The sequence below is a fragment of the Gossypium arboreum genome, chromosome 4 (genome assembly GCF_025698485.1).
Source record: "Gossypium arboreum isolate Shixiya-1 chromosome 4, ASM2569848v2, whole genome shotgun sequence".
Lineage (NCBI taxonomy): Eukaryota > Viridiplantae > Streptophyta > Magnoliopsida > Malvales > Malvaceae > Gossypium > Gossypium arboreum.
This window is the reverse complement of record NC_069073.1, coordinates 82,860,621-82,932,709: the sequence shown is the minus strand read 5'-3', so window position 1 is coordinate 82,932,709 and position 72,089 is coordinate 82,860,621. Positions and strand designations below refer to the sequence as shown.

The window sequence follows — 72,089 nt, the reverse complement described above, 5'->3', positions numbered from 1 at the left end:
TGAGTGGAGGATCATAGTACTGAATGACAAATGAGTATTCATCATCACTGTATGATTTCTCAACGAAAAGGATATTTCTTTGATGCCCAATCATTGCTTGTATTTCAAGTCTCAATTCCAAAAATTCTAAGCTACCGATACCAAACCCCAAAAGCATAACAACCGACGAAGCAAACCGAAAACCTGATTGTCCACATCTAGCAAGCCAAAACGCCCAACACCAAATACCAGTGAAGTGGTTTTTCTTCTACTATATCCCTAATTTTTTTCCTCTTTTTAAAAAATTCCAAAAAAAATAATGTGCCCGTTTATTCAAAATTCAGTTTATTTCAATTAATGAAAGAGAATATGTACTTTGTCCCTTAAACTTGTTCAATCTATTTTCTTTTGTCTTAGTTGCTAATTGAATTTGAATTCTATCACTAACTTAAGTACTTTTGCACTTTCATTGCACTATCATTGTTAGTTTGTATTGATGTGGTTTTGATAGCCAATTTGGGTGTGGCATGTGGTAACCTCTCAATATGTCACATGCTAAGCATAAATTTAAACATTAAAAATATTTAAAATTATATAAATTCATAAAAAAAAAGTAACTCTTTTACATCAAGAATGAACTTAGGACAAATGATTGTTCAAATTCATTCTAGATGTATATTTTAGTAAGTTTATATTTTTTTCTTTTTATTATAAAATATAAGTTTTTAGGTAATTATTATTTTAAATATATATAAACTATAAATTTAGACAAATATAAAAATATATAAAAAGCCTATAATATTTTTAAATATATATAATATATAATAGAAATTAATAGAAATTTATAAATTTTAAAAATAAAAATATAAAAAATAATTAATTTATAAATTTATAAAAATATATATAAAAGAACTAAAAGTCACATTTACATTGAATTTGAATAAATTGTTGTTTAGATGTATTTGAATCTAGATAATCATCTATCTAGGATCATTCTTGATATAAAATTATTTTACATTTTTATTATTTTATATATTTTAAAATTTTATATATTTTAAAATTTTAAAATAATAATATAAATAAATTGGCATTTTATAAAAAATCATATAAATGAATAAAATGCAATGACCCGATTTCCAATGGTGTCGAAATTGCGCTTTGGACCTCTTTTCTGTAAACTAAGTCGTAAATATTTAATAGAGATATTTACGGAGTTATTATATCAATGAATTGAAATTTAGTTAAGTGATTTAACCAAAATTGTAAGTAATTATGACTTAACGACTCAATTGTAAAAGTTTAATCACAATAGATTTTTAATTAGATTAAGACTTGGGGACTTAAATACCAATTAACCAAAGGACAAAAAAGCAAAAACACCTCTTTTATATATTTTTTAGTAGACGGCCTGATGTATGTAATTAGTTTATGTAATTAAAGTTTAAATTAACTAAAACTTAATTAATTAAACTAATTAACTATTAATCAAGTGTGAATATATATATATATATATATATATATGAAATAGTGGAACGAAAGATGAATTCCATCTTCTCCAACCATCCAACAACTCGAAAAACAAAGAGGGGAGATCTTCATAATAGGGTTTCAAACTTTTTGACCTAATTTCAAGTCCCTAGTCATTTTAATTTCAAGTCCCTAGTCATTTTTCTTTGATTTTTATGGAAATTGAATCATGAAAGCTTGATTTAGCTGTTCCATGTAGCAATTTGTAAAACTTTTAAAGTTTGATAAAGTTGTCATGGTTGAGAATTAGATGATTTAGGTGTTAAATCGTTAGAAATTTAGCTTAGTTTATGAAAAGGACTGTAACAGCCCGATTTTGGGGCTAGTCAGAATAGTGATTTTCGAACCACTAAATCGAGGTCGTGGAAATTATTTTAAATATCATTTTATGTATTGTAGCATGATTAGATAAGTACATGAAAATTTTGGTGAATTAATTTTAGCGATTGCTTGCCTAATTGTGAAAAATGACTAAATCGCATGAAGTGCAAAAGTCCTATTTTGCTAGATAAGAGTGTCAATTAGCTAAAGAACTTAATTTGAGGGCCTTAAAGATCAATTAGACCCCCTAATTCTTAGGTTGGCTGGCCATAGGGGACAAATTGATGGGAAAGTCAAAATTAGGTGGTGTTTGGTCACCAATTTTGATTAGCTTGAATAAAATAAGCAACAAAAGGTTTCATTTTTTTTCACTCTTTCTTCTTCCACCAAAAAATTTGCCATTAGAGGGGTTTTTGAGGCTTTAAATTTTCAGTAAATTTAAGCCTTCACAAGTAAGTGGTTTTCATGACTTTTCTTGTTGATTTTTACATTTTTGGACCCCTTGAAGCAAGAGCTTTTAAATGAGGGGACTGTTTTGCAAAATGGTTGAAGGTCTAGGGTTTTTCCATGAGAGCATTTAGGTTATTTTCTAAATTTTTTATGGAAGAATATGATCCTTTGGTGAGTAATAAACAGCTTTTGTGAAGGGATTTCTCATGAAAACCCTAATAGGGACTATTTTGCATGAGTTGTAAAATAGATAATAAATGTGTGAAATAATAGAAATTTTAGATTGCGTCTAGTATATAAAGTAATCAGCTAGGTTTATAATATGAAGAAATTCGATAAAAATCAATTTTCGAGCATAGGGGTAAAATGGTCATTTTGTAAAAGTCTAGGGGCAAAATAGTTATTTTTCCTAATTATGAACTTTCGGGTGTCTAAGTTGATATGCTGATGAAATAAATGAATTTTATTAATTTAGATCAAGAGAAATGTGATTCGAGTCTTGATCAGGGTAAGAACAAAGTTTACGAGGATTAAGCTCGTCTTCATCATTTTGTATCGAGGTAAGTACATATGTAAATAATGTGTTATTGAAGCTTAATTTGGTATATTTCAATAATATACAGGTGTAATTAGCTTATTGGTGTTATGCATCTAAATTCTAATCGTTGCCATGAATGTTAAATGACATGTTATGCTAGTAAATATGAAGCCCCGTTGAACCTTAGACATAGCATAGGATACAAAGGGGCATGTTATGAAAATTATGTGGTCTGAACTCATGAGTTGAGTCTGAGTTCATGAGATAAATGCTACAAGTAACGTGGGTCCGGGTACTGACTTTGTGTACAGACCCGTGAGTGGCTCAATGAGCATACGTTACATGATGGCTATGGGGTCCTGGTCCTGACTTGATAAAAAGGCCCATAAATATCTCAAATGTGAGTGTTTCATAGCACGAGGTAGCCCTGATTTCTTATAAAGCATTTAGACACGAAGTCCTCACGTATCCATATGTATTTTGAGAGTTCAACAGGTAACCCGAAGATTTAGTTGGTGAATACTTTGATGAGCTATGTATACCGAACTCATGGTTAGGACCTGAGTAAAGGACTAGGTGTATTAAGTATACATGAATGAAAAGAAGAGTAAGATAGAGACGTTAAGTGATTTATATCTTTTGAGCATGACAAGCTATTGTTGGATGAATATCATTTTCTTATAATTACACTTTATTTGCATATATGTACTTACTAAGCTCCCACACTTACCCTCATTTCTTTTCTTTTCTTATAGTGCCGCCAAGCTAGCATCAGGGATCCAGTTACATCAAAATCTTTGATCACACTATCACTAAATACCTTAGTATAGCTAGTTTCATTGTTTTGTTTTCTGGCATGTATAGGGACTCGAGTCTTTGTTTAGTGTTTTGTTAGTTAGCCATAATGTGTTGGCTCATATGATGAATATGATACTCATTTTGTATAAGGCTATGGATGATGGTCAATACTCATTTTGATTTATAAATAGAAGATGATATTTTCATGGATGAGTAAATTGCATAAATGAGATGTTGTCCATTGTGGTTATTTTGGCTATGTGATGTGTCCTTATGTTAGTATAGAGTGATTTTTGTGCAGGTTATAAGGGTGACAAAAAGGCTTGGTAAATAGCCTTATTTAGTCCATACGGGTAGATACACGGGCGTGTGTCTAGGTCGTGTGTGACACACGGTTCACCACATAGGCGTGTGATATGGCCGTGTGTCCTCTGCACGTAAGAATTGTAAGTCAGTATGTATGGTAGTAAACACACGGGTAGAGACACGGCCATGTGTCTCAGCCGTGTGAAGGGCACGGCCTAGCATACGGGCGTGTACTTTAGCTGTGTGGGCCTTAAGGATTGTTGACGTCAGAAACAGAATGTCCATGCTTTTGCACACGGGTTAGGACACGAGTATGTCATGACCGTGTAAAGGACACGGGCCAGAGACACTGGCGTGTTCCAGGCCGTGTGAAAAACCCTATAGATGCATTTAGAATTAATTCCACACGGGTTTAGGACACAGGCGTGTCCCTATATTGCTTAGGTCGTGTGAGCCACACAGGCTAATAGCACGACCATGTTTAAATGTCACACAAGCATGTTGCCCCTCCCACACGGGTGTGTGCCCCTGTGTTAAGAGTTATTTTCAGAGTTCTTTAAGGACTCGGATTGTTTCTGAATGGGTTCTAATGGATGTTTTGGGCTTAGTAGGCTCTTATTAAGGAGTTTATTAATAAAATTGAAAAACTTTTAGTTTGACCATGTTTTGGTGTTATGAAAATGTCTATATACATAAGTTTAAGTTAAGTAATGCCTCATATTCCGACCCGGCGTAAGGCACGGGTGTGGGGTGTTACAAGGACTATTTTGAAAGGCTTAATTGTTAGTTTTGTATATTAGGGAACAAATTGAATAAAATGAAAATTGTTACGAAATTAAGGTAGAAATAGAAAGTAGAGGGTCCCTAATGAGTATATGTGTTATTGGATTTTAATCCGTAGCTTTAGTTTGAAAATTTTGCTTGTCCCGATTTTAAGGACTAAATGGAAGAAATTGAAAAATATGATGGGTTTATTATTTGAATGTGATTTGGATAGAATTTGATATTATGTTAATATTAAATTATTATTCGTAGCTAACGTCGACGCTGGGCCATCGAGGGGGAAAGTGAAAACAATGATTGTCGACGAGTGACAAGAGACCTTGATTTGTACCCTTGCAATTCTTACCAATTGATTTGTTTACATATAATTGCTAGTTGCATATAGAATGTCAAGGTGAGTATACTATAATAAAGTGTATTGAAATGTTGAATGTGTTAGAAGGTATCGAACTAAGGGACTAAAATGAATATGATGAGAAATGATAAACATTATTTAAAATGTGATATGTGTTGTGGAAATTATATAGAAAATGTGTATGATAGGAATGTATGTGTTTGAATAATGAATCAATGATGAGATTGAAATGTGCTAGATGGCTACAATATGTATCAATGGGTATAACGCTAATAACGGTCTCAAGTACTATCAATTTAGTTGGCATGCTTTAGGTTGAAATCCATCGTTGTTGGGTCATCAGGGATGGTAGAATGTATAGATCATGTAAACCATCATTGTTGGGTCATTCGGGATGTTATTAGATTGTGAACTATCGAAGTTGGGCAATCTGGGATGGTGATATATTAGAGAATATAAACCATAGTAGTTAGGCCATCCAAGATGGTAATATGTTGAATAGATTGAACCATCGTTGTTAGGCCATCCGAGATGGTAATATACTGAATTGTGTGAATCATCATTTTCGAGTTACCCGAGATGACTAGAGTAGAGTAAGAATTATGCATGATGATGAAATTGGCATATTGTGTATTGTGAATTATAATAGAGAAAGTTTGTAATCTACTATATGATTTTGTTAAAATCGAGCCCTAGGGGTCGATACGAATATGAATGAGTTGATAGACTCTAGGATTAAACCCGTATGATAAGTTAAATGGTTATTGTTGTTGAATGAACTTGGATTTATATGATATAATGTGAAACGTATAAATGCAAAATTTCATGTATGGTTTAAAGTTGGTGTTTAGCAAGCAACTTGATTCAGTTAACTCTCTTGCTCATTGATTTTACCAATTGAAGATGTATACTCATATGTGTATGTGTTAATAGAATTACTTGGCATTATAGGAAATAATTTGGATAGTTTTGTGCATATATGTAATATGACAAGTTAGTCATGTTATGTTATATTACTTTGATTTATAAAGGTACCATTGAGTTTTATCACTCAGTGTACAATTTGTTTTCTCTATACGCATGTTTAGGCAATCTTCAGGAATTCAAGCAGTAGTTCCAACATCCAAGAAACGATTCTCCGACTTAGAAAAATTGTAAAGTTCTATTTTGATTAGTATATGGCATGTACCTAGGGTTTAAGTTAATTTTTTATCGGAAATGGTCGAATTAGAATTTTTTTGTTCAATGTTATCTTGAAGTACCATTTTAGCATATTTTGGCTTGAATACAATTGGTATATTGTTGAATTGGTTGTAATTGGGATGTTTAAATGTTGTTTCAATTCTTTCCAAATTGTTTTAAATTGGTCCTTTTGGAAACAGTGAGTCACGTCGTGACGACATATTCCCAACGTCGTGAAGAGGAGCAGCCCTAGATTCATGTTGCGACTACATGTATTTGAGTTCACAATGAGACCTACTCAGTATGTTGTGTTGCAATGAGAAACCCTCAACGTTGACCTTGTATTTTAAAAACTTTACAATTTGGTCCTAATTTGATATTGGATTAGCTTTAGAACTTTTGAAAGCTCGTATAAGACTTGGAAACGACTTTATATCGTATTGTATGAATGTATTAGTTAAAATTTATCATTAATAGTATAAATCGAACATAGTTTGATCGTAGTTAGTCTGACAACGAATGTGACACCTTACAACTCAAACCTAATGATCAGGTCGGGTATAGGGTGTTATAAAAAAATACATCTAGAATGAATCTAGACAAATGAGTGTCTATATTCAAATTTATCTAGACAATCACTTGTTCGTGTTCATTCTTGATGTGAAAAAAATTATATATATTTTATTAATTTATATATATTATTTTTTATTTTTTAAAATTTATATCCACCACATGGCATGCTAGATGTTTCCATGCGTAATCGTCATATTGGCTATGAGTGCCATGTAAACATTAATGGACGATGTTAGTGCAAAGGTACCAACTTGAGTGATGGAATACAAATTGAGATACCAACTAGATAAAAAAAAATAGGCATCAATTAGATACTTTTGGACAAGTTCGAGGGAGAGACAAATTACATATTAACTCTTAAAAAAATAAAATTTTAAATTAGTATGTCTGAAGGGTAATAGAATTAGAGTATCAAGTTGCTAATTATTTTTATTTAGATATCAAAACAAAAGATTACAAGAACCCTTTTAAATAAACTTGCTCAAAAATCAAGTTGATTGACATTAACACTAAAAAAAAATCAGAAATTTGGTTGTCCTTAGTTTAAGAATTGAATGTTTGAAGATTTAATGGGTAAAATTGATGCGGTTGTTGAGAGCACCAAAAATATCCTATTCCCTGTAAAATAATAAAAATAACAGTAAAGGGGAAGTAGGGTCGAATCCTCAGGGACCGGATTGTACGAATGCTCGTTTCTTGAAATCTTGGACAATTTCTTGGCCAAGAAACTTGCGTTCCTGAAAAAATAAAAAAATAAAAATAGAATTAAGAATTTTGATTTAGAAAAATAAAAATAGTATTTAAATTAAATTGAAATTGCGAAATTAAATAGAAATTGCGAAATTAAATAAATGACGGAAATTGAGATGGAGAATATATAAAAATAATAAAGAGAGTTAAAGGAAAAGATATTCTTATTGGTAGATTCCAGCCTCCAGTTGTCTCATTCAGTCTTGGGTTCAATCCTTGGCTTTTAAATAACCCTTCTCAACTCAAGTAAGATAGTTATAGTGGAAGAGGACACCTACGACCACCAGCTCTAAAGATTAGACTTACGATTTTTAGGGAACCTGACTCTAGCCAGTAATCTATGCTAGATCAACGCTTTTCAATGGCGAATCCCATGCCATTTTGTCTCTTTGGCTTGCCAACCTTTGACGTAGTAAGTTAACGAACCGACTGTGTAATCCTTCCAAAACATACAAAGCGGTCGCCTTTGCATATGCTGAAAAGCTTACTTTTTAAAGGCCATGGATGAAAGCATCAGCCCGTAGTGCGGATAAACGATGAATACTTGGCGAGAAGGCTAAGTACGGATTGTAGGCCTCAAGAACCCTTTTTGGGGAATATTGACAACTTTCGGCTAGATAGGTTTTAGTGGCTCATGATAATGGTGGAAAAGAAAATAAATATAAAAATGGAAAAGGGGATTTTAGTGAAAGAAAATATGAAGAAACAAAAGCCTAAACTTTCAGGGGGAGAGTGTTTACAGAAAAGGATGAACACCCAATAGAGTCACTTCACCCCCTATTTATAGTGCTAGGGAGATAGTCTAATTTAACTTAAATTCTAAAAAGATGAATACAATTAATTAAAGATAAAAAAAAGATAATTAAAATAAAATCCTAAAATTAAATAATCCTAATAATTATCTTAATATTAATTATCCTAATAAAATGGAGTCTTATAAAATAAAATCTCTTCTTTTTGCATTTTTAGTCATTGTGTCTTCCATGCTTGCACTTTTGGCACAATCTTTTCCTGCATTGTATATCAGCCCATTATGTCTCCAAATTAGCACTTTTGTCCCTTAATTTTACTTTTGCCTCCAAATCAGTCCCTAATCGATAAAAAGACATAAATAGCTCAAATTAGTAGGATCAAACCCGGAATAAACACATGATTAATACATAAAAATACGTTATTCTAGAGCATTATCAAATTCCCCTTACTTAGCCCATGCTTGCCCTCAAGTATGGTTCCTATCCACTGTGCAAATTAAATCCTGCCATGAAAGAAATACTACTCAAAGTTTTATAAAAATTAGTGAAAATGCATACAAAAAATAAAGATAACCTTTAGCTTGATTTAAGTAAAATTGAAAAAGTGTTCCAATTAACACACATAAAATTAAGATTGACTTGGATTATTTCATGAAATTAGGTAATTTACCAAACCTATCAAGACACCCTATTCGTTTTTACCTTTAGTCCTCACATTTTATTAATATGACTTTTTTTATTTATTTTCTTTTTTTATAGAATTTTGATTTAATTTATTTATTTTTACATAGGAATATATTGAACCTTTTGACGCGAAGAGAGATGACAGCCAAGCACCCCACCCCGGTTACTCAGCCCAACATACTCCTAATTTTTATTTTTTCTAAAAACATATCGAACCTTTTGACGCGAAGAGAGATGACAGCCAAACACCTCAACCCGGTTACTCAGCCCAACACATTCTTAGAAATTAATTCTTGTTAGCGGAGTTTTACCTAACACGTCACACAACCTTTTGACACGAAATAGGATGACAACCCAAGTACCCTACCCCGGTTACTCAGCTAGTCACGTCTTAAGCTACACTCATAACCACGGAAACATTATTATTATTAAACGAAATTTTAACTTTGGTGGACTTAGGAAAAACAATCAAGTGTCAAAAATAAGTTTCAGTAACCACCTTAATAGTCATGAAAATATTTTAAGCATGCAATTATATTAAGTGTCCTCTTGTATTTAGACTTAATCAAATTTACCAAAATCAAGATAGGGTTAACTTCATTAATCATAGTTATTTAAACTAAAAGAAATAAAACAGTGGAGATGAAATCTATCAAGCAAAATCATAATTAACTCAGTAGATAAGACTCATGCATGTGGGTCAAACAGTGGGCAAGTCGTGGTCAAATTCTTGGGCAAGAAAAGAGGCAAAATATGCTTAAAAAAAATTATATGGGCAGCAACAACCAAATCAACAGCTAAAATGACAGAAATAATAAGGAATGCATCCCCCTACTTAAAATACATAGTCCTCGATGTGGAATAAATAAAATAGGAGAAAAAAGTGTAGAGGAACTCCCCGTGTAATTACTGTCGTTCAAGTATGATGGCAATGAAATCCACTAGTTGCCGGCCAAAAGTGTCGAGTAGGGGCTGTTTGGCTGTAGATTTGTCGTTTCTCCTTTCTTCCTATCTTCGTTTCAGTTTACCTAGAAGAAGAGAATTTTATTAATATCTGAAAATAATAAATAATAAAATAAAATAAAAATTGGGTTGCCTCCCAACAAGCGCTTGTTTAACGTCGCTAGCTTAACACCTCAACTAGTATTGAGGCTGTTCCAGCTGAATTCTTTCATTCGTATGGGCTTGGAAATTCTCATTTTTTATCACGTCTACCATATTTTGGTTTAATCGTCCTTGCGCCTCTTTCATTGGTTTCGTATTTTCCTTCAAGGGGTTGATCTCTTTTAAGTCAAAAATGGTCTCATCATTCTCCAAAAATGTGCATTTGAGATGTTCGGGAAGTGCTTTTAATTTCAGATCTGGTGCCTGCACAACAGAAGGTAGAAGTTTAGTATTCATAGGAGCCAATAATTTATTAACAGATTCAAAATCATCAAACATCATTTTAGATTTATCTCTATAAGATGACTCAAAAGTTTTTTCTACTGATAAGTCAATTATGTCGACACGGTTTACATCCAAGACTTCACTTGGGTGACTAATAGTGCCATAAACGTTAAACTTCACGATCTCCTCGTCAAACTCCATCATGAGGGTTCCGCTTCATACGTCAATCTTAGTATTCGCAGTACTAAGGAAAGGTCGCCCCAACAAGATGTCTGAAGACCTAGGAGCGTTATCCTCCTCCATTTTTATCACATAGAAATCTGCAGGGAAGATAAGCCCATTAAATTTGACTAATACGTCCTCGAGGACTCCTTCGGGATGCACAATAGACCTGTCTGCCAACTGAATGATAACACCTGTCTTTGTCAAAAAACCCGCGTTAAGTGATTCATGAATAGAATAAGGCATAACATTTATGGAGGCCCCTAAATCACACATAGCCTTCCTAATTCCTAAATGACCTATTTTGCAAGGTATTGCAAACATGCCTCTATCTTTACATTTTGCTGGCATTTTTCGCTGTAACACTGCAGATACATTCTCACCAATACTTACCTTTTCATTACCTATTAATTTTCGTTTGTTGGTGCAAAACTCTTTGAGGAACTTGGCATACCGCGAAATCTGTCTGATGGCATCTAACAGTGGTAAATTGATCTCGACATTCCTGAATATTTCGAGGATCTCCTTGTCTTCCTTACTTTTTCGACACTGATTTAATCGTCCTGAGAATAGAGGTTGGATTTTCGGAAGTGGGGGTTTCGCTCGGAATTGTTCGTCATTTTTGTGTTTTTCCTGGGCGATTTCTTGGCTAAGATTTCTGCCAGGAATTGGTTCCAGTACCTTTCCACTTTGCAACGTCACTGCATTTGTGTGTTGTCTTGGATTAGGTTCTGCTTGTGACGGCAGCTTCCCTTGTGAGTTTAATTTCTCAATTGATATGGTCAATTCTCTTATAGATGCCTCAGTTTTCTGTTGAAAATCAAGCATATTAGCTGCTAATTTATTGACCAATGTTTCTAGAGAATTACCTGAATCTTGTGGTTGCTGTGGAACCCGATTTTGGTATGGCTGGTTATATCGTGGATTGGCTCCATAACTTAAGTTAGGCTGGTCCCTCCATCTTGGGTTGTAGGTATTTGCGTAAGGGTCGTATCGCCTTTGTGGTGGCCTAGGGAAATTTCCCACAGCATCTAAATGAGCCATAATATCATCATTCAAACTGGGACATGCATCAGTTGTATGTTCAGGGGTAGCACATATTCCGCATAACAGGGCTATTTTTGCTTTTTCTGCAACAAGAGAATTCAAAATATTAGCAATTCTATCAACTTTATCTTCTAAGGTTGGATTACTTAGCTGATGAACCTTTCTAGGGGGTTTAGGATTGGCTCGAAATTGTTGAGAATTTGCGGCCATTGTGGAGATTAAGTCTCTTGTTTGTTGTGGAGTTATGTTGACCAACACTCCTCCACTTGCGGCATCTAACATATTCATCTCCATGGGTTTCAGGCCTTCATAAAAGTACTGGAGCAAAGACTGTTCCGTTATACCGTGTTGTGGGCAACTTGCACACAACTTCTTAAATCGCTCCCAATAGTCGTACAGAGACTCTGCGTCTTTTTTCCTTATTCCTACGATTTCTCTTCTTAACTCGGCTGAACGCGACGCTGGAAAAAACCTGTTAAGAAATAAGCGAGATAGATTAGCCTAAGTTGTAATGGATCCAAAAGGTAAATAAAATAACCATTCCCTAGCTGAATCTGCTAGGGAAAAAGGGAAAGCGCGCAAATTAATTTGATCCTCAGTTACCCCCTGAGGTTTCATACTAAGGCAAACCATATGAAATTCTTTCAAATGCTTGTGGGGATTTTCGTTCTGTAACCCCCTAAAAGTTGGCAGTAGCTGGATCAAGCCTGATTTTAATTCAAAATCAGTATCCATAGTAGGATACGCGATGCATAGTGGCGGTTGTTCTGTCGGCACTTTGGCCAGTTGTCGAATTGTCTGAGCCATAGCTTGAGGTGCTAAATTAGGGTTTTTGTCAACCCTAGTGTTAAGCACTTCTTCAGAGGAATCGACTTCTACTTTTTCGCCTTCAAAAGTTTGAGTAGGGTTTTCGTTAACCCTAGACTCTGCTTCGTCATCGATTCTGATTTTTGGCGGTGGATTACTTTAAGTCCCAACCACCGCTGACTGCTTTTTCTTTAGCTTTGTTTCCTTGCGATTAGCTCTTGCAGTCTTTTCTATCTCTGAATCAAACGGAAGAGTTCCTGGAGCAGATTTGGTCATAAGAAACAAAAGACAATATTAGTACGTTACTGATCCCCAGCAACGGAGCCAAAATTTGATACGGTCGTTGAGAGCACCAAAAATATCCTATTCCATGTAAAATAATAAAAATAACAGTAAAGGGGAAGTAGGGTCAAATCCTCAGGAACCAGATTGTACGAATGCTCGTTTCTTGAAATCTTGGACAATTTCTTAGCCAAGAAACTTGCGTTCCTGAAAAAAAAATTAAAAACAGAATTAAGAATTTCGATTTGGAAAAATAAAAATAGTATTTAAATTAAATTGAAATTTTAAATTAAATAAATGACGGAAATTGAGATGGAGAATATATAAAAATAATAAAGAGAGTTAAAGGAAAAGGTATTCTTATTGGTAGATTCCAGCCTCCAGTTATCTCATTCCGCCTTGGGTTCAATCCTTGACTTTTAAATAACCCTTCTCAACTCAATTAAGCCAGTTATAGTGGAAGAGGACGCCTACGACTACCAGCTTCAAAGATTAGACTTACGATTTTTAGGGAACCTGACTCTAGCCAGTAATCTATGCTAGATCAACGCTTCTTAATGGCGAATCCCACGCCATTTTGTCTCTTTGGCTTGCCAACCTCTCACGTGATAAGTTAACAAACCGATGTGTAATCCTTCCAAAACATACAAAGCGACCGCCTTTGCATATCTTTGAAAAGCTTACTTAAAGGCCATGGATGAAGCGTCACCAGAAAGTGAGAAACGATGAATACTTGGCGAGAAGGCTAAGTACGGATTTTAGGCCTCAAGAACCCTTTTTGGGGAATATTGACAACTTTCGGTTAGATAGGTTTTAGTGGCTCATGATAATGGTGGAAAAGAAAATAAATGTAAAAATGGAAAAAGGGGATTTTATTGAAAGAAAATATGAAGAAACAAAAGCCTAAACTTTCAGAGGGAGAGTGTTTACAGAAAAGGATGAACACCCAATAGAGTCACTTCACCCCCTATTTATAGTGCTAGGGAGATAGTCTAATTTAACTTAAATTCTAAAAATATAAATACAATTAATTAAAGATAAATAAAGATAATTAAAATAAAATCTTAAAATTAAATAATCCTAATAATTATCTTAATATTAATTATCCTAATAAAATGGAATCTTATAAAATAAAATCTCTTCTTTTTACGTTTTTAGTCCTTGTGTCTTCCATGCTTGCACTTTTGGCACAATCTTTTTCCTGCGTTGTATATCAGCCCATTGTGTCTCCAAATTCGCACTTTTGTCCCTTAATTTTGCTGTTGCCTGCAAATCAGTCCCTAATCGATAAAAAGACATAAATAGTTTAAATTAGTAGGATTAAGCCCAGAATAAACATATGATTAATACATAAAAATGTGTTATTCTAGAGCATTATCAAAAATAAAACAAAATCACTATCCATGCTTATCTTTCCGAGCTTAGAATTCGTTTTTATTACATTGTGAATCGAGTTTGAGAGCATCGTTTTTGCTAATTTGTTTGTTTTCACCTAGTTTTTGTGTTATTTATCTGCTCAAGTAATATGGGTTCCTTCAAATTTTGCTTCTTTTTTTTTTTTTGTCATGTTCCATGGGTGGGGACAGGAAGGAAGAGTAGGTAGTAAAACGATGCGTTGAGAGGCGACGCAAAATAAAAAAGGTGAACCGGTATCAGGGAATCTAACGACAAGATAACGAACGGATCATATCTAAATACTCCGTGTCGACAGATAAACAGCTAAAGACATCCAAAAAAAGGAGGAAGGTAAAAAATATAGAAATCAACGGAAGCAATGCAAATTTCGACTACTGCTTCCCGCCTCTTCTCGGCGACTTTGGGTCCATTTTCGACCAACCGCAGCCCCACAAAACCTACTAAACTTGCCACTTCATGGGCCCCCTCCGCTTCCACCAATTTGGCTTCCCTTTCTTCCAGGAACTTGTTCACTGTAAGTAAAGCAAATCAATTTATCTACTTACCCTTTTTCTATTTGGTTGTCGGGAAATGCGTGAAAGAAATGAGTCGCCTGTTTGCTATTTGAATTGTTAAATTTTTTATTCTCTTTTTTTATATATATATATATAAATAATAAAAATGATGGCAGAGAGAGATATGGGGGTGGGTAAATTCCAAGACGGCCACTTCTAGGAGGGAAATGCGAGGTGTTGTAAGAGCTGAAATGTTTGGCCAACTCACCAGTGGTCTCGAAGCTGCTTGGACCAAGCTTAAAGGAGAAGGTTTGCACCTTGATTTTTCAAACTAGAAGTGGAACAAATCTTTATTAAAGTTAAACTTGGGTGGTAAAATTGTTGTGTTTCAGAGGTTTTGACAAAGGAGAACATTGTGGAGCCAATGCGTGATATTAGGAGAGCGCTTCTGGAAGCAGATGTAAGTGAGATTGGATGTTTCTTGGGATTTTTTTCAACTTCCGGTTGGTAATAAGGTTTTTTATTAACACGGTTGATATCTATTGACAGGTGAGTCTTCCTGTTGTTAGAAGGTTTGTCCAAGCTGTAAGTGACCAGGCTGTTGGAGTTGGCCTTATTAGAGGAGTAAAGCCGGATCAACAATTAGTTAAGGTACCAAGTATGAATTTCTATCATCAAAATGCACTTTGCCTGGATTTGTTTAACTTATCTGGTTCACAAACCTAGCGGCTGGATCTTTAGTTGGTGCTTTATGCATATCGTTGCTTAAGTTTACTTCTGGTTGCAGATTGTAAACGATGAGCTTGTGAAACTGATGGGAGGAGAGGTTTCTGAACTGGTCTTTTCAAAATCTGGCCCCACTGTTATATTATTGGCTGGTCTACAAGGGGTTGGAAAAACAACTCTTTGTGCCAAGTTAGCTAATTATCTTAAAAAGCAGGTGCCATTTGTATTGTTGCATATGAACATATGTAGCACTTTCCTTAAGCCTTGAATGATGTTGGAGCCTAATGTTGACTGCAGGGTAAGAGCAGCATGCTTATTGCAGGAGATGTATACAGACCTGCTGCTATTGACCAACTTGTTATTTTGGGTGAACAGGTACGAGGTTTTCATTGTCGATAAAGTTCTTTTATAAGTGTTCAATTGAACACATTGAACACTTTTGAGACATAAACTCCAACAAATTTAATTAATGGTTCTAATCAACCATCTAAGAAATAATCATTGACACATTGAAAGATGAAAAATAGAAGAAAACGAAAATAAGATATAATCCTTGATAAATTGAAATATGAAAAATAGAAGAAAACAAAAATAAGATATAATCCTTGACAAATCGAAAATAAGATGGATGATGGAAAGATTGTCTCCACAAATGGCTCTAGGCTACCCCTAAAGTTGAACCCTAGTAAATTGGCTAACCAACTCTCTAAGGCTGAACCCTAGTAAATTGGGGGTGAGAGTTCTCCCACGGTTTCAAAAAAAAAAAAAAAAATTATTAATCAAGGTCTCTTTAATGAATAATGGAGAGTCTTTAATTACATCAAAATAAAACTGTTGAGTATAATAAAACTGTAATTAATCTAAACAAAAAATAGTATATACAACTTGGGTCATATATCATAAAAAGTCTAAAAATTGAATCCAATATCATTTAAACTCGAATTAAAGCCCAGAACACGTAATTTCCCTTATTAATCCCGTCCAAAAATTCTGTTTACGTAGCCTTCACTAAAATGGTCATAACTTGAGCTCCCGGACTCGAAATTAAGTGATTCAAAGTGCGTTTCGAAACTAAGAAATAACTCTTCAAACGCTCTGCAGACATCTCAACCCATAACTGATTGAATCCCATCAAAAAATTAGTCGCAAGTTGACTAATCTTTCGAGCTTGAAAATTGACAGCTTGGTTGAATTGTCTTTAATAAATTTCATCCCATTTATGCATGTATATCTTCTGTTTTTCACTTTAGTTCTACATGATATCAATTATTCACTTCTCTTTCAAATTCATTTTTTTCTTCTACTGGATTTAAAAGAAGATCTTCTGACTTTAAGTCAAATATATGTCTAGTGTTAGCACCAGAGATGCTCACTTTGTGAGGTGAATGCATGGCATTTTACATTCTCTATACTGCTAACATGGAAGGTTGGACACTGAAGTTTCTTGTTGACTTGATGTGAATCATCTGTCCTAGTTGTGGTGGTCTAATGAACAATACTTGTGAGATGGTAATTTATTCTGGAGCAACTGTGTGCCACAAAGTTGGATATGTCGGTTTGCTTGTATTTCCAAATTTTATCACTCACTAAGACTGAACAAATGAAACAAAAATAGCTATCATAGAAGCTTTCCAGCAAAATATATCTTGTAAATAATTTTCGAATGATTTTTAATTTAAATGGAACTAATACTAGTTTCAGGCTAGTTAAAATACCTGATTGATGTGTGAAGAGATAGTCCAAGTAAATCAATGAAAATTTTAACATCCAGTTATTTGTTTTTTCTTTTTTTTACCTGTGACCATAGTTCCAATTTAGTTCATGAATTAAGAACTTCTTCGATTGGTTAACAATTTTTTTTTCACTCATCATTAGTCTTTTTGTCTTTTGACTTCTCACAAATGTTATTATTTCTCATATTCTATTATAGCTTGTGACAGGTAGGTGTTCCTGTTTATACAGCAGGGACTGAGATTAAACCATCCGAAATAGCAAAGCAAGGCTTAGAAGAGGCCAAAAAGAAGAAGATAGATGTAGTGATAATGGATACTGCAGGAAGGCTGCAGGTAATATTATAAGAATCTGTCATGAAAATTTTAATGATTCTTAAATGTCATCAATTTAATCTTCATGCAAATTGTTTCTAATTATTCAACAGATAGATAAAGGAATGATGGATGAGTTGAAAGAAGTGAAGAAAGTATTGAATCCCACAGAAGTTTTGCTTGTTGTGGATGCAATGACTGGCCAAGAAGCTGCTGGTACTTGGATTTCCAATTTTCTCCTTAAAAGATGCGACTTCCTTTTGTTTTCATTTATTTATTCTTTATAGATATTATGACTAATTTTATTCTAAGAATCTAATAGTCTCGTTTTCCTTGTTGTATATTGTACTTAAAGTACTAGCTAAACTTTCTTCCTGAGCTATACATTATGTACATTTCACTTTAGTACCTGTATTTATAGAGCATGTATCTTATTCAAGAAAACTTGCTGCCATTAGTGGCTACATACCAGGTGTCTATTGACAATTCATGCATAAATGAAGTTTTAGTTTTATAGTTGAAGTTTGCTCCTTCAGACCCATTTGAATGATTGCACATATATATTTATCTGTTACGTGCTTAATTTAGCTATTGCCAAGACAATAACTATGACATGTCCATGATAATCTTCTCATCATGTTTTTTTGAATTCACAGTGTTGGTCACAGCATTCAATGTTGAGATAGGCATTACTGGTGCCATTTTGACAAAGCTAGATGGGGATTCTAGAGGTGGTGCAGCCTTGAGTGTTAAAGAGGTTTGGCCGACCATTTCCTTTTATTTCCTTCACTTAGAGCTTATGTGCTAGAATCTCTTCCTTCTGAAGACATTTCATATTTAAGCAGTGGGGAGTCGTGACTCATGAAAATAGTTATTATAGAGTTTCTTTTGGCAAGTTTGGTCATTTTTGTTGTCTATTCTAAGTTAATGAACACTACAGGTGTCTGGGAAGCCAATCAAGCTTGTAGGACGTGGAGAGCGCATGGAGGACCTAGAGCCTTTCTATCCAGACCGCATGGCTGGACGTATTTTAGGAATGGGTGACGTTCTCTCATTTGTTGAGAAAGCACAAGAAGTCGTAAGTTTTTAGTGAATTTCATTCCATATCCTTTGATAGTAAGCATATAAATTAATGAAATTTTCCTGTATAGATGCGCCAAGAAGATGCTGAAGAGTTGCAAAAGAAGATAATGAGTGCGAAGTTTGATTTCAATGATTTCCTAAAGCAGACCCGTGCTGTTGCGCGGATGGGTTCCATGACCCGTGTTATTGGAATGATCCCTGGAATGGGGAAGGTATGAAAGTTGGGTTTCCTATTCTTTGGTGTTACTGTTTTTGAAAGGTTATGCAACCTTCTTGGTCCATTGAATTTAGCTGTACTGCTAGAATAACACTTTTGTGCATGTCCATCAATTAATTTTCTTTTTCTTATATAAAAAAAGGAAGTCTTCTTGGAAGAAACTGATTTACTGACCTATTCATTCACAAACAGGTTACGCCAGCCCAAGTTCGAGAGGCAGAGAAGAATTTAAAGTTAATGGAGGCAATGATTGAAGCCATGACACCAGGTCTCATGTTTTAACTGATTTTATTGTGGCAGTTTTCAACAGAAAAACTTGACAAAGCTTTTTTTATTCAAACAAAATTTATTTGATTAAAGATTGAAGTAGCTGCTTTAACTACCAAGTGGTATTGCTCCTGTAGACTATGCTCATTTTTTTTCTCTAAAATATTAAAGTCAACAAAAGATGAAGCCACATTGCTCTCCACTTACGTTTTATCAGTACATACTCTGTTACATCCTAGTATCCTTGAAAAGAGATAAAAATCTGCTTATTTTCTTTACACTCTCTCACTCTATCCAAGCTAGCAAGTTTGTTGGACCATGTCTGTGTATTGTTATATTGCTAGGTACAGCTATGTACAATCACATCATGTACCATGCCCTTCCATGGATGGTAGACTGTAGGTGTTTTGCTAGCCGGATTACACAATTAGGTTATTCTTGCTTTTGCTGAATGCCCTAAATTAGTGTAGCATGCAATACGCTTTCCTTAATGAGGTTTTCTCTGCAACTTGTTTCTGAATGCATATTTAGGAGGAATTGGCATTGATGATTAACTATGGTTTTGATAAAACAGTACATAAAGTTTGATGAATCTGTCTGTGCTTACTTGGAAACAATGTCTCTTGTTTTGCTTCTTTCTCCTTTCAATTTATTTTCAGAGGAAAGGGAGAAGCCGGAGTTATTGGCTGAGTCTCCTGACAGGAGGAGAAGAATTGCTAAAGATTCTGGTAAAACAGAACAGCAGGTATGGATTGCCACTACTTGTAGGATTTTTAAAATTTTAACTTGTGAATGAGATATATTTTCTGGGATCAATAATAGGTGAGTCAACTTGTTGCTCAACTCTTCCAAATGCGAGTTCGCATGAAGAATTTGATGGGTATCATGGAGGGTGGATCTATTCCTACATTGAGCAATCTCGAGGATGCAATGAAAGCAGAACAAACGGTATCTTGTCTGCAACTCTACAGATGCACACTTACGCAGAAAGTTTCATTCATATGACTATAAAACTGGTTCATGATTGATGGAATCCTATCAGGACTCATAATGCGAATTCAGTGATTTTTGGCAAGCTAGATTTTGTAATAATTGATGTTTGCATTTTTCTCCAATGTATTAGGCTCCTCCTGGTACAGCTAGAAGAAAGAGGAGATCGGAGTCGAGAAGGCAGTTCGCAGACTCGGCATCAACAAGGCCAAGCCCTCGTGGTTTTGGTGCAAAGAACTAGGAGGAACTCGAGTTTGAGGACCATAGGACTGTCCACTTATCTGCTTGCAGTGAAAGCGGAGTTACTGGCTTTTGTTAGGAGCTCCTGAAGCTCGTATCGTTCTCACATCATGGAGATGATCATCCTGCCACATTGAATGTAACAAAAGATAATGCACTTTTAAATGTGATTCATATCAAACAAAAGGCATTTTTCATGGGAAATTAAATTATGTTACCATGGCATCTTTCCTGATTGAGATGAAACGAGTTTTTAAAACTATAGATGAAAGTTGTCTGTTTGACATTTTACATGGTGAACTAGAGAAATAAAGAACCAACACACTGTCTGGTAAAGAAATTATGGAACAACTATAAAACTTGAATTAAAGTTTCTATTATTAATAGATCGACTGATATTAAAAAAATAAATAAATAAAGAATATATTTTCTCCTATAATATTATATAATTTATAATTTACTTGGGACCAATATATGCTGCATTAAGTCCTCAAAAAATGCCGTTAGTAGATATCTACTCTTAACGGTTCCATACCAAGCCATTCCCCATTCAAAATGTCCCTCCACGGCCTTCTTTTTCTCTCGCCACCGTTTCCTCCGCCACTTTTTTACCTCCGCTCCGCACAAAAAGATAAACCCAAATTTCTTCACATCAATTCACGTTGGAGACCTCCCTTTATATCCTCACTCAAACCCACAAATTCAATCAAACTCCCCTTAAACGCCCAAACCAGCCAAACCCCACTTTCCAAAGCCCTTGAAACCCTCGCCAAACTCAAACCTTTCCTCCAAACTAATCACCAACCCATCCTCCTTGGCTGGCTGTGCAGCTCCATCTCAGTTTTCTCCCTTTCCCAAATTATCCCCAGAATTGGATCCTTCTCTTCTAACTTAATCAACATCGTTTCCATCTCCAAATTGCGTGACCAGTGCCTTCTTCTAGGGGTTTTTGTCTTGGTCAAGTTGGTTGCTTGTTACTGGCAACAAGCCTTCTTGTGGGAAGCTTCGCTAAGGACAGTTTGTCAGATGAGAGTTTTCGTTTTCGAGACAGTTTTGGAGAAAGAGTTGGGTTTTTTTGAAGGTAACGATGGGGTTTCGTCTGGAGATATTGCTTATCGGATTACAGCTGAGGCTTCTGATGTTGCTGATACTCTTTTCGCTCTCCTCAATGTTAGTGATCGAGTTTTACTTTTTTCCTTTTCGGGTTCATGCAATGATTTTTGGATAAATTTTTGTTAAAAATATTCGTATGAACTTATCTTGCCTAGTTAAATTCTTTAGAGAAACACTCCAATAATTCAGCTTGGATATCTCAAAATTTGAACCCTTGGGAAAGTGTGTTCTTGTTCATAAGCTTCTTTTTTATAATTTTATCAGTTGAATGATCACAAGGAACAGAATCTCAAGAGGTTTTTCATTGTTTGGGGCTAAATGTTGTGGTTATAGATAAATGCCAATTGTGATCATCATCGTCTTATCTGAATTTTGTTGTCAGTGACTGAGGTTTGTCTCTGCAATTTATATGTCAATTATTAATTTCATTCTTGGAACAGACTATTGTGCCCAACATGTTGCAATTGTTTGCGATGGGGACGCAGATGTTGGTTATCAGTCCCTCCCTATCCTTGATTTCAGCAATTGTAAGGATACACAATATTTGTTTTATAATTTCATCATTTATTAGTTTTGTTTGTTAATTGAATGAATTTCTGACTACATTTATGTTAGATGTATAATGTCTGTACATATATTCTGGTGAATTTTTAGATGATTCCATTTATGGCTCTAGTTATAGCTTATCTTGGTGAAAAACTTCGCAAGATATCTAAGAGAGCTCATCTGAGTATCGCCACTCTTGCAGCTTATCTGAATGAGGTATGCTTTATGTTTTATATGGCCGTCATTTCTTACATTATCATCAGTGCTTGCAGTTTGTGTTTCTGTTCTTAGGAATTCCTCAGTGTTCCAGCAAGACTGAGGTATCCAACATTTTAGTTGTTGCTTATTTTAGCTAGTATATTTATTACGTTTTAGGTCCTCCCAGCCATTTTCTTTGTGAAAGCAAATACTGGAGAGTTGTCCGAGCATGCCAGATTTCAACGGCTTGCTTATACAGATTTTTCTCGACATTTAGCAAAGAAGAAAATGAAGGCACTAATCCCCCAGATCATACAAATTATTTATTTTGGAGTTTTATGCGTACTTTGTGTTGGATCCCTGGTCGTTTCACGTGGTTCTTTTGATGGTTGTAGCATGGTTTCTTTTGTGACATCACTGGTTTTCTTGGTTGAGCCCATCCAGGTAATATTATTTTCTTCAGAAAAGATTACATATGCTTGCTTTTACCATCAGTAGCCCATTCCAGATTTTGGAATGTTGAGCTTGTCTTTTCATTCTTTTGTATCAAGTCTTTCAAGTGACTGGATTTGCTGATGATGACCATCAAATCTTAGTGTCTTGGTTTTCATTGTTTTGAAGTTATAAGTAGTGCATTGATGTCTTCTTTACTTTTTGAAGTGGTCTTATACTTCGGTCATTGAGGGGGCTGTCTTGAGTAACTGTTCTTAGAATAAAGAATCATGCAGGGTGTGGGTAAAGCATACAACGAGTTTAAGCAAGGAGAACCAGCCATTGAACGCTTGTTTGATTTGACCAGGATGAAGTCCAAGGTACATTTTCTTTTCTTGCCTGCTTGAATTATCTTGATGAATTCTCTATTATTTGTGTGACAATAAACAAGCTTGTATGAGGCTATGGTTTTAACAAAATAATGCATCATAGAGAAATGGCGAAAACTTTTGAGCAGCTATTATGTTTGTAAAAAATGACTCTCAGCTGGTTCCTACTGTTACATTTCATTTATTTTATATCATAGGTCATTGAGAAACCAGATGCAATCTATTTAGGCCATGTCAAGGGAGAGGTGAAATTCTGTGATGTCTCATTTAAATATGCTGACAACATGCCACTTGTTTTGGATGGGTTGAACCTTACTGTAAGGGCTGGGGAGACAATAGCTCTTGTTGGACCATCTGGTGGAGGGAAAACAACCCTTGTAAAATTGCTTCTTCGCCTATATGAACCTTCATCTGGTGAGGCATCAGAATATATAAATCTACGCTTATCCCTTTAACCAGATTGAGTTATTTTTGCTTCCATTTTCCCTTTGTATTTAATGGTTTGCATACCTGGCATCCCATGTTTCAGGATCCATACTTATTGATAACCACAACATAAAGAGCATCCGACTGGAAAGTTTGAGAAGACATGTTGGTCTTGTTTCTCAAGATACAGTGAGTGACAATTGGTTACCCTCTTCATTAGTATTAGGGAAATATTTGATACACTTCCAAAGGAGTTTTTAGACTCCACAAATAGGGTTAGGGCGTTGACAAGTATCCTATAGTGGTATAGTAAAATATTAGAAAAATAAATATTTTAAAGAAAAAGACACATTGCAATTTTTTAAGGATGCTTGTGGAATAAAAAAGGTATACTGCCAGTGTACCAAATACTAACCCTTAGTATTATTGTTTCATTGTTGTAGCTTTCCAGATTTTGGTAATAAATCCTCCAAATTAGTTCAAATGACTGATTTAGATATCTCTTCTAAATGCATCAGATGCTTTTTTCTAGGACAGTTGCTGAAAACATTGGATATAGGGATCTAATGTCAAACATTGACATGGAGAAAGTTGAGCTTGCAGCTCAAATTGCAAATGCAGATGAATTTATCAGAACACTTCCAGAAGGATACCGAAGCCAAATTGGACCAAGGGGCTCACTTTTAAGTGGAGGTCAGAAGCAAAGGTAAAATAGACAAATGCATTGCTCTTTTAACACTGAAATATAATTACTATAGGATTGTTATTTCTTATTGCTGAAGCATTTCTCCTTGTTTTAAATCATAAATCTTCCTGCTGGCTTACAAATGCAGACTAGCAATTGCAAGGGCAGTCTATCAGGTATCATCTATTTTGGTTTTGGATGAAGCAACTTCTGCCCTAGACAGTAAGTCTGAGTTATTGGTGAGGCAAGCTGTTGAGCGCTTGATGGAAAATTATACAGTAAGAACAATAGCTTAACCTATATGTAGTGCAGTTATAGTTTGATTGGTATATAATCCTCCTTGAATCCGTAATGGAACCAGGATGAATAACAACTAGTAGCATTGCTATATTATGCCTGCTTCCTTTAAAGATTATATCCATGAGTGAGTCTGATTGGCATGGTGTTTCATTAGTCTATTTAAGGTCTATGCATTTGCTATATTGGTCTTTTTCTTTATGCTAGGGAAGAATGGTACATTAGAATGGCATGGGATTTGATTGACTGTGAAAAAAATTCTATACAATGCTGTTGTAGAGACATAATTGTACACCTATAAAAGATACCTGATGTATAATTGAGAGTTATATTCATAGTTGAAAGTGTTAAACCATGTAGACACTTAATTTGCAGGTGCTGGTCATAGCCCATCGTTTGGAAACAATTTTAATGGCTGATCGGATATTCCTTCTACAAAATGGGAAGTTACAGGAGTTAAGCCGGTCAACTTTTTTAGCTGGTCACCATGACTCACTACTGTCTGCTGGTGCTGCGATTTGAGCTCATTTAAAAAACATGATATGTATGTTGATTTTGTTTCGCTGTTACACGAGTTTCTGCAATTGAATGTTGGGTTTCACGTTCTATACAGGCTGATAATGCTTCCCAACCATTCCCAAGTCAGCTTTTCAATGTCATACACACTCTATTTTGGAACTAAGCACAACATAAGAAAACAAATAATAATTTATTGATTAATTTTAACACATTAATTTGAAAATCTATTATCAAAGAAAATTAAAAATTCTTCTTTTCTGATTATTTTTTATGAATAAAATATTTCTATAGAAGTTGAATTATTTATGAAATATAAATTTTGTATTATATTTTTTTTACACTAGTGCAAAGAAAATTTATTCTAATTAATATAAAATATTGTTTACAGGATAAATGTAATTAAAAGAAAGGAAAGTATATATTTGATTCGTATTTGGATATTTTTGTTTGGTTAAACAATGAATGAAAAGGAAAAGAAGTTATTTATTTTACATAAATTTTTATCCTTTATATAAATAATTAATAACATATTTAAATTAAATATTTTAAAAATTATCAATATTCTTTTTAAAAGATAAAACATATGATAATATTTTAAAATTTTAAATATAAATTTAATCAATATATTATATACAACATTTGATATGATAGAGAAAAGTTGTTTCTAAATTTTTGCACATTTAAAAATAAAATGTAAATAGTAAAACCTATGAATTTGATCCTAATTCTATATAGTTCAATAAATTTAACTATTCACATTTATAAATTCTATCAATTTGATCTTTAAACGCCTAACCAAAGCATTCACTTTCAAAACCGAGGCATTCCACGTCTATTACTTGTTTTGTTTATGGTTGAAATTATCTAATTCAATATATAACCGTTAAAAAGAATATAAAATACAAATTATAAAATATAATATATAATAAAATTATATAAATAATTTAATATTTATAAAAATAATTTTTACTCTAACTAGCATAATTTTAATTTTTAATTAATTTGGTAAATGATTTCACACTAATCGATTACTAGCGATAGTATTGCTTATTGTGGATTTAAAATTAAAAATATATAGAACACATAATAATCTCTTAATCAATTTATAAAATTTAAAAAAATCATTATCAATGTAACAAAAAGAACTTGATTAATTCTTTCACTTTTTTTCTTATGAAAATTAAATGTTCATAATTTTTTATATGATTATTGATTGAACAATTGGATTTTCAAAGCCATGCATATTTTTTAACTTTGGATTTAATTTCCAATTTAAAAACCAACTTCGAGGACTATTTCTATGTACCTCGGAGGAAACATCATACAGTTAACAAGAAGAGTAAATCTAAAGTGTTTTCTTTAAGGTTTTTTCCTTTTCTTTAACCAGAATTTTATCAATCAAAGGGTTATAAAATATTATATTTAGAAAAAAACTATATGAAAGAAAAAAAAGAAAATAAAGTTTCAAGATAAACTCATTGGTATTTGGAATTGGCTTGGAAAGCGCCCCGTTTGTGGAGAGAATGTTTTATTTTTTGGGGGGTTTTACAAATTTATAGGATGCGGAATACTTATATTTTAAAAGTTGAAAGCTTTGATTAGGAAGTTTGAGGATCAAATTGATAGGATTTGTAAATTTAAATGGTTAAATTTAATGAATTATTTAGAATTAGGATCAAATTGATAGAAAAAGTCAGTATTGAGGACTAAATGCATTATTATACGAGTTAGAAAAATGTTTTCCATTATCAATTTAACAACGAGTGACCGAATTAGAAAAGAATTGAAACATTAGAGTCTAAATTGAAAAATTTTAAAATTGGGTGACCAAAATAGGAACACGACTATAGTTGGGTGACCATTTATATAATTTACCTAAATCTAAAATGTTTTATGTTTCCATTAAAAAATAAAAGAAACAATGAAAAGTGAGAATTCTCAACTCCCTTTATATTATGAATATTTTATTAAGGGATATCCATCAAGATTAAGATAAGTTTTAATGTACTTCAAATTCTAATAGTAATTAGAAGTAGATCTTATGTTTATAAATATAGATTTTGGAGAAGTATTGTAGATGATTCTCATTGATCAATAAAATACGATCTCTCTTGTGCTCTCCCATTTTCTTTTTTATTTATTCTCTGTCTATTTATTTTATAACACGTTATCAGCACGATTTTCTTTAATTTTATAATACGGTCACTCCAAACTATTGCTCAAGTTATTGTTGATTGCGTTCTAAATCTATTGTAATTTCAGTCTTCAATTGAGGCCTGCACATTATGGGTAATCATTATCAAAAGAAATTTATATAATTCTTACGTGGGTGATGATGATGATGTAAAAGATCTCTAGATATATTTTACTATGATTTATTTATTATATTATGTTTATTATAATTGGAGGCTAATTATGATAACATGAATAGATAGATTTTGATTTGAAATCCACATATATTTGTGATGGTGATTATGAAATAAAGAATCAATGGAGGCATCTAGAAGTCTATCCTACTAGATTTGTTGCATTCCTCGAAGTGAATGTAAACATAAAGAAATTAAAAGATATAATCATGGACTACTAAAAGTAAGAACATAGTAATAAATAAGAGAATAATGAGAGTTTTCAAGATAGTTCTTCAAAGGGTAAAGATTACTTATGTTATCAATATGATATAAAAATTATTGGCCACATATGTAGTGTATGTTCAAATATTTTGTTTCATTAATATTCTTTGAGGAAGGATATGAGAATGTAGTAATGAAATCTAGCATTACAAATAGAAAAATTTTTCTTATTTAGTATGAAACTAACAAATATTATTCCAATATTTGATAGTATAAAATTAGTTGAAAGCTCCGAAGAGCTAATATATCAATATCTAAAAAGTATAAAATTTGTAATGGTTAATACATTAATTTTAAAAGATATTCATTATAATGGATACCATAGTGAGATTGTGAATGAAGAAAAGATTATATTTCATATGAATTACTATTGTTATAAATATCTATTTTGAAATGATGAAAAAAAGGAGGATTGATTTATTGATTACTCTTGTTATTAAATTAAATTGATTGTGACTATCTTTGTGATCTTCTTTTGTCATCATCCCTATTAAGGGGTTGAAAGTAGAATATTTGACTATGAAAGGTCTACTGATGAGCAATAGAATATGATAATTCTATCTAAAGCCCGTTATGGTTGTTATGGTTGGATGTACCATAAGTTACAAGTTTTTTTAAAAAACAGTTAGTATAACTCTATAGTATTCAGAATAAGTTCTCAATTAAAATTACGTAGAAAAATATTATTGATGAGAACTTGTAAGAGATAAAACTTATGTATAAAAAGTCATTGGTTATATACCTGTTGTACACTTGAAAAATAAGATTCACTTTTAAAGTTTGCTATTAATAGATTTTGATTGGATTCAAAGTCTACTAGTGGAGTTTAAATTGCTTACTTATTGATAAAATCGTCAAGACTCAACATAGAAAAAGAAAGTACATCTTTAAATATTAAATGAACTTGATATATGGATTAAAAATTTGAGATGGTTTTCTTTTAATTTTTTATTACATGGGTTACATATTGTTTTAAGCATCTCATTTGTTCATGAAAATGAATATTAACTGATTTATTTATATTGCTATAGTAGGTTTTATAATTAAATAATATATTTGATTAAAACATATCTAGTATGCAAATTTGTCTTAATAAACCAATGAATTTTATGGTTATTTAGATTTCATTTAGTTCAAAGAATTGTTAAAGATTGTAGTTCATACATTATAAATTATTCCATGTGTTAATTATTTAGAGAAATGACATGAGCAATTATAAATGAAAAGTACTATTAGTATTAATGGTTGGATTTTAAATTAAATTTCATGCATGTTTATGATGATTGTTATGACAGAAAAAAATTGCTAGTTTTTCATTATGTCATATTTTTATGTTTGAGATGTTATTTTATTGATATATTTAATTTAGGTTTGTTTCAATACATGACCTAGCCAGTTATTCTTGGTAGTTAACGATTATGTAAAACTCTTATTAAAAGGGCTTTAAAAGTATTTTGAATTGATCTCACATCTCCTTTTGGATAAACAAAATAACTAGTTATTCGTTCCATTAGTTCTACTCCATTCCCTAAAGTGAATGTAGCAATACATAACAATTATGAAAATTTAACTTATTGTCATTATTGAAAAATAGATAAGAAGAAGATGAATGGTTCAAAATGTTGCGAAATGTTTATTCTTAGTATAGAATGTTCAATGATTTATATTAATTTATCGTTCCTTGAAACATATGATATCTATATGATCTTATTGGTAAGAAATATGATATATGCTTACATCATTGTCTAAATTACTTTTTGCACATTCCTTAAAGTGAATGTTTGCAATAAATATAATAATTTTTAGATATTTGAAGATTTTGGCATATTCACGAAGTGAATATTGCATATAATTGTTTAGAAATTATATTTATTTTGTTGACTTAATGGCATTATAAACTTTACATTGATTTAGACATTTCCAGTAGTAAGTGTCATAATAGTACTTATATGTAGATACAAAGTAAAAGGAATGACAATAAAATTATTAATTTGTCACAATTTATATTGACATTATTAGTACAATTGAAATGCATGTTAAAATAAACTAGAAGTTTCTTGATACAAATGCATTTACTACTTGACATGACCAATTAGACCATCCTGAATCATATATGATGCTAAAATTAATTGAGAATTCATATGGATATTCATTAAAGAACTAAAAGATTCTTTAATTTAAAGAATTCTCATTTGTTGCTTATACTCAATGAAAATTAATTGTTAAAAACTCAATATCTAAAGTTGAGATTTAGTGTCTTGCATTACTGAAATGGATATGGGCTCATCCATCCACCATGTGAATGATTTTGATATTATATGATTTTTTTTTCAACAAAAAACTGAAATTCATTAAGGTAGTTATACAAAGTCAAATCGACATAGAAAAGAAAAGACAGACCAGCAGAAGATAAACCAATCCGCAAGCACAACACAAAAAAAAAATAGCAAAACCATTAAACGCAAAACAAAACCACTCTAAGCCAAATACAAAATGTCACAAATAGAATATCAACCAAATATTCATCTTCTCCCAGTGTATATCCACAGTTGAGTTGAAAATGGAATAAAAAGAAAATCCTTGAAACCTAGCCATGGAGATTACTCTGAACCTTCTCCATTTTCAAAGTGGTCCAAAATATCTCAATGATTTTGAATCCAAACCGTCCAATCCTCAACCACTATCTTTCGCACTGAATCTAGAGCTCCATCAACCCAGAAACAAGGGATTTGGTGTCGCCTTCCTTCCAATGCCAGAGTATGTGTCGCCTTATTAACTGCTCTAGGAACAAAAATGTAAGAAACTTCCTTAAAATGTCTTTTAAGTATACGAATGTTGTGAGTAAACGGTCGAAGAATAGATCTATCTTCCCCTTTTGACTTGAGCTTGTTGATTATTAACAGAGAATCCCCTTCCAGAAGAAGGCGCCTAAAACCCATCCAAGCATAAGCAACAAAGCCCTTTCACACGTCCTAGCTTCAGTAACAAAAGCATCGAAAACTTTTTCAAAAAGGTAAGTACACGCCCCCAGAATTTTTCTTTCATTATTTCGAGCTAAAACTATTGCAATTGAAGTTCTAAAAACATTTTGAAACAAAGCATCAAATTTTAGCTTAATAATACCAGGATTTGGGGGTTGCCACAACTCCTTTATCATGGGTCTAGAAAATGACTTAATATTCCCTTGACTCAAGGTTATCTTTTGACTATAGCCTTGAACAAAACCCAGAAGTTCCTGCAAGGAGAACTTAATACTTTCATGTATTAATTTATTTTTTCGAAACCATAGAGCCCATAAAGAAATAATTAGAATCTATCTGTTACTTTCATCTGCTATAAAAAAAGTTTTAACAAATCGATCTTTGCAATTCGGGGTACCCCCAACTGGAATTATCATGATGTTAAGAGAAGCCCATAACTGTTGTAAAGTACCACAATACCACATCAAATGGTCAGAATCCTCCGGAGCTTCCTTATAAAGTGGGCAAACTACATAAACATTTAATCTTCTCTAGAAAGATTGCAAAAATGAGGCACAAAATTATTAAAGAGTCTCCACATATGTATTTTTATTTTAGCTGGAATGTGCATAGTCCGAAGTGTTCTATAGAAATATTTGTAATTGTCTACTGTAGAGAGATTGTAGTCGTTGCTCTGTAATTGTTCTATAACTAAAGCTTGATACCCACTCTTCACGGAGTATTCCCCAATAGCCTCACATTTCCAAACCAACAGGTCGTGTGATCTGGAGCTAGCAAGAGGAATTTTCACTTGGTCATCATCAACAAGTCTACTGATCAACTCCCTATTCCAAATATTTGTCTCTGCATCTATTAATTGGTTCACTGTAGTCCAAGAAGGATTTATATTCTGAACTAATAACATGTTATTCCCTGGACTAGGTAGCCGTGGATCATTCTACATGTTCACACTACCACCGCTACCAATATGCCAAAGAATCCCTTCTGCAATCAGATCCTGAGCACTACAAATACTCCTCTAGGTAAACGATGGGTAAGAACCAAACTTAGCTGATAATATATCTGTGAATGGATAATAATGGGCTTTCAAAACCTTTGATAAAAAGGTAATTGGGCTGGGAAAAAAGACTCCAAACTTGTTTTACTAATAAGGCTTTATTAAACAAAAACAAATTCCAAAAACCCAGCCTACCAACACACTTGGGTTTACACAACGCATTCTAATTACTCCAATGGATACCTTTAGTTGATTTATTATTAGACCACCAGAATTTATTCAAAATGCCCTCTAACTTGCGACATAAAGTTTTCGTCAAAACAAAACACTGCATAACATATATTGGGATAGGTTTAAGAACTAACTTAATGAATACCTCCTTACCCCTCATCGAAAGATAGCGCAAACTCCACCGATCAATTCTTTTTCTGAAATGGTCAACTAAATTAGCAAAAGCCCACCTTTTTTTCCTTTTAACCATCATTGGTAATCCCAAGTATTTTTCAGGATTTGAAGCTACACGAACACTCAAAATGTTGGTTACGCTCTCCCTTACATTAGAATCCATACTAGCACCAAAATAAATAAAAGATTTATCAAAATTCACTCGTTGTCTCGAAACCAGCTTATGCTCCCGAATAATGTTTCGAACCATATTAGCCCCTTCACTTGAGGCATCCCCAAATAGGATACAGTCATCTGCAAAGAACAAATGGTTAATCGAGAGTCTTTCCCTTCCAATAGGAGTACCCCTAATCAAATCCTTCTGTTTGGCTTCATTAAGTAGTGTAGAGAAACCCTCAGCACATATTAAAAATAGATAAGGGCTAAGTGGATCGCCCTGTCTTAATCCCCTCGAAGGTGAAAACCACTCACTAGAATTCCCATTGAGGCCCATAGTATAGGAGATAAAACAAACCCATCTCATAATGAGAACGACCCAATCAGTGTGAAATCCCAATCGAATCATTATTCCAGCCAAAACATCCCACTCAACACGATCATACGCTTTACTCATATCGAGTTTAAGCGCAAAATTCCCTTTTCTACTTTTCTTTTTCATTTTAAGGGAATGTAAACCCTCATAAGCGATTAACACATTATCCGAAATATGTCTTCCTGAGATAAAATCCTCTTGGGCTTCATAAATACAACCTCCCAATATTGCACTCATACGCTCCATTAGGACTTTCACAATAATTTTGTAAACCACGTTACAAAGGCTTATAGGTCTGAATTGTGAAAGATTTTTTGGTTTCTCAACTTTGGGAATCAAAACAATATGGATTTTATTAATTTCTCCCATGTCAATTTCACCTTTCAAAATAGATAAATAGTAACTAAAAATTTTAGATCCAATAATTTGCTAATACCTTTGATAAAAATTGTTGGAAAACCATTAATTTTAAGAGTCTTAAAAGGTGTCATCGATTTCACAGCATGCCCAATGTCTTCCTCAGTGTTAAATAGCTCGTCATTCATACTCATAGTGATCCGCTTTTCTACTAACCCAAACAATCGTTCATCATCACTTGTTTGAGAGGCCGAAAATAAATTGCCAAAATACTTCAATGTGAGTTGTAGCATCTCCTTAGTTGTTGAAAACCAACGTCCATCCTCCCTTTCCAAATCAATTATCTGACTATGATTTTGGCGCTAAACAACAACTTTATGAAAATAACTTGTATTCTAATCCCCATTTTTCAACCAGTTGACACAGCCTCGTTGCTCCAAAAAAATCTCTTTTCCATCAGCCTCCAAATTAAAACCTAGTTGAACATCTATGATTTCGGCTAAAACCTCATCAATGGATCCATATTATAAAGATCATGTAGCCATTTTTCTAAATCCAAACGAGTTTTCTTTTGCTCCCTATTTCTGAAATGACTCCAATGTTGAAACTACTGCCTCATTTTCACAAGCTTAACTAAGACACTTCCTGATAAGACATCCCAATTTCTTTTTTACCTCATTCTTAAAAGAATTTTCTAAACACCATTTGGCCTCAAACCAAAAAAGCTTGACCCCATATCGGTGAACATCCGTTCGTATACCAGTCGTGTCCAAAAGAATCGGACAATAGTCCAAAAATGTATGACTCAAATGTTCCACCTGGTAACTTAGAAAGAGATTCATCCAATCCAAAGAAACAACTCTCCTATCTAGTCTCTTCCTTATGTTCATTGACAAAAATCTTCTTCGCTCCCATGTAAACCACCTACCAATGTATCCTAGATCATTGAGCCCGCAATCATCCAGCATGTTTCGAAAATTAGTCATCTGGCATTCTGATCTAAGATGTCCACCACTTTTTTTTTTTAAAGAATTCATGATCTCATTGAAATCCCCAATCATAAGCTGATGAATCATTTGGTCGTGTCCCAAATGTTTAAGCAGCTTCCAAGACCTGTGTCTACTCTTTTCACCCTGATTCCCATAAAACCCTGTTAGCCGCCAAGCATCACCACATTCATTTTTATGGATCTCAACATCAATATGATAATAAAAATAGCTCTTAAGCCGAATAAATAAATTCCCTTTCCAACCCAAAGATAAACCACCTTTTGAACATATCGCCCCAATATCAATACCATTTTCAAAACCACATTTTAGCCTAACCATTTCCATCTTTTTTTAACTTAATTTTGTTTCAATAAGAAACAAAATCTGAGGATTAATGGCCTTCAATTTATTTTTGAGCTTGCTAATAGTTCGTGATCTCCCCAAACCACGAACATTCCAACTTAGAATTTTAATTACATTCGGCTGCTTTGCTCAGCAAAGCTAGTCGTTAAATCAAAACAGCCTCCTTTAAAATTATTCCCCGAAGAAGTTGTAAAACCCTCCACTATCCGTTGTCGTTTCTTTCCTTTCAAAGAAATTAGAGGATCATTTTCCTCGTCCAACATCAGGTCCATGGGCCCACTAGTAATACCAATCTTATTCAAATCCCTACTCCTATTTCATGCCAACTGTCAGCCCCTTTAACAGAGATCTGTTGACTAGATTCCAAAGGAATAAAATTGGGATTTAAAGACGTTGTCTCCATAACCCCCTTAAATTATGCTCAGCATCACGCTCTCCTTGAATTTTAGCTTTTGTTGTCTCTTTCCATATCCACTCTGCTGCACTTAGAGCCATCTGCTTCACGAAGCCACTTAATCACGGTTGTGTTCTGTTGGCATGCCACCGCACGCAAGGAAATGTCCCACTCAAAAACTATTTTTGATGGATCAATTCGGGTACGAAACGAGCAGTAACTCTCTCCATGACCCAGTTTACCACAAATGAAGCAAAATAAACTCAGTTTCTCACACTGAAAACGAGCATTGACAGTCCTCTCCTTTCTGATCTGAATCTTTTTCTTTCTTTTCAACGGAAGTGACACATCCAAACGAACTCGAATGCGCATAAATTTTTTAAAACCCAAAGTCGGGATAGAAGTATCATACTCACTAAACTGTCCCAAAAAATTACCAAATTGCTTAGCCATCGTTTTCGTCATCAAACCTATAGGCAAGTCATGTATTTAGACCCAAAACTCGGTTAAATTTAACAGAACTACTAACAGATCTTCTCCCATCTGAATTTTGTGAAGAATAATCAAATAATTATTGAAAAACCATGGGGTACCAGAAAGCACTTTTTGAACATCAACCTCATGGAAAAAGTGAAAAAGGAAATGTTTGTCCCCCAAATCCGAAATGCAAATCCCCCAATGGGATGCCACAGATCAACCATAGTATTGCGTAGAGAAGGAAAATGAACAACACTATAAATTAAACATCTTCCAACCAAACAAAATTGATAATTTCGATCCACCACTGAAGCCTCCTCATGAAACGCATCCTCCTCTTCATCAAGTAAATTCAAATTTACCAAGCCCTCCTCCATCACTCAAATAAAAGAAACTTCCACACCAAAACTAAGAAAAAACAAAAAACTGAAAAAGGAAGAAGGAAGAAAAGTAAAAACCCCCGTGTCAAAAGATAAACTAAGTTATGGTCTACAAATTTTAAATATGCTTTACGCTGACATTCACCACCCAAATTCACATTAGGTTGATGGAAGGAGATGATTGTTACTATATTGATATTATATGATTTTAGTAGATGCATTTACAAAATAATCACATATGTGTTATCAACTTGCAACCTGTCGTTTGCAAGATTGTTTGTTTAAATAATCAATTTCAAATAATGCAAATAAGACAATTCATATTGCTAAAGCTAATGAGTTTATATTTTAATCTTTTTTGATTGAGTTTGAAAAACTTTCGTAAAAGCTTGTTATTTATGTACATAATGGCTTATATGAATTATTGATTGAACGTATCTGATTAATATTTAAACCATTACTTTTGAGAACTAAACTTCTTATTTCAATATAACGTTATGTTGATTTACGTGTTATACGCATCAAGCCAATAAGTTATAATACTCTCCATCAATTTGTTTTTGGTCAAAGGGTTAAAAATTTCTTGTCTTTGAATTTTTGTATGTGTGTATATATTCCAATTGCTCAACCACAACGCACAAAGGTAAGTGAATCCTCAAATAAAGTTGGGAATATATATTAATTACAAGTCTCTTTGTATTATTAGATATTTTGAATGTACTGAAGATTCAATTATGACATGATTTGTGATTACTATTTTGATTTGATAGTTTTCCTGATATTAAGGGGAGAAAAATAATATTTGAATGAAATCACTACTTATAATGTGTCATCATTATCTAGATCCTTATAGAGAATAATTTGAACCAAAAATTCAAAAAGGATAACTCACTTTATTATAAGTTAACTGTTACATGTATTCACAATATTAATGAGAATAACCAAGTGTTATATACAATATAATATTTTGAAATCAAACTCTCAGTAGGACAACTAGTTAGAATAAATAATAGATTGATCGGTTCTAAAGGTGAAAATTCTTCTAGATGGTCATATAGTAGAGGTGGGTACTCTAGAAGAGACCCAATACATAACTAATAACTAAAACTCCAAAAGAGATTTAGGTACTTGAAACTGAAGATTAAAATAGTGAAAATAAAAGATCTCGATAAGTTATGTCAATTCGAGAAATGTGGAATCAATAATAAAACTGGTCGACAATGGTTTTGCATGCAATATTATTGTTGAAATAGTGAAATAAAAGGAGGATCATGAATAAATCTATTGAGATATATAGATATTGAATACATTGGTCAAAATAGAAAGGCACAACTCAAGTACAATTAAATTCGTGGAGTTTTTGGACCAGTAGTTCAAATATATAAAGGTATAAAGCTAATGGGCATACAAATGAAATAGTTTTGCAAAACAGAATAAAATATGAAGTTTTTACTAAGTCTTGACATTGATTATGAAAAGATATAACATTTTTTTTGTGGTGGATACAATAACCTTTAGATATATTATTAAACTGATAGTTCATAAAAAATTTAACTTGCATTTAATAGTTGTTGTTACAACCTTTTATGAATCACTATATAAAAAAGTTCATTTAAAATCCTTGAAAGGTTTAGAAGCTAAAGCATATTGAAATTCTTGGGAAATTGTTCATTTATATGAATTGAAATAATTTGAACATATGTGGTAAATTTGACTTAGTGAATAGTAGTTGAAGGAGGATTATAAAATGATCCAAAATACCTATTTGTGTTTTTATAGAAGAATCATGATTAAATTTTGATATGATTATTGTTGAAACTCTTGAACATATCAAAATATAGTTCCTCCAAATTTTCCCTCACTCATGACTTTCAAAATAATGGTGATATAAATGCTTAGTAGATACATTCAAATAGTTGAAAAACTATTCAGGATTGAATACGTAGAATATAAGAAAGTATGTGATGTTTTCATGAAGGGAGAGTAAATACACGCTATACTCTTTTTTTTTTCCCCTTAATCGAGGTTTTGTCCCATTGGGTTTTCCTGGAAAGATTTTTAATGAGGCAGCATATTATGCGTATTATAGATATGTGTACTCTTTTTCCTTCCCTAAGAATTTTTTTCCCACAAGTTTTTTTATCTTAGTAAGGTTCTTACAAATTTTAATAGTAATTAGAAGTAGAGTTTTATTTCATTTTTACTTTTTATACTTATAAATATAGACTTTGAAAAAGGATTGTAGATGATTCCTTTGATTAATAAAATATGGTCTCTCTTTTACTCTTTCATTTTTTTTATTCTTTATTCTCTGTCTATTTATTTTATACCACTTTATTATTATTATTTTTGCTTAATTAAAATATGTCATTCAAATAAGGGAAAAATAATCATTTCCTTTAATTTACTTAACTTTCGTTTATTTTAGGAAATCCCGACATGCTGATACCTTTTATATTTATTTATAAACAAATAAAAGATAATAAATATAAGAGCAAAAATAAAAATATATCCAAAGTATTTTTATGAGGCAATAAAACTTTTTTTTTGCTTTTAATTTAAAGGAAAAAGTTGACACAAAAATAAAGAACAATAGTAGGGAAGAAAGGAAAAATATTATTGAAATATAAACTATAGATTAATTTAATATTCTATAAATTATTACTTTAAATTGCACTATAAATTGTTATTTATTTATATAAAAGGAAAAACTAAAATTTCAAAAATATTTATTACAGATAAATAATATTATAATTAATTATAAATTTAAAAATATTTTAATTATAATATAAATATTATCTATTTGATTTGTAGTTATTTATGAAAAGAATAATAAAAATATTATGAAAAACAAACAAATAATGCTGCAAAATGATACACAGATGACCGACGGACATGTATAATAATCCTTAAATATTGCTGACAAATACAACTGTTTGCTATTTATAAACTTAGAACTCCAATGTGGAATAAATCTCAAATATATATATATATATATATATATATATATATATATAAGATTTAAATTTTGATTTAATTTAATATATAAATTAGTATATAAATTTTTATTTTGTTTTAAATGTATATATAAAATTAAATTTTAATTCAATTATATACATTTAAAAATAAAATTTCAATTATACACATTAAAAAATAAATTTATTTTAGTAATGGATAAATGTAATTATATGAATATGCAATATATAAATAAAGAATGATGTTATATCACTAACTGTATTAATAATTTGTGATAATTAGATCAAATAAGAAATTAATGTATAAACTTGCACAAAATCAAAATTCATGCAATAAATTGCATATTAGACTATGATTCATTTATAGTTTTGAAATTTATCCTATTAAAATTAAAACATATGAGGGCTTCTTTTAGAAGTGTTGATAGATTAAGTGGAATAGATCGGATTTATGCAAAGTATCAATATCATATATAATTATTTAAATTTGGTCCGATTCAAAATTTGAACTTTAAATTTTGTTCAAGTACTTCAATAACTAACTTAAACTCATTTAGGCTTATCTATATTATTTTATTTTTAAAATATAATTATTTTAATTTAATATTTATTAATTATATTTACCTTACTGTATTTTTCGTATTATTAAAATTTAAATATTAAAACATTTTTAATATTAAAATATTATATTGATTTTTCATAAAATATAAATTATATATATAAAATAAATGAAAAATAATCTAAATTATTAATAATATATATAAAAACACGAATATTAAAAATTAAAGAATACTTCTTTTCATTCATTATATTATTAAATTGACATTAAAAAAATTCTATTCTACATTTGCATATAATAGAGTTTTTATGATTTAAACAATACAATGAAGTTGGAGCTAGATTCAACGTACTAACAATAAGTAATTATTAATAATAGATAAAATCATTTGAATAATTTTTTTGTATTTATTCATTTAAGAAGAATAAGTAATATTTATAAATTAATAATATATATATATATATATATATTAATTTTAGGGAAGAAGAGAAAATACATTAGATCCTCAGCTCTGAAAATAATTTCCTCCGATCCTAGATTTCCCCTCAATTGCCCCATTTAAAAGAATTCACCAATCCATCAAGCATTCCTCCTCTGCTTGTGTTGCAGTTCAATCTTTAGTTTTTGCATTAGATTACATCATCCCCACCCCTCTCTTCTTGGGTTTTATCAGTGAATCTACAATATTATAAAATCATACATCTTACTTCAATCCCACCATTGCAAAACTAATATAAATATAGTAATTATATTATAAATGTACCAAAAAATAGAAATTATATTTTGACGTTAAAATTAATACTTAATGCTTAATTTCATCATTTTAAATCATTATTATATATACAAAATAAATTAAACTATAATATCAATTCTACTACCTTTATTAAAACTTAAAATTTTCATATATTAATATTTTATTATCATATTAAAACTAATTTTGAAAAAGAAAATATTTGATATAGGTTTTAGACTTCCACGAGTAAAGTTAGAAAGTTGACAAAGTCTTATACGGTATAATAAAATATTAAAAAAAGAGAATATTGACAAATGTCTTAGTATAATAAAGTATTAAAAAGAGACATACAATAATTTTTAAAATTACTTGTAAAATAAAAAAATATATTATGTACTAAATATTAACATTTATTTTCTTCGCTACAAATAATAATATTATTTAATACATTAATAATATAATTAATTTATTTAGAGAGATAAAAATGAAGATAGAAAAATTGAAAGTACGGGATTTATAACATTGCAATTTTTAAATAAAGATATAGTTTTTAATATTGTATAATTAATTAAATTATGGTTTAGGTAATGGGAAGTTCTTTTAAATTATTATTTAACATTCTGTTTTAATTATTAGTTTTTAATAATAAATACTTACATTAATTATATGAAATGAAAATATATTATGAACTTAAAATTATATATTAAATTTGAACTTCAAAATATTAATTATTAAATTTATATTTTAAACCAAAATTTTAGTTTTAATTTAATTTTTAAATTTAATATTTTTTTCCAAAATCGTTTAAATTTCTCAATTATCTTAAGCTGGCCGTTAGTAGCCCCTCCTCAATCCCCATATATAAAACATAATAATAAACAAAACACCATTCATTCTATTGCTATCTGTAGGGTACAACACCGATTCTGAAGCCCCTGCGAAATTAAAAGCTCCTCTTTTAATCTCACAAATTAGGGTTTTACGTAACAAGATCCCTTATTAGGGTTTTCCTCTCATTCTTCAATATTTCGAGCTCGGTAAGCACTCTTTTCTTCTTCTTCTTTCCCCCCCGAAATTTTTGTATACATAATCACCAATATCTTCTTTGCTTTTAGTGCTGAATGTTTAATATATATATATTTCCTAATCAATCGACGTTTCAGGATATATTGAATTCGAAATGGTTGTATGCTTTTCTTTTCCTGTTTATTAAATTGTTGAAGTTATTGCTAAACGCTAAGATATAAATATAGTGAAATTTGAAAAAAAAAAGAAAAAGAAAATTGTATTTTCTATCTTTGATGTTTGGAGTTTCATAAATTGTTAGCGAATTAGCGAGGTAAGTTCAAAAATAAAAGAAGTAAGGAAAACTGAGCCCTTTATATCTTTTTCATATATATAATATACACATAATATGGATCGAAAATTTGAAAGACGGGCTGCTAGCAAATTGTTAAATTAATTATTAAACCTTTTTCTCCATTTGCTTTGGCCATTGCTGCGTTATAATAACAAATATTTCTTTGCAAATCTGTTTTTCTCTTTTGCTGGAATCTCTTATTGTATTCCTTCTATTTCTATATTTTATGCCTTTTGGTTCAATTTCTCATTCCTTATTTTCTGCCTTTTTGTTTTTCTTCCCTTTTTCCCCTTTTGGTGAATGAATTTCCCAGATATATAAGTAATCGATGAAACTGGCCGTTTTCTTGGGCAATTGTCTGTATCTTTTATCTAGTTTCAAGAATACTTTGTTGACATCAGAATCCTCTTGATTATCACTCACAACTCTCTTTGCCTGTGTCTATTGCTTTTTTTTCTTTGTTTTTACTATTCTGGAACTCTCTTTTCTGAGAACCACTCTAGCTGCGACTCCTTTGAAGCCATATATCCTCATGGAAAAAATTCAGTCAAAAGTCTTATTTTGCAACTCCATTGGCCTCTCATTTTTTTCCTACTTTCCACATTTGTACTCTTTTCTTTTGTCAATGCTTCTGGCTTCTGTGCTTCCTTCACAGTTGTCTTGCAAGCTTGCTTTATTAGATACATAAAATGTCAAGGACAAGGGAAGAGAATGAAGAGCAGGTAGACCTTGAAGGGGACAATGAACAAGAGGAGACTATAGAGGAAGAGGTTGAATATGAAGAAATAGAGGAAGAGGAGGAAGTGGAAGTTGAGGAAGAGGTTGAAGAAGAGGTGGAAGATGAGGATGAGAATGAGAATGCTGAGCTTGTTGATGTTCAAAAAGGCTCTGATGGTGATGAGGAGTTGAATGATTCTGAGACAGAGGAAGAAAAGAAAAAGAAACATGCAGAACTTCTTGCACTTCCTCCTCATGGATCAGAGGTCTACATTGGTGGCATTCCTCATGACACTTCTAAAGAGGACTTGAAGAGATTTTGTGAATCTATAGGAGAAGTCATAGAGGTACATTGCTAATATCAATGCGCTGCCTGTATGCTTATTTTGACTGACTAGATGCATAAATATAATGACTGCAGGTTAGGATAATGAAGGGGAAGGATTTAGGTGAGGGCAATGGTTGTGCTTTTGTGACGTTCAGATCCAAAGAGTTAGCATCCAAAGCTATTGAAAGACTGAATTATTCTGAATTCAAGGTGAGGAAGAATGCACAGCTTTTTGTGTTAACAGATTCTAGCAGGGCTTAACATAATAATATATGCTGTTATTTATTTGTGTTAGTATTCCTCTCCCTTTTTGCTTCCTATGAATATATACATTGATGAATTGTAGCATCATTTCTTTTTCACTTATATTTTCTCCTTTGTAACATATATCTGTTTTCTTGTTTTCTCCTTTTTGTCTTCTTCAGGGGAAGAAGATAAAATGTTCAACTTCTCAAGCAAAGAATAAGTTGTTCATTGGTAATGTTCCCAGAAACTGGGGGGAGGAAGTTATGAGGAGGGTTGTAACTGATGTTGGGCCTGGAGTCGGTTGTATTGAATTGTTGAAGGTTTGTGCATATATTGTCTGTCGTATCCCAGTTTATGAGACTGATTCAGTTTAATATTCCATTACTTATGTGCCAGCCTGTATTAGTTTTTGATGGCATGTGCTTGACGTGGCAGGATCCAATGAACCCCGGCCGAAACCGTGGATTTGTTTTCATTGAGTACTCTAATCATGCATGTGCTGAATACTCGAGACAGAAAATGTTGAAGCCAACATTTAAGCTTGATGATAATGCTCCAACAGTGAGTTGGGCTGACCCTAGAAATGCTGAATCTTCTGCTACTACTCAGGTTTTCTAATCTATACTTTAATGTTGGCCATACTTAGCTGGGGATTTGCATTGACAGTTGTATAGTAATAATGTTTGACATGGTGCAGGTTAAGTCATTGTATGTCAAGAATTTACCACGAGATATAACTCAGGATCGCCTAAAGAAGCCGTTTGAACATCATGGAAAGATCACAAAAGTTGTAGTTCCTCCTGCAAAAGCGGGAAAGGAGGACAGCAGGTATGGGTTTGTGCATTTTGCAGAGAGGTCAAGTGTTATGAAAGCATTGAAGAATACTGAAAAATATGAGATTGATGGTAGGCTATGCTCCTTACCTTACTGCTATTATCAACTTCTTGCATTTCCTCGGAGTATAAAGGCATTATTGATGATATTTTGTTGTATTTTCTCTTATTGACAGGTCAAGTGTTGGAGTGTTCTCTTGCAAAACCACAAGCAGACCAGAAATCTTCTGGAGGATCTGGCTCCCAGAAGTCAACCTTAGATTCAAGCTTCCCTCCATTAGGATTTGGTTTACTTGGGGGGGCATATGGTGGTCTTGGAACAGGATTTGGTCCTGCAGGATTTGGACAGGTGAGATGCTCTTTTACTTCTCTATCTCTCTTTTTTTGTCACTTTGTCCTCCAGGCTTTTCTCTTTTCATTTGTTATGGTTTCTTTGGACATAGTTGGGAAAGGAAATAGTTTGACAGGTTTCTTCTGGAAATTTGAATGCTGCCAAAAGCAGTGCTCTTTTGGGTAATTTAAGTTGTTATTTTTTTTTAATTTCTTTTCATTGCAAACTTTTGATTATGACTTTAAGCTGCATTGGGTGTTATGTGGGACCAGCAGTATCTGCTCTTGTTTTGAGATGTATCAGATGACAGATATAGATTGAAAAGATGACACGCCCCTTGTATTGAGATGAAATAATCTTTGATATGTAGGCATGATGGCTTGGCGATTAATCTAAAATTGGTTTATACTGCTGTCTTTTGTAATCTTGTACAGTAAGCACTGGTTTCGTTCAAGAAGGAACATTGCACAATCAAGAACAAATAAAACGACATTGTCTCCTACATAGGATTTCCTTCCTTATAATAAGTAAACAGTTATCCTATGATGAGTTGGCATTATTTGTAATTTTATTAACAGCAAGACATACATTGTCTATACTTCTCACTGAAATATTTTACTATTACTTGTCAATCTTCGAGAGGCATGTGCTTAAGAGACCAGGATTTTGAAAGGTTCTCCTGTGTATGCTTTGATTATTTATTTTACTTGGAAAATTTAAAAATACTTTTACAATGCTCTGCTGATATTTATGTTATAATCTTGCAGCCGTTAATCTATGGGCGAGGTCCAACCCCTGCTGGAATGGCAATGATGCCAATGCTTTTGCCTGACGGAAGGATTGGATATGTCCTGTAAGTTTTAAGCATGAATTAGTAGTTGCAGATCATGTAGGTTATGTTATTTGTTCATATATGCGTGCATATGTGGAGTGTGTATGTGTCCATGCACATACATGTACAGCTACTTGTCAATTTCTGTTATCCTTTTCTTCCGCCTTGATATGGAGCCAAATTGACATTTGACTTGTAGACAAATTCATTCACATTGTTCTGATCTTTGTCCCAGCCACTTATGCTAATAGGCCGAATAATAATAATAATAATAATAATTATTATTTTGTCTTGCGGCTTCCGTCTATTCATCTTTTCTTAGTTCTGGATGATGGCACTCCTTTACAAAATTGTTTCCGTTTTTTGTATAGCCAACAGCCTGGAATGCAACAACCAGAGACACCTCCACCACAGCCCCGTAGTAGCCGAGGTGGTGCTAGTAGTAGTAGCTCAAGCGGTGGAAGACGCAGCAGCAGTGACAGTAACCGAGGACGCAGTCGATATAATCCATATTAGTTTGGTTCTCGATTCCATTTCTTCTGTAACCTGAGGTTAGAAGAGAGTAGAAAAGAATCTGCTTTGAGTTGGCTTTAGTTCGAGGCTAAGGATCAGCCAGTAGTTTTGTTTAAACAGAAATTATGGAAAGTATAGTAAGCTGTCAAGAAACTTACTGACAGTTGTTGGGCTCTAATTACAAAAACTTACTGACAGATATTGGGCTCTAATCAAAACGACTAACATATATTCACCATTGCATTTAGATTAAATGTGATTCACTTCTCCCTAACAAAACTAAACCTGTCTACACATTGCTGAATAACAGCAATGAAACAGTTAAAGCAAAAGCTTGAAATGGAGGAGAGATATTGTAACGAAACAGTTTGGTTTGGTGGTCTCTTCAGTCTTTTGAGGGTTCAAACTTTTCCTTCGAACTCCGATATTGGCTTTCCTTTGACATGTATCTTGTTTCTTTCTTTCATGGTTAACAATAATGGTTAAATTTCAAATTTAGATTTACTTTTTAGATTATATAAAAATGGTAAAATTTTAATTTTGGTCCTTATACCATGTTATGTTTAAATTTGAGATTTAATTTTTGACATAATTTGGTAGCTCAATATAAAAATGCCGTTGGCCTAAATATTTATTTTAATTAAATGCAAACATGAATTTTAAGCATTACAATTTCGCTGCATGATTATTGAGTGAATACTTTTTTAAATTTTAGAATGTCACACTAGGAAATTTAACAAAAAAAACTAACAGTGTTAACAATTAAATTTTAAATTTTAAATTCAAAAATAAGAGGGCTATTCTTAAAAGTGAAAATATAATGATTAAATTTCAAATATATAGAGACTATGTCCACAAATTAGGTTTAAATTATGATTCAAATTAGGTTTAATTTATGATTTGGCTTTTGAAGCATATCTGGTTTTTTTTCATTTTGTTACTTAAATTTTTTTTAGATTTAAAGTATTCATGTGTTTGTTACTTACATTTTTTTTTGGATTTAACCTATTCATGTGTTATGTTTTGAGTCCACTTCATAATCGACTTTATAAAAAATGTTTGATAGCTTTGGCATGCCACTTATCGTGTTTTAGTCAATGAAAAAATGTTACTTGGTAATTAAACTTTAAATCTCTCTTCTAAAGTTTTGAGCCAAATCCAAAAAATTTCATTATTCTCTAGTGGCCATTGTTCCATATCAGCTGCCACTCACTAGTGGCTGTTTGAGTTCAAATTTCATTATTCTCTTGTTTCAAATTTCTCCTTTTGTTTCCGTTTCCATTTAAGTTCAAATTTCATTATGCTCTTGTTTTCAACTTTCTCTTTACATTTCCGATATTTTTTTTTCCTTAAAAGAAAACTAAAATTTTTTAAATCCACAAATTAATCTCTTGAGAGAGACCATGAAAGGCATGGGCGTTAATGATAGAAGTGCAGAAAAAAGTTAGGGTTGAGTTTTCAATTGAAGAGAGCTAGTGAGTAGTCGAGATGACCTTGAGAAGAGTGACAGTCAAGGTTGAGGCTTGAAATTTAGAATGAGGTGTTGATGAAGGATAGGGCGGATGAGAGCTACATGGATTTGGAGCAAGTGATGATGGATGGAGTTGTATTTATCTAAGAGACGAACTAGCTTGTCCAGATATGGTGGGAAGTTGGTGATGACGATGGCGAATGAGAGAGTGCTACGCTATATGGATGGTGTTGGTGATGGTGGAGAAGTGAAAACCAGGGCTGAAGACATGCTTGAATGAAACAATACCCAAAACGTTTAGGTGAACTATTGGAAAAAGAAAAAAAGAAAAAGAAGTGATGTGTCTTAAGGTATGCTTGGTTAAGTGGAAATGTGGAAGGATGACAGGAGAGTGGAAAAGCATAAAGAAATAAATTTTGAGTATACTTGATAGAGAAGAAAATTGAGAAAAAAAAATGAAATATTATTTTCCATTCTAATATAAAAAATTAATCATTCCAAAACAAACGATAAGATGAAAGAAAATAAGAGACAAATGATAAGATGAAAGAAAATAAGAGACGAGTTTATATTAATCCAAAATTATGCAAATTTCAAAAGTTTTATTTTATTTTCTCTCATTCTTCAATTCTACTAAGAAATGGATAGAAAGAAAATTATTTTTCTTTTAATTTTTAATCTTTCTTACCAAGTACACCCATGAAAAGAAAAATTATATATATATATATATATATATATATTTATTTTCTATCCCTTCAATTTTTATCTTTTCAATTTTCTTTCCACCTTACCAAATAAAACCTTAGGGTTAAAATAAATGAAATTAAAGAAAATATTTTTCTAGATTAACTTGTAAATTTAGATTTTTTATTTTATTTACAAGTGTTGGGTATAGTGATAAAATACATATGTTCAAAAGCTTGGAGACAACATATTTAGGAGGGATAGCCACAAACTCGAACATAGATTATAAAACGGACATGGCAAATACCAATATATATTATAATTTTTTATATATTTAATTTATTTCATATATGTATTAGAATTGATATATAATTTTATAATTTCAACAATATATATTTGAAATTTTTATATCTCTATTTTTATAATTTAAGGTATATATATATATATATATATATATATATATATATATATATATATATATTTGATAAAAGAATGCTACCAATTTGTTAACATCTATAAACAATGGATTAAAAAATATATCTGAGTCATACTTTAGGCATTAAGAAATGAATGTAATTTAGGTATTAAATTGAGCAAAAAAACTTTAAATACCAAAGTGGAAAATAGGTATATCCTTGGCCAAATTGTGAATTGAGCCACCAAATTATTAGGATAATTTAGTCCATTTACCGTTAATTAATATATAATGTATGTATAAGCAAGAGTTTGGAGAAAATTTTAAATCAATCAATATAGATTTTATTGCTCATTGTATTATTGATTTTATCATTTTAAATATTTTTGTTTTTATAAAATTTATCATATTTATAAAAATTAATTTTCTTGACTTGATAATAAATATTTATTATACTTCTAATTATAAATAAAAATTTTTATTTCATAAAAGACTTCTAATAAATGAAGTTATATAGTAATAAATAAAAAGTTAAAATTTACACTAAATTACTTTATGTTTTAAGTTCTTATGTTTCAATTAACCGAAAAAGTAAAAAGAAAAAAAGTTGGAGATAATGATTAACTTAACCCTAGCGTCAAGGGCTGTAGTTCAAAGCCAGTGATCATTGCACCAAATGCATCCAATGGAGGTCCATTGATTAGATGGAGATCGTTTGGCCCGCAAGAACTGGCCCAATTCAGGAAGCTATTAGAGAAGCTTGTCAGATTGAAGCCTAGTTGGCCCGATAATGAAGATATGACAACTTAGGTTAATTTAGTAACTAATTTTAGAAGATTGAGGGAATCATCTCTTGAAAAAATTAGATTAGATTTGATATGACATATCTTTTAAATCCCTAAAAACAAGGGATATGGTTAATCTCGTTCGTTTGTTTTGGGGGAGCTCAATTATAAATAGAGAACCTCTCCTTCATTTGTACTCACTCCATTCATTGTTTCATTATTCTTTATGAATAAGAGAATATTGAGAGCATTTACTCAAACACTTGGTGTGCGCTCTTTCTGTTGTTCTTTGTAAGCTTCTTTTAGCATAATTCGCTTCCACTATACAAATTGGTGCCTTGGAGGACTTCTAAAGGAATCTTCACTTGAGTAAAGTCTAACTTAGGTGAGTTTAGACAAACGAATAGCTTAAGGCTGCACAGATCGCGAGGCAAAAGATCTAGCCCTGTGACAAGTGGTATCCAAGCTATTGGTTCGAACTGTTGGGATGTCGAAAGAAGTTGTTGGTCAGAGTGACTAATGGAGACCCGAGGAAGGGCCAGAAAAGCGAGTCGATCGAGGGACTTGTTGTCAGCTTTGGAGGATCGAGTCGCCACTCTCGAGGAGTCCATGGGGGACATCAAAGAGAGGATCGACGATGTTGATGATAGACTCAATAATGGGTTTCAAACAATGTAAGAGCAACTCAGGAAATTTGTGTGGGATATTATCGGTTCCTCGAAGAATAAGCTGGTTGGGAAGGATGATGCTCTCGAGGCTATGGTGATAGCTTTAAAGTTGGAGATTAATGAGCTTAAGGTGAAGCTCAAGATTTTCAAGGCTTTCATAGGTAATGGAATGTTGGCTTCGAAGCCGAAGCAACAATTAATGGATGTGCCCAAACTAAAAGCATTTAAAAAGGCAAGGTCCGCAAGTGAAGTGAACAACTTTCTTTGGGCCATGGAGCAAAACTTCCGTGCGATGAGCATTGAAGATGGTGCCTTTATTTTACTGACATTGCTTTGTTATGGTAGCGATGTAGGTCCACTAATGTGAGAAGTGGTGGGGCTGAGATTGGGACTTGGGAGGAGTTCTAAAAAGAGTTTAAAACACAGCTTTACCCCGAGTATGCCGGGAATGAAGCTCGAGCAAAGTTACAACATCTTACGCAACGAGGAATGGTTAGGGAGTATGTATGGGAGTTCAGTGAACTCATGCTCCAAATTTCTGATTTGAGTAAGAAGGAAACATTTTTCTCCTTTATAGATGGGTTGAAATCATGAGTGAAGCAAGAATTGCAACGTCGAGGAGTTTAGGAACTTACCAATGCCATGATGGTAGCGGAGTCCTTAGTGGAACTTGTTCCGAGAATAGACAAGTTTGAATCCTCCAAGCCCAATAGGAGGGGCAATGGTGGGTACCATGAGGAAGATGAAGAGGGACATAGTAATTATGGCAATGGTAGTAGTAGCGACGGTGGTAATAGGAAACCATGAAAGGGAAGTGGATACCTAATAGCCCGAAAGAGAAGAGGGGAAAGTTGAGATGCTACTTTTGTAAGAGACCGCACATAAAGAGGGACTGTTCAAAGGTATCCTCAGTTTCGGCTATCAAGAGGAATGATAAGCTGGAAGAGGCGAAGCCTATAGAGAAAAAGGCATTGACAGTCAATTCGGTGGTACTCATTCCGAAGAAAAGGAATGGTGGAGAAGGGTTGATGTTTGTAGACTTCAACATTTCAGGTCAAAAAGAGGAGTGCTCGTGTCGATACGGGAGCATCGGACTTGTATATATCAGAAAAAGGCTGCGGGGAAACTTGGTCTCTCGATTAAGAAATCAAATAGAAAGATCAAAACGGTAAATTCTGAAGAGGCCCCAACTGTGGGAGTAGTTCGTAATGTGGAACTACGATGAATGGAAGGGCAATAAAGAATTCGACGTAATCCAATTATATGATTACGATTATGTGCTTGGCTTAAACTTCCTTGATAGGATTCAGGCATCTCTGTATCCATGAGCCGATCAAATTTATATTGTCACCTGTCCGTTATCAAAAATTGTTGTGCTAGTGCATTGAGATATGAAGGTGGGGGCAAAGGTATTGTCGTCAATCCAACTAGTTGAGGATGTTTCGTATGGGAGGAATATTGACTCGATAGAATGGAATGCTATGAAAGCCCCTTCAGAAGTGTTAGTGGCGCAAGAGATCGATTTGAAGCCTGTAGATTCGACTATGGAGTCGACACCTTTGGGAAATGTGGGTTATGCATCGGGCTTCGAGGAAAATGGAGCGATGTAGAAACAATTGACACGGGTAAATGCAAAGGTACATTTCGAACACTTTGATAGTGTGTTGCATTCTAACTTGTTGACTTTGCAAAAATGTAGGGGCCCTTTCGAAGTTCTTGAGCAAATATGCCGAGAGACTATGGGCAAAGTGAAGCCAAGTGTTGTGAATCAAGAGGATTTTGTTGGAGTCAAGTTAGAATGTGGGCAAGAGAGTGACATAACTTCTTGTCTTTGAGATGTACAAATGAGTAGGAGGATTCGAGTTAAGAAGCGACGTAAGCCGAGGCAAAAGTCCCGAAGGAAAGGAAAAGCTAAGGTGTTGAGACGAGACTGAGGTGAATAAAGTCAGTGCCATTCAGAAGTCTCAATGAAGGCATTGCGAGAATGGGTGGGGGAGAATGTCACTGGCCGCAGTTCAAAGCTCGTGACCATCGCACCAAATGTATCCATTGGAGGTCTATTGTTTAGATGGGGATCATTTGGCCTGCAAGAACTGGCCCGATCAAGAAGCTGTTAGAGAAGTCTGTCAGATTGAAGCCTGGTTGGCTCGATAATGAAGATATGACAACTTAGGCTAATTTATTTTTACTAGTATAATATTTATTTCATATAAAAGTTCAAAAGTTTTATTTGAATTTTTTATATAAGTAACTTAAATATGATAAAAACGTTTTAATTATAATTTGAATTGTTGAATAAATTAATGTATTTTAATTATGTTCAAAGTAACTAAAAAAGCAAAATCACATGTACAAATGATTCAACATGAAATTCCAAAATTAATTCCTGTTTAAAAAATAAATCGCACAGAAATAGTTTTTATATTAAAAATGTTTTAACGGAACTAATAAATGATCTAATTTGTGTGTAGATATGATTAAAAAATCTGAAAATTGATGTGGAGTTGAGTGACTTGAATGTAAATTACCCAAATTATCGGAACATAGAATGCATCTTTTATAGACTAAAACATGAAAATGATGAGATTTACTATGATAACATTGTAAAAGAAGTAACAATGAAAAGAAAAATGTATTGGACTGAACAAAAAGAGAGATGATCTAATGCATTGGATTGATTACTATAACCTATGAGATATGCTAAGATCAGACAGATTCTACAGCAAAACATGGCTGCAATTTCAGCAACTGAACAAAATCCATCCACAAATAGAAACTTTGAAGAGCCAACGCCTCCATTAATGCAGGTTCCAAAATCCCACAGAGACAAACCTGAATGAACATCATAAAGTAGATTGAAATCACATAAACGTATCCACAAGCATTCTATTGATGCTGCAAAATATAAGCAGATAAAATATTCTCGAGTTGAAACATACTCACTTCTTTCAGATTGAGGATAAGGCATGGTGGGGTGGCTCGATCCATATGTTCTCAAAGGAAGGTTGCTCTCCCCAGTCATACTGCTGTTTACGGGGATAGTATCTATAGTCATCAAACGAATACGATATGCAACGTTTTCCAAAGAAACGAAATTTGGAGAAGTACACACTGTTCCTCATTATTCCAAGCAGATTAGCTCCTGAAAGAGATGTCAAGAAACTTGCAAATATTGTCACACTGCGAAGGCTTTCCATTTCTTTCCATGCCAATTCTGATCGATACAGTTTATATATTATGGGGTTCTTGTTTTGAGACGTATATACGACTAGGAGATCTCCGTTGTGCTCTGTCATAAATTTTCCTTTCCACCAATTTTTGACGAAAAAATGCTCAGGGCATCTCGGTGGTGGCATAGCAAGAACCTTCCAATATCGTCTCACTGGATCATAAACTCCCAACCAACTAGTGAGACTAAGATAATAAAAGAGTCCACTGCAGAAAACGGGTTTGTCCCAAATGCTACTAACAAACGGCAAGCGATTTCGGTGGTTAACAATGGTCCATTCTGAAGCCCCGGCGGGATGACATGTGCTGATAACAACAACAGTAGGGTGGACGTGCTTTATTGAAAAAACCACACAGTTGGTTGATGTTGGGGCACAAGAGAAAGCCATTATTTCATATGCCAACTCATAGCTAGGAAGATTTATCGTCTCCCGAGTGAAGGGATTGAAGAAGAATACGAGGCGATTCCTACGTCTATATAACAACAACCAACCCTGTTTAGTGTAACAAACCCTGCATCCACGCAACTCTGGTAGCTCAAGAGAGTGGATTTTACGCTCTGATGGATCATAGAACTCGTACAAGCATCCAGATTTTGGTATGTACATGAGCCATGCTGATTGGTTCATAACCCGAATTGAGATTGCAACCTTGTGCCACCTCTTGCAGACAACAGATGCTCACACGTTATCCTCAAATGTTAGATTGGACAAAATCAATTCCAAAAGTTCTAGAGGAAGATCAGATTATGTTTGTAACTCCAACCTCCCCTTACAATCTTTACTTGCAGTACTTTCATCCCCATTCACCATTTCTGCTAGCCTATACAACCAAAAGGATTATTGATATTAGAATGGGTTTATCTATCAACTATAAAATGTTAAAAAGAAGGGTTTATCTATCAGCTATAAAATGTTAAAAAGAAGTGTAGGATGTAGACAACGAAATTAAACCATAAAAATGCTCCACTAAGTCAGATAGCTTAATCATGCTATATAAAAGATTCAAAATCCAGTGCTTGCTGCATTTCTTCAACCCAAAAGGCAGAATCGCTCCAAAATAACACATTAACAAGGGAATCAATACTGAATCGCTCCAATCCCCTAAACATGCAATGATTTGTAAGCATGGTTAAAGACCCCCCAAAAAAAGAAAATTAAAATTCTCAACTATCTATCCTTGCAATTTCTCAAAACCCAAAATGACTCCCAAGCATAGGCATAAACAAAAGAAAAATATCAGGCTTGCCAACAATTTTGCATAATTCTACTTCTTTATTAAGTAAAGAATCAAATTTTGTTCTCATATTCAGAACTCAAGAAGCTCTAATTCCCAAAATGCAACTGTGATTTGCATGAAAACCTAATCATCAAAGTTACAATTTTTTATTAAAAATAGGTAAAGTACCAACTTGGTTACTCAAAGAACCCAAAAGAATAAAAATTTAAAAACAAAACCTTACAATTTAAGCTTTCTTTTCTTTTTTGCAGCCATATTAAGCAGAAAACTAAAGGTTTTGTAGTTTGTTTTAAGGTGCAAATAGAAAAAGTAGTAAAAAGGAGTAGGGAAAAGGTAGTGATAGATGCCATGTAATGTAGTGATGTTAAGTTGAGTTTTTTGTGTTTAGATGAAGCGATGAGTTTTGATTTATTAGTTTGTTTGATGAGTGAGAGGTTATGTAGTGAAGGCTTGGTCTTACCGTTACCATTTTTGTTTTCAAAATAGGAAATTCATTTATTGCAAATCCATTACAAAAGTAAGAATGGATACGATCCCATATAAAGAAAAATTCCAAACAAAATACATTACCATAAATCGTCCATGTTTCTTTTTTTTTTCTTTCTAAATTAGATTATTATTATTGTTATTGTTGGAACATAAATTTCATTTTAATCACCGTAAACAATAGAGTACGAGCGGAGAGAATGACACACCAACTTAACTAGCCATAACCCAACAAACTCACCGAGTAAACAAAAAGAAAGAACATTCATTTTTAAAGAAACATCACACTAATACTAATTAACATCCCATCCTAATGATAAGGAGCGAGTAATAGCCATATTCCTTTACTAATTAACTACATGGATAGAACTAAGCCTAATAGTAAAAGTATCAACCATCATATTCAATTTGTCCAATATTTTAAATGCAAATTAAAAGGATAGTAGACTTTTGAAAACAGAATAACAACTAACATAACAAAAACATGGAATAAGATCTTAACAATTAGCGCCATTAAAGATACAAGTTCCACACCTTTCTATCCTTACTCTTAATTAGAAGATGAGAAGTTAAGATTTGAAAGAAAAATAAGGAAGTGAAAAGGATTTTGAGATAAATCTTCAAATCTAATAGAAAAATGCTCTTAAACAATCTAAAAAACAAGAAAAGAAAAAAACTCTAATCTTGGGAGAAACCCAAAGAAACGAGAGGGGAAAATAAAAAGAAATGTTCATAAAAGTTCTACTTATTCGAGGAGAGAGAATAAAGAAAAACCCTAGCGGTGAGGTATACTAATATTTTTAATTTGTTACTTCCGCTAATTGATTTAGATGATTTTTTATAATAAAAGTGAGTAAGTTGGTTTTTATACCATTAATTTTTATAATACTAGCGGCAAGGTATAACTTGTCCTATTTTGAAATGACGTAAAAAAATGAACAACCCAATTCTTATCATGTTTTAAAATGTTAAATTCTAATTTTTTTGCATCATTTTAATGCCATTTAAAATTTTACCTTTTTACTTTAATGATTTCTTAAGGTAAAATATCAATTAAATGAAACAACGAAATAGAGACAAACATGTAGGAGGATAAAACTAAAACCTAAGTAGCAGGCTTACCCTATACACCCATTCCTACCATTCATCGTGTTCCCACTATCAAGCTGAGTAGAATTAGAATTCAAAACAAAAGGAACAAAATGCCAACCAACACAATTTGCATATAATAAAGCTACCCTAGTGTCACAAATCGCCCATTCCTTGACTCGAATAGCATGATCTCGTGTGGCAAGATGACTACTCATAACCATGATCAACCTTTCTCAAGTCCTTTTTAGTGGACTATCTTAATTCCCATTGATGCCTTATCCTAAAGGCATTTTGCTTGTTTCGGCCTTACGAAGTCACTCACATCCAACCATTTAGAACAAGGGAGGGAACCAACTCTTGTCGCACGTTTAGCACTCATGCTAGCAAGAGGTCTCAAGTATCTCTCCATCAATGGCGTTGAGCATCGACCATCACAGTCCAAGTCACAAGGTATCTTTGCTAAAGGTTTGGGGAACCCAACACCAAGTCCATACTCGCTTGATGCGTCTTATGTGCCAGAACCCAATGGCACTACTCGATCATTGGCTGCTCACCAATTAAGGGCCACTTCTAGCCTATCACATTACTCATTAGGGCCACTTCAAGGGCTATGCTCGCTCGCCTCATTTAAGGTTTGTCTCAAGAATAATGGACATCCAATATCATGTATTCAACGCGAGACTCATCCTAGTAAATCATCCCAGCTCTAAAGCATTAAGCTTAACAACTATCTCTACGTTCCTATAAGACTAGTAGTCGGTCCACCTACTAGTTATCTCAATGGTATGTTGTATTTTGATGCTCCTTATATAAAGAATTGTCTCATGATCCCAATGGTAGCCTAAAAGAATTCAGGTGGAAGATCTCATGTCCTTGAATCATAAGATCAATAGAGAAAACATGTCCTTGAATCATAAGAGAGCATCTATGATAAATTTTATTCACTACCACACTATCACGAATGAACTAATGACAATCATACCCAAACCAATAGTCTCAACATGGATTGCTAACTTACATGCCAACTCACTCAAAATATAAAAATGCATCGATCCAGAATCAACTAAGGAAAAGAATGGAGTAGACTGCAAAGTGAAAGTACCTACGATGATGTCAGTCGGATCCTGATCCTTCGGCTCCCTAATAGCATAAACTCAAGTTGGACCTCTGGATTCAACTTGTGTGGCAATAGTATGAACAACAATTTGCTACCTAACTAGTCTCCTATTACCTCTACCATGACCACGACCTCTAGAAGGTGTAGAAATAGGTGCCGAACTCTGAGTTTGTGAAACCTCAACCCTATGCAGATGATCTCTCAGAAAATGTTCCTTCGAACCATATTTAAAACATCCGCCTGTTAACTTACGACACTTTCCAAGATGCCTACACTCACAATGTGCACAAAGCGGCTAATTAGAACTACCCACTGAACCACTAGCACTAACCACAATGATACTTTACTACCTGAACCAACTCAGTCAAGACCCATGTCTTGCACCTCTACCAGAAACATGACTATCATGCCCTCTTTTAGACGGTCGTCCCGATGTACCATCAAACTCTCTTGCTAGACTCAGTAACCACAGAATGAGTCAGCTCAGCTAAAGTCTTCTCAACTGCTTTAGCTCTCTCAACTAACTCATCGAACATATCCACATTCTGAGCTACCAATTAAAAAATTCTCGCTTACGAGCCTTCATATATTACTTGCCCATAAACTTCCTCTTAAAAACCTCAAAAAAGTAGCTCCAAGTCAATCTATCAATAACAATACCTCTTCTAATCGTAATCCACCAACGATGAGCCTTACTGTCGAGTAAGGACAAAACACAACCCAACTTTTCCTCGTTAGAATAGGACATCTGCTTGAGGATCCTTTCAACTCCTTCTAACCAATACTCAGCTACGGTTGGATCAGTACCTTCCATTCCAGAAAACTCTTTACAACCCAACTTCCGAAGACGTTCTAGCGACAACCCTCGATTAACCAGTGCAGGAGCAGGGTTAGCACCAGCAATTAGCTGAAACGCTCCTATTATATCTTCCATCAGAGGTTCTACACCCTTATCAAGTATGTTCACTCTATGCTGCGACATAGGAGGTGAAAAGGATGTACCATCCTCTTGAGCACTAGTTCTCACATTAACACGTCTAGGAGGCATATTCTAATAATCTAGCACATAACAAACTAATAAAAGGTGTGAGTGGCGGGGAATGATCCAAGTCACATTCCTACAAGAAAAATTTAGGATTAAAGGCAATATGTTCCCATTCCTACCCCACATGCATCACAAACAAAAGATATCTTATGCAATACAAGCAACCGAAATAATTTAATCACTTGGGTTTCGTAACCCCACAACACATAAGAATCACCTAGGTCCGAGTGTTATTAAACCTAGGACTCTGATACCAACAAATGTAACACCCTATGCTCGGCCTAGTCGCCAAGCCTGAATACGGGATGTCACACCACCATCTCATGTACATCAAGCAAAAGCTTATTCGAACAAATCATCCATCGTTCCATTATTCGTGAAGGTTTTAAACCACTCAACTTAATAGTTATCATTGTTTCATACAAATCTCACAATAATTAGTCTTATAAATAATTTAAAACTTGCTTAGGGTCCATTTAGCAAGTTTTTTAAAACATGTCTGTAGGTATTGATATTGGCACTAGGGTATTGATATTTACAATAGGTGGTATCAATACCACCTAAAAAATGGATACCAAACCTGTATTTGGTTTCTCGACTAAATCTTAAAGTTTTGAAAATTATCGGTACCTATCATGAAATATTGATACTTTAACCCCGAGTATCGATACTTGAGCAAATGTATCAATACCAAATCCCTATTTTGACTTCCTGCATATTTTGAAACACATAGGTATCAATTTTGGAACTCGAGTGTTGATACCTCTGCCCCTAAACATGAAAATGCAGCACACAAATGCAACTAACTCACTCTAAAATAGTTTCTAAGCATCATGCATAAATTACTTCGATAAGTAATCATTCAACGACTAAATTTAACAATTCAAGTCGTCAAAACATGTCTAAACATGATACATCAAGCTATCATTAAAGTTCATGAACATAAGCAAACATGTAAACTCATAAACTTCCAAAACTGAAATACAACAGAGTCGGTAAATAATCCAAACATATCATGGCACTAAACAAGTCTACCACATTGCCTTATTTCCCAATACGAAAATAACTGGAAGAACACCTACGAGAATAAACGAGTTTTCCTTAGATTACTCCCTACGACAACCATATCACCCACACTGAACTGTTACTAATCTGCAAATGTTGAAAAGAGTGGGTGAGCTTAACAAGCTCAATGAATGAGTGAAATAACAACTATGCAAACATTCCATCATGCATCCACAATAACCATATGCATATACGATACTAGAGTCTTATGTTTAGTAACACATAACACTTTAACACGTATCGTCTAATAGTTCATTTGTATAACATTGATAAGGATAGTTTGCATAGTAACCACATATTTATTAAGGCATTTATCACACAACACACACACATACACACACACACACACACACATACACACACATATAATACAAGATAATTTGGCACTTGAGTTATGAAACTTATGGTGAGCTCTATCATCACACATCGGATAAACAGATCTCCATCTCACCGTATAGACTCGTAGAGTCAAGCATCTCCTAGAAGTGAAGTGTATGGCTAAAACTTTCCTTATTTCCCTTCACATGTCTCGTTGAATGGAGCTTAGCTTACATTCCTTTGTCCCTCTAAACATGTCCCACGCCCAAAATCACTATACATATAGGTGAGTACCCATAATCCTATAGCATGCCAATTATATTCAACGGTTTCAAGAATCACAAAGGCCAAAATATCTAATTTAACACATATATTACTTACTAATTATCAGAGCACTATCATTGCATGTTAGCATATTTTGCAAAACACTATCACTTTCATATAACATATATATATCATGTATACATTTGCACTTCTCATAACAATTATCATATTCACATATTGCATATTTGTGCTTTCATCACCACATTACTAAAAAATAGACCCCATCTCAGCAAGGGTTCTAAATAGAAAAGAACCAAACACACTACTCTATGTTTCCTTTAGACGGTTTCATTTTGATTGGAGTATCGGACTCCTATTCGGCTTCTATCTTACTTTAATGGGGGATTGATTGTTGATTGATTGTTACCTAGTTGGCATATGACCGTTCAACTAATTCTGGTGGATTCTAGATGGTTTATCATCCTTGCGTATTTTCATTTTCCTTGCACATATCACGTTCTGTTCCCTTTTTCCTCTCACTTCTTATCATGAATAAACTTATTAGTTTCATCCTAGCTCGTAAACACGCCATAGCTTTGGCGAAAAAATTGGCATTCTACTCATAAGTCCTTCTAGAGAAGAGCCACGCTGCACTGACGGTCTTAACCTTGTTTTATCCTTTTCTATTTCTACCCTACTCTCGGGTTGAAATGTTAATTGGGTTACTCCCTTGTAAACCGTACTAATTATGATACCTTGCTTTTAAGGTGCATCAAATCTATCTGCATTGAAATATTTTGGCTTATAGTTTCTAGTAGACTCTTAATCATTCGAGTTTACAATTCTCCTTATATGAAGGTTCCTTATGGAACTAACTCTATATCAGATACTCCCGCATTAGGTTTTCCTCAAGAAGGAATAGTTTTGACAGACATATCTGTCACTTGGATTAACCTTCATATTACTTTTTCCTGCCAATGGGCTCTAACTGACCCATCCTTATCAAATAGACTACCCGGGGTACTTATGATTGAACTTTTAACATAAGAGTTTTGCTCAACACTTTCTAGCGATACTTAATGACAGATCCTTATCCACGATCCTCGAATAAATCTTTTTTCATTTGCATATACTCCAGACACACCTGGCATACCCTTTCCATATCTGAATCTAGCTAGGTTACCACTCATATTCCTTACGGCTTTTTTGATTACTGTTTTAGTAGATTGTTTCCCTTTCTACTTCTTCTGCCTTGTTCGATAGATTCCTCAATAATCCGCTGGCTAACTATCTTTTTTCCAATACTTTAAATTTTCCTTTCAACCATTTTTTTCCTAGATTGTATGATTTCCCATGATCTCTATCTTTTGGAGATCCACCCTATGTTTACTGTCCCGGCGGACACCCCATGTTTATTGTCCTGACAGACTATCATACTTTGCTATAGTCGAGATGTGGTCTTTCACAACCTAACCCCATGTTTAATGTCCTGGTGGACTACCCCGTATTTAATGTCCCAACAAACTACCCTGTATTTAATGTCCCGATGGACTCCAAATGTTGCCATAGCCGAGTTATGGTCTTACACAATATACCCAATGTTTCATGTCCTGGTTGACTACCCTATATTTAATGTCCCAGCAGACTTCCCTGTGTTTAATGTCTAGGTATTTGAGCTACGGTCTTACAAAATATACCCTATGTTTAACGTTCTAGCGGACTATCCCGTATTCAATGTCTCAGTAGACTATCCCATGTTTGATTTCCCGACAGACTCCAAATGCTGCCATAGTCGAGCTATACTATTACACCTTAAACCACTTTGAGGTGTCGCCCCGAAGGACTTTACCGCCTCGCTGTGTCACCTCATAGAGCCTACTGGCTGCTATCACGGTGTTGCTCTACGCAACCTAATAACTGTTGTCATGGTGTTGCTCCTGTGAGCTAGTTGGTAACATTTTGTTTCATATTTAACCTTGATGCTCGAACACCATAGGGTCCCCTTCGCAAGGCCCAGAGCTTCGCAAATCACAGTTTGCACCCAATAACACCGTATGATGGTATACAAAAACACCATTTCCCAAATCCTAACTTCATTTAACCCATCAATACCTTTACCTCCAAACTCTATAATTTATAAGCACACAGTCACATACATATGATCACATAAACATAATAACATGGAGCACGAAAACTTAGATATGAATTTCCACAACCATTCCATGCATTTTGGCACAAATGCTGACACTCAATTTCCTACTCAACCTTGTGTATACGTAGCATTCTCAAACAACAAAGATCACACATCATCATAAGATTCATCCTAGATTCGACACAGATTCATGCCAGTCATGCACCATCCCAGATATGAAGTATATAAACAAAATATATGTTTCTTTGCCTCCCATGCTTAACTTTTTCGTATGTTAGGGCTTCCATTCTCCTGGAAGCTAATCATTATAAACAAAAACCGCGAGTGAAACTGAGTTTTCAAAAAACATACAGGACCCTTAAAAAGGTTCTAAAAATTCTTAACTTTATTTTCTAAACCTCACGTACATCGAAAGACTTAGAACCTTACCAGCTCACTAGATTCTCTACTTTTCTAACTCAAATCTCATGATCACCACTCCATGCAGAGCTTCCCATAACTATCTCTTCTTCAGAGCAACCAAGGAAGAAAATGAAGAAGATAAGAAAGTGACATAGATTTCAGAAGAATTCTCCCTAGGAAGTCATTTTCCCAACTATTATCGCCCTTCACGCTTGGTTATTAACCCTATAAAAACCATCCATTGATAATCATTTTGTCTCTCACTAAGAAAGCAACTAGTTTTAATCCAATCAAATCAGAATTGGATCTCAACCATGTCCAGTTCAGTCACTAAATTTTCCTGACTTTTCAATAAAGGCCACTAGCTTATGACTCCTTTCAATTTAACCCCCAATTGTTCCTAACTTTTAGACTTAAAGGAAATTAGGTTTGATAATGTCTCTATCTTCTGAAAGTCATTCACTACGATACCCAAGACAAGGCATCTTTTCAATTAGACTTGATAGATGGCATATTAGTCTTTTAATTTGTTTGCTCATTTTTTATTAGGCTAATGATGTATTTAGGTTTGTCTACTAATAAAAGTTGTCTTTTCGTATTACGATCTAACCAAACAATACTAATTAGTATTAGTTAAACATTAGACAACCAATGGGCAACATTTGCTTTCATTTTGCTTTGCGTGCAAAAACCATTTGAGGACATATATTAATTGTAATCAATGAATTTATTTTATTAACCAATCTATTCGAAAAAATTACAAGTTTACAAACGAATAAATTACACCCAGGACATCAGGTCCAACATATAAATAGGTTGCTTTGTGCCATACATGGTGGGTTGTTTTTTAAGTCTCTTTGGCTTTTACATTTTGCTATTCCATTGGGTTACTTTATGTCACTCTTTTTAGATATTATTTGGATACGTTTATTGATTGTATTGTGAGGTAATTGGAAGAGTAACTTGTAACAATTTGATTCATTGTTGGGATTGCAAATGCCTATTACTGTAAAGGTAATTTTTTTGGCTTTAGCCAATAAGTGATTTGATTGGATTGTTGAATAAGAATCATTCTCTGAGCAAGGCTCTATAGAGTACGATTGGTGAATTTGAATTTCATTAAAAGATATTGTGTGTTGGTTTCTTTCCTTATTTTTCTCCTTGGTTTGCTTTGTCATTAATTTAATTTGTCTAATTATGTTTCAATTGTAATTAGAATGAAATTGTTTTTTAAGTGCGAACCGAAGACTTTTTCATTTGTCATTTAGAAAACCAAAAGAAAAAGAAGCCAAAGAAGAGAGAACAAAAAAATAACAACCAAGTATTTTGGGGTAATTATAGAGAGGTCCCTAGCTTTAGTAAAAAGTACAAATACAATGTCATGTGTCAGTCATTTAATGGGCTAATGTGCCAGATCAGCAATCCCTCAGGAGATTAACAAAACTTTTAACGATGGTGACTAATTTAGATAATTATATTAATTAGAGTGACTAAGTTGAGAAAATATTAGAGTAGTTGAAATATGACAAACCTTATTTTAAAGTAACTATGGTATAACTTACCTATTATTTTACTTGTGAAATGTTTCAAGCCGAATTGAAGAATATACAAAATGGAATACGCAACAGCTTTCTTGGGTGTTTTTCAATGGTTCAAGTTGTACAATTGAAGACATCATTAGGCCCACATAAAAAGGTCGCCCAATTATAAGCCCATACATTTAAAAAAGAAACTATTGCGCATTAGCATTTTTCCTATAGTTTTGTCAAAGGTCTACAAGGGCGGCTTGTGCCCTTTCCGCACGCCACGAGGCACACCACATAGATAAGAAAATATAAAGCAAAAACCAACCCCCCAACACTTCTTTTAAAAGTAATAAATAAATAAATTGCAAGTTTAGTATAATGAGTAAATAATCAAGCCGATAAAATATAGGCTCGTGATTGGTTCCTTTAATTTCATATTATTGGTGGTCTCATTCAATTCTATGTTAAATTTTTGTTTAAAGTATGTTATAAGTTTTTGTATTTTTAAAATCTAAAAATTTAGACATTGTATTTATATTTTATAAAATTTAATTTTTTTAAATTTTAAAATTTAGATTTAAATATTAATACTATTATTTTTTATTAAATTTATTGTTGTGATATTTTTAAATAAAAAATATTCATTCGATAGTCATGCAATTAAAAAATAACTTTATAATTAATTTAAATTTAATAAAAAGTTAACAATGTTAATGATTAAATTTAAATTTTAAAATCTAAAAATGGAAAAATTAAATTTCGTAAAATAAAAATACAAGAACTAATTGTTAATTTTGAAAAGTTACAGAAACTTGTGAGAGATTTTAACCTAAATCTATTGAATAACTTATTTATTCGATTCTTTTATATTAAGGTAAGACTTTGGTTATTTCAATTTAGTAAGTCTTCTTCACTTTCCCACTCTTTTTGATGAAATGGATTTTGGCAGTGGGAATTGGGAAATCATTTCCAAATACATCGCACTCCTCACTTTATATTCATAAATCATGGGAAATTTTTATATTCATAAATTATTCAATTTTTTAATATTAAATTTGAAAACATTCATTAAAATAATATATTGTTTAGCATAGCTTAACTTATAGAATTTATTAAATATGATGTTATTGAATTTTGTTACTTTTAACTTGTTATTTTTTTCAAATTTTTGTGTTTCTTCACATACAAGTCAATCTTTTCTATAATAGTCTCATTTTGTTTATCAAGATTTTACGATATAGAGATATAGCTATTATACACCTATAATAATACGTTGTTATACAAAGATAATTGTTCTAAATCTACCATAGAATTCATATAATTATTTTCATTAAATAAATAAAGTGAGAAATATGTTGAAAAAAAAAAGAAAGTGAGAATAAAATCAACAAAATTAAACGATGTATAACGTGTCATGCATTATTACTTTTATGTATTTTTATTTTACACTTGTTTTCATTATTAATTATAAAGTTCATAAATCTAAAAAGTTCAACTAATCAATATAAGTTATCAAATTAATTTGATTAATTTATTATGAGTTATTAAATTCAAGTTGTCACGTCCGGATTTGTAAGGTCTTAAGTAGCAAAAGAGTTTGACATACTAAATTGAAAGGTTCTCTAATCTAGCGTGTTCTTTTTGCAAATAAGAACGAGTAGTAGGCCGGTTGAGGAAAAGTTGAATTTCAACCATAGTCCGGTTGGTTATGAACTAGAAATAAGTTAGTGGGAGACATGATAATAAGAGGTTGTACACTTGGCTATTGAAATAGAGACTGGTGAAGGAAGTAAGGGAGTACTATATAAGGGAGATATGTTATCCTCTGGGTTTGTCTTTTTCTTTCTTTGATCTTTCTTCACCATCTTCATTGGTTAGGGTTGCAAGGAAGAAATATGAAAGAGCAGTCTGCATGGAGGAAAGAAGCTAAGGATTGTGCACAAATAACTGATGATTTATCTAGCTGGTAAGTTTCCTAATCTTTCTGTATGCACGAATTTAAGGAAAAGGAAGAAAGGTAAAAATCTCAATTAACCGTCAAATTTGTTTTGTTCTGATTTGGAATTATGAATAGTTGCTTAAATGGTTTAAGCATGCAAGTAAAGTATGATTCTTTTAATGATTAGAGAATCAGAATTTGGTTGTTATGTTGTATTGACTATAGAGGCTCATGTAGCAAGGGAAAAATTTTAGAAGATGGATTTGGTGGCAACTCCCAAGTGAGTTCTCAAACTCAGATCTTAAATGGATGTATTTTATGTCATTCATATACTGAATATGATGAACTAGTGTTTTACCAATGGTGAACCAACTCGTGGCGAAGTGTTGATGTCTTGTGTGTGCATGTGGTATTGAATGCAAATATCGATTAAATGAATTTGATCATGATTGAATAGATGAATGGTTTGGCGTGATGTATGTTGTTTAATGAGATGCAATTGTATGACTAAATAAATACAATGATGCACAAATGGTATGATTGGCACACTATATGACGCATTTTTCATACTGAGATATCCTAATACCTGAACTTGAGGAAGAGTCGGGGACCTAACTAAATAGGAGTAGAAATTCACGGGCACTAATAAGGCGTTTAGAAACATAAGTGGCTGGTTAGGTAAAAGTTGAATCTTGAAACTAGTTTGGTTAAATTAGAATCGGTTGGTTCCATAGTGGAAGACACAATAATTAGGACTGAGTGGTAGCAACGGTCTGCGGGGATCATGCTAAGGGAGTATAAATAGGACGAAATGGAAACATAATTCTTCATAATTTTGTCTTTTTATAATCCAAGCATCTTTTTCAGGTAAACTGAAGAAGAAGAAGAGGTAGTTGTAGAAGGTTTTGCTTGTCGTTACCATCGTGAGGAGCCAAGTTTAGCAGTAGAAGAATAAGGAATCGTAGCTAATATGAAGTAGACTCTAGCAAAAATGACAAGCTGAGCTACAAAAAATAAGGAATTGATGTGAGATTCTAATATCCAAAATGACTAGTCTAATTCCTGTTGGGATAGAAAGACATGTATGCAGGATAGCATGAGTAATCATCGTTGTATGTTAATATGAAGGATCATGGAATGATTTAAAGGTTCGTTGTACTCCAAGCTATTATGTTTATGAAAATATGTGTATGTTCTGAATGATAATAGTGTGCAAAAACCTAAACATGTTAAATGAAGTTAGGATGGGAATGGGGAGTGACCCTATTATATATCGCCTAGGGCAAAGCTCCAGGCCTTTCGGAGGAAACACTACGGTATTCGAGCATCAAGGTTAAGTGGTGTAAAAGAGGTAATGGGAAGTGGATTCGGGTAATATGAATCATGGAATGGTATTTATTGCGACGGTGGTACTGACTGGTCTTTCGAAGCGATACCGTGATGACAGTTTATGACATAAAACCATAGATGAAAGATGCTATGGTAGTCTAATATGTCATACGTGGCATAAGACCATGGATGAAAGATGTCATGGTGGCCCGGTATAAGGTAAAAGGTGTAAAACCATAGATGAAAGATGCTATGACAGACAGGTATAATGAGTAACACCATGGATGAAAGACTCCAAGGTATCGACTGATATCACACCAGGATGGCGGATTAGTGTAAGACCATGGGAGAGAGGCTCCATGGCATCTACAAAGGTCGTCTGCTGGGATAGTAAACATGAGGTGATCCACCAGGACCTAATGAACACATGGTGAGAAAGGTGTAAGATCTTAACTCGGTTAAGGCAACCAAAAGCGTCTGCTGGTGAGCAAGCATAGATAGTCTGCCAGGATGTTAAACATGAGGATTAAGGTAAGTTAGACCATGGTAATATGGCGTTATGACATATTAGAAAGTCTGTAACACCCCTAACCCGTAACTGACATCGGATTAGGGTTATGAGGCATTACCGACAGACAAAACATTTCAGACCAATTCAGAATTACAAATATTATTGAACATCATTTCATAAGCAATCGTCTCTTAAGATAGTCTACGAGACCTAAAACATACGTTTAAAGAAAGGTCGGAACTAAACCAAACCTATTCAGAATTTTCAGAACTTAACCAAATCTTCCAAAACTGTTAAAGTCACATGCCTGTGTGACTAGGCCGTGTGGCACACATGGGCATTAGACACGCCCATGTGAACCATCAGTGCCAAAAATAGGTCCAATACTGACTTTTTCATACGGCCAATAGACACGGCTGTGTGCCATGGCCGTGTGGTACTTAGCTAGCTACTGACTTAAGCCCACAGCCATAAGGCACGCTCATGTCACCTAACCGTGTGGAAAAATGCAGGCTTGGTTTAAGCCAATTTGCCACTTCTCTAAGGGCCAATCCTTCAAGCAATAATATACAACATTCATACCAAAATTTTCAACCAATTCCATGCTCAAAACATGCTTAAAGATGACCAAAACAAATTAGAACATAACACATTACAAACATACACCAATACTATGCACAAACTTATCATTTATTAGCCAATTCACATGGCATAACATATATACATATCAAGCTTACTTACTTAAACATTCTAGCCTATACATGCCATACTAAAAAAAAATATTTACACTTTCAAAAGTACCAAAATGATTTCGATAGTGTGGTGACGATCCTCGACTATCCCGAGCCTTCAGTAGTTATGATAACTGTAAAACAGACAGAAATCACATAGAGTAAGCTACAAAGAGCTAGTAAGTCAAATATAGCTAGTCCATCTATTAAAACATATAAGTAAAATCAATAGTACGAATTCAGAGTTATTTCAGGAAGTAATTCATGGTTTCGTACATACTTCACAGAACCAAGTCTTTCATATTCAGAGACTTAGTATGATACATATGTATACATTTCATAATACATTCATTCCCATATCTTGTACTCAATCCTCAGATGGTTCAGAAATGACACAGAAAATCATAAACAGGTGTCGACGTCCTGGACGTGGTCTTACATGTAATTCAATGTCGATGCCTCTGTCTCAGACAAGGTCTTACACGAAATCAGATACGATGCCGATGTCCCAGACATGGTCTTATACGTGAATCTCAATCGAGGCCTGTGTCCCAGACATGGTCTTACACGATATCTTAGATAGATGTCAACTTTCCTTTAGAAGTATACAGAGCTTTTCAGATACTAACATATTATTATACTTTATTCCAAAGATATTCATCTGGCACTCAAGACCATCCAATACAGATTACAGTTTATATGTGCAGAATTTATTCAAATTAACACATAATTTTAATTTGACTTACCTTGGATGGATTTCAGACGGAACGAGTCGACTATTCGACTAATTTGGACTTCCCCCGATCTAAGTCCAATTTTCTTTGTTCTTGATCTAATACAATACAAATTTCAACCATTCAATCATCTATTACATTCAATTTAATCCATATACATATATTTAGGAAACTTTTCATTTTAGCCCTTACAATTTCACACTTTGACAATTTTATTTTTCACAAAATCACAAATATGCAAAATTCACCAAGACTATAGCTTGGCCGGATAGACATGGCTTCTATACAAGCCCAAATAACATATTTAATTAATAATTTAGTCCTTTAAAACCCTATTTTCACAAATTAGCTCAAATAGCTCTATTTCATAAAAATTCAAAGACAAAACTTATAACTCATCTACCAAGCCTTCATAATTCATCCAAAAACATCACAAAACTCATGATATCAACAATGGCATTTCATGAAATCTTTAACAGAAATAGAAGTTTAGACGTGGGCTTTGAAGAACACGAAGCAACGATCACAGAAACATAGAAATTATCAAAAACCGATCAAAAATACATACCTAATTGATGCTTGCAAATGTCGAAACCCTAAGGCTCTTTTTCTTTTTATTTTGCTTGGTATTTTCGGCAAGAACACATGGGAAATGGCTAATTTCATGCATTTTGTTTACTTTAATTAACATAAAATACTAAATACCAATTTTGCCCTATGTATTAAGTCATTAATAAATCATTATAATAAGGCCATAATAGTCCACTCATGTTTCCAATGGTTTAATAACAACTTAAGGACCTTTACTATAGAAAGCCAAGCCAAATAGGCGCTTTAACAATTAGCATGCAACTTTTGCATTTTACGCGATTAAGTCCTTATTCATAATTAAGCATAGAAACAAACAAATTAAATCACAAAAATTTCGCAGAAATAAATTCACATATCACAGACACAGAAAATAATATTAAAATATTTTTCTAACTCGGATTTGTGGTCCCAAAACCACTATTTCGACTAAGGTCTAAACCAGACTGTTACAAAGTCCATTGAAACGATAGGGCGGAAAAGTATGCCAAGACATATGGCGTGTGACCTCCTAATGAGGGAGTTAATTACACAAGAGATACGCCGTGGACTCGGATTGAAAGAACAATGAACGACATGATAATTTACAAGAATGATTAGGCGAGGAATGTCTGAAAAATATAGACCATTGGGGATAAGGGACTCACCAAAGCCACGATGGAGGGGGAGTATGGGCACATAAATAAGTTTGTCGAGGTAAACCTGAGGAAGAGGTTCAATATGCAAGTATGAAATTATAAAGAATGAAGAGTTGCATATTCACTAAATCTCTCAAGCTAGATGGCTTAGGAGGTGGATTGAAGGGTGTTTCATCCCATAGGAAGGTTCAAGCATGAGCCAACACGTGCAAAGGGCATAGTGTAACACCCCTTACTCGAGTCCGAGGCTGGGACTGGGCACGAGGTATTACCATACTTAATCACATGCATACAATCATTTTCGAGTCATCAGGACTTGATCAAAATTAAAGCTCTTTCGAACTTTGTTTTAAACTCCTTAGTGTGGGCCTGTAAGGCTCCAAACTTTCATTGGAATCCATTTGGAACCAACTTGGGTCCTTAAACCAACTAAATAAAAATAGCTGTTGACACAGGGCACACACCCGTGTGGTCATTATAACAAGGCCGTGCTAGTGGCCCGTGTGACACACACGGCCTAAGCATCTAGGGACACGCCCGTGTCCTATGCTCATGTGAATTTAATTCCAAATTCGAACCTACAGGGGTTTTTACACGGCTTGACACACGGCCGTGTCCATGGCCCGTGTCCCTCACACGTCAATGACACGCCCGTGTCTAAAAATCTTGACATTCTGTTTCTGATGTCAGCATCGAATAAAGGGCACACGGCCAAGGCACACGGCCAAGGCACACGCCCATGGCCAGAGGCTATGTCCTCCACATGGCTAAGACACACGGTCGTGTCTCTGCCCGTGTGTTTACTACCATGCATACTGACTTGAAATTTTTACGTGTAGAGGACACACAGCCAGACAACACGCCCATGGGGCTAGCCTTGTGTCACACACGGCCTAGACACACGCCCGTGTGTCTACCCGTGTGGAAAACATAGGGCTATTTATCAAGCCCTTTGCCACCCTGAAACACAAAATAACAACATCCATCATGCTAAAGATCATCATAATAAGATCCCTCAATCCAACAACCATATCTAAGGCCTTTACAAATTTCATATTTACTAAAACAACCAACAACTTACCCATTCATAAAATAACTTCTTGCATTCATATAACAACTTTTAACTTTAGCCATTTCCATTGCCTTATACAAAATGAATCAAAATGCTTAAGTAAGCCAACACATTTGGCCAATTAATAATGACACAAAATCATAAATTCAGGGTCCTATACATGCTATAATCAAAATAAATAGATCTAACTATATCGAGTGCTTCGATTAATAGTGTGATTGATGCCTTCGACGTCCGTTGATCCACGAGCTAATTAGACAACACTATAAAAATGGAAAGAAACGGGGTAAGCATAAAACTTAGTAAGTTGTATGAAAATAACAACAACTACTTATCATAAAGTAATATGCTCATAACCATTCATAATTTATTCATGAGTACCATAACTAAATGTAAGTACAACTTACTTATCACCATCCAATACAACTTATATTGCATACATTGAGCCTATATCTCATACATTTCAATTAGGTACCTGTACCACTTATCACATGATCGTAAATTTTCTCATTTCGATATAAATCATAAACCTTTTATTGAACCATTTGGAATACTACCAGATACTCAATAGCCCTAACATAGGTTAAGATGCCGACGCCATGTCCCAGACATGGTCTTACACTGGCTCTCATATAGCGAGGCCGATGCCATGTCCCAGACATGTCTTACACTGGCTCTCATCTATCGGTGTTGATGCCATATCCCAGACAGGTCTTACACTGACACACCACATGCTGACGCCATGTCCCAGACAGGTCTTACACTAGCTTGTATATCACGAGGCCGATGCTTGTCCTAGACATGTCTTACACTAGCTCTCATCTCAATGCCGATGCATGTCCCAGACATGTCTTACACTGGCTTAAATATCTTGAGGCCAATGCATGTCCCAGACATGCCATACACTGGCTCTCATGTTGTGGCTGATGCATGTCCTAGACATGTCTTACACTAGCACACATATCACCTATTGTCACGGTACAATTATCCAAGTCTATTCCAGATGTTCAACGAAAGTCTTTACTTCGTAAATTTCTCAACATGTATTCTTGCATTCAAAATCAAGACAATTTAGGCCATATCAACTCAATTACACACCATAAAGATATAGTTGTATTATTAACATACAACTTACCTCGGTATTCAAAATATGGCGACTAATTCGGCTTAGTCCACTAGCTTGGCTTTTCCTCGGTCTAGGCCTAGATTTTGTAATTCTTGATCTATAATGATAAAAATTTACGAATTTAATCATTTTATTAATCCAAGTACTCAACAATTTAAATTTGGGCAAAATGACTATTTTGCTCCTAGACTTTTGCAAAATGACCATTTTACTCCTAGGTCCGAAAATCAGTTTTTGTCACATTTTCTCACTAACCAAGCCTAGCTGATCACTTTTTATACTAAAAGCAGCCCACAATTCTCATTATTTCACACATTTATCACCTATTTTACAACTTATGCAAAATGGCCCTTAATTAGGGTTTTCATGGAAACTATTTCACAAAAGTTATTTATTACACTACCATAGCCCATTTTCTTCCAATAAATTTCAGAACACAACATGAACACACTCATGGTAAAACCCTAGACTTTCAACCATTTTGCAAAACAGTCCCCTCATTTGAAAGCTCATGTTACAAGGGTTCTAAAAGTACAAAAATCATCAAGAAAAACCATCAAGATCACTTACTTGTAGAGAGATTAAGTGGCTGAAATTTTCAAGCTTCAAAACCCTCCTATGGCTGATATTTTCGGTCAAGAAGAAGATGGGAAAAGGGATGATATCATCTTTCTTTTATTTTATTTATTTTTGGTCAAATAAGC

At 33.5% G+C, this 72,089-nt stretch overlaps 3 protein-coding genes and 1 pseudogene across 5 annotated transcripts; 3 read left to right on the top strand and 1 right to left on the bottom strand.

The window, feature by feature from the left end:
• Positions 1 to 14,385: 14,385 nt before the first annotated feature.
• LOC108457688 (signal recognition particle 54 kDa protein, chloroplastic) lies at positions 14,386 to 20,469 on the top strand. The gene is made up of 15 exons (XM_017756763.2): positions 14,386 to 14,675; positions 14,832 to 14,964; positions 15,048 to 15,115; positions 15,205 to 15,306; positions 15,443 to 15,595; positions 15,679 to 15,756; positions 17,322 to 17,447; positions 17,540 to 17,642; positions 18,083 to 18,183; positions 18,367 to 18,504; positions 18,578 to 18,721; positions 18,919 to 18,994; positions 19,653 to 19,738; positions 19,816 to 19,941; positions 20,117 to 20,469. The coding sequence occupies exons 1-15, from the start codon at positions 14,520 to 14,522 to the stop codon at positions 20,222 to 20,224; spliced, it is 1,698 nt and encodes a 565-aa protein (XP_017612252.1). The 5' UTR covers positions 14,386 to 14,519; the 3' UTR covers positions 20,225 to 20,469.
• Positions 20,470 to 20,667: 198 nt separating this feature from the next.
• Positions 20,668 to 24,987, top strand: LOC108458054 (ABC transporter B family member 29, chloroplastic). Its single transcript, XM_017757293.2, has 10 exons — positions 20,668 to 21,393; positions 21,777 to 21,863; positions 21,991 to 22,098; positions 22,258 to 22,524; positions 22,809 to 22,892; positions 23,099 to 23,315; positions 23,431 to 23,516; positions 23,846 to 24,033; positions 24,161 to 24,290; positions 24,685 to 24,987. The coding sequence occupies exons 1-10, from the start codon at positions 20,779 to 20,781 to the stop codon at positions 24,829 to 24,831; spliced, it is 1,929 nt and encodes a 642-aa protein (XP_017612782.1). The 5' UTR covers positions 20,668 to 20,778; the 3' UTR covers positions 24,832 to 24,987.
• Positions 24,988 to 40,462: 15,475 nt separating this feature from the next.
• LOC108460903 (heterogeneous nuclear ribonucleoprotein Q-like) lies at positions 40,463 to 45,014 on the top strand. Of its 3 annotated transcripts, XM_017760603.2 has the most exons (10): positions 40,463 to 40,637; positions 41,274 to 41,320; positions 41,628 to 42,024; positions 42,099 to 42,215; positions 42,431 to 42,571; positions 42,687 to 42,860; positions 42,949 to 43,156; positions 43,261 to 43,433; positions 44,183 to 44,268; positions 44,619 to 45,014. In XM_017760603.2, exons 3-10 carry the CDS (start codon positions 41,650 to 41,652, stop codon positions 44,761 to 44,763), a joined length of 1,419 nt encoding a protein of 472 aa, XP_017616092.1. In that variant the 5' UTR covers positions 40,463 to 40,637; positions 41,274 to 41,320; positions 41,628 to 41,649; the 3' UTR covers positions 44,764 to 45,014. The 3 variants fall into 3 exon arrangements, with proteins under 3 accessions (XP_017616092.1, XP_017616093.1, XP_052883278.1); XM_017760604.2 differs by lacking the exon at positions 41,274 to 41,320 and having other exon boundaries at positions 40,464 to 40,637; positions 41,616 to 42,024; XM_053027318.1 differs by lacking the exons at positions 40,463 to 40,637; positions 41,274 to 41,320; positions 41,628 to 42,024; positions 42,099 to 42,215 and adding an exon at positions 42,263 to 42,295.
• Positions 45,015 to 51,316: 6,302 nt separating this feature from the next.
• Positions 51,317 to 53,505, bottom strand: LOC108458622 (F-box/kelch-repeat protein At1g57790-like; annotated as a pseudogene).
• Positions 53,506 to 72,089: the final 18,584 nt, after the last annotated feature.

What these genes read in the sequence shown, in the direction of transcription:
- LOC108457688 (XM_017756763.2), top strand. Translation starts at nt 14,520, where the DNA reads ATGCAAATTTCGACTACTGCTTCCCGCCTCTTCTCGGCGACTTTGGGT. An exon ending in GAGCGCTTCTGGAAGCAGAT is followed by an intron (nt 15,116 to 15,204) that starts GTAAGTGAGATT and finishes ATCTATTGACAG; the next exon opens with GTGAGTCTTCCTGTTGTTAG. An exon ending in ATACTGCAGGAAGGCTGCAG is followed by an intron (nt 17,448 to 17,539) that starts GTAATATTATAA and finishes ATTATTCAACAG; the next exon opens with ATAGATAAAGGAATGATGGA.
- LOC108458054 (XM_017757293.2), top strand. Translation starts at nt 20,779, where the DNA reads ATGTCCCTCCACGGCCTTCTTTTTCTCTCGCCACCGTTTCCTCCGCCA. An exon ending in TCTTGGTTGAGCCCATCCAG is followed by an intron (nt 22,525 to 22,808) that starts GTAATATTATTT and finishes AGAATCATGCAG; the next exon opens with GGTGTGGGTAAAGCATACAA. An exon ending in CCTATATGAACCTTCATCTG is followed by an intron (nt 23,316 to 23,430) that starts GTGAGGCATCAG and finishes CCCATGTTTCAG; the next exon opens with GATCCATACTTATTGATAAC.
- LOC108460903 (XM_017760603.2), top strand. Translation starts at nt 41,650, where the DNA reads ATGTCAAGGACAAGGGAAGAGAATGAAGAGCAGGTAGACCTTGAAGGG. An exon ending in TGAAAAATATGAGATTGATG is followed by an intron (nt 43,157 to 43,260) that starts GTAGGCTATGCT and finishes TCTTATTGACAG; the next exon opens with GTCAAGTGTTGGAGTGTTCT. An exon ending in GTCCTGCAGGATTTGGACAG is followed by an intron (nt 43,434 to 44,182) that starts GTGAGATGCTCT and finishes ATAATCTTGCAG; the next exon opens with CCGTTAATCTATGGGCGAGG.